This window comes from Eumetopias jubatus, unplaced genomic scaffold (genome assembly GCF_037043125.1).
Source record: "Eumetopias jubatus isolate StellerSeaLion01/CBP00866 unplaced genomic scaffold, mEumJub1_p1.0 scaffold_4, whole genome shotgun sequence".
Lineage (NCBI taxonomy): Eukaryota > Metazoa > Chordata > Mammalia > Carnivora > Otariidae > Eumetopias > Eumetopias jubatus.
In genome coordinates, this window is record NW_028274810.1 from 87,843,809 (window position 1) to 87,907,626 (window position 63,818).

The following is a 63,818-nucleotide window of genomic DNA, read 5'->3' on the forward strand; positions in this document are numbered from 1 at the left end:
TGTGCCAGCCCCTGGTGGCCCTCCCTGTTCACTTCAAGTTTGTGACTTCTGATCAGCCACCTTATTTACAACTGTCTAAAGTAAAACTAGGTAGTCGGAGAGGGCTTTAGAGACTCTCCTAGAGTTAAAATGCACTGTCTTTAGCACTGGGACTTTATAATCCTTCCTTTGACTGCTCAGAAGGGATCTCACAAGACCTTTGGTCCTGTGTCCTGGTTTTTTGTTCACTTCCAGGGGATCGAAAGACACCAGCTAAATGGGCTTTTAGAGAAGTAAGGTAATTGTGCATATTATTTGGCATTTGCTGGTAAATTACCTTCTAGTGAATCCTTTCCAAAAGCAAAGAAGAGGTCTTGGGTTTCTTTTGCATCTTGTTCCCCATCCCATTCTAGGACTACCCACGGAAGCCTCCTGGTGGTACGTGTTAAACCTTCTGTGCATGGGATGGTGCAGGAGGAGGGAAGATTAATAAACACAGACTGGAATGAGATTCCTCATCCCTCCCCCTTCCTGGACTTGTCAGGCTGAGGCCGATCGGATTCTCGCTGTGCCCCCGACACTGTCCCCAGGCGCCTTTCTCTTGTACGTCCTGACATAGCTGCTTCCTTGCCCATCCTCAGGAGGACTACAAAGCTCTTAAAATGTCAGTGGATGGACTCCCAACTCCATGTCTGGGCCTTGTGGGGACCTACATCTGCTCCCCTTTTCTTCTGGGGCACCACTTACCCCTGGGCCTGCAGAGTGACAGAGGGACAGGAGAGGTCACACTCTGTACTCAGGACCCATCCTCATTAGGAAGCTTACTTTCTGTGCCACTGTCACAACCACACGCAGATGCCAAGTGTCCCCATCCATTGCCGCATGGCAAAGGAACGGAGATGATGATGCTCATAGCCTGTTTTTATTGGGCCCTTTCTGGGAGTCAAGGACTACGCTCAGGGCTTCACACACATCTCGCTTGCTTCTCACAGGAACTGCCTGAGCTCGGGTGCTTTTGGCCTCATTTTTACGTATAAGGAAACAGGGCCTTAGAGAAGTGACTTGATCAAGAGGTCACAGCAAGAATTTGGCAAAGCTGGCATTTTGGCATCAAAATCCAAGCTAATCACTGAGCCATACTGTGGGATACACATGCTTGGTTTTGCACCTTCCTCTGTCTCTTTAAACTCTCAAGATATGAAGAATGTAATTTCATGAGAAATTGAATCAAAAATACCAAACTCCATGGGGTGCCTGGCTGGTTCAGTCAGGGGAGTAGGTGACTCTTGATCCCGGGGTTGTAAGTTCAAGCCCCACATTGGGTATAGAGCTCACTTAAGAATAAAATCCTTAAAAAAAAAAAAATAGCCAAACTCCAAAAAAGTCTAATTGCAGCAGTTTCTATATGACTTGTATTTAGACTCAGTGACACCCTCAGCATTATTGAGAGATGGGTTGGGGAGGGAAGTGCCCCTCACCAAGGACTGTGGGTGCTCGGTTGGTTTGATACATGAGACAAGTAGCTCAGGTTGAGAAGATGGTGTTCAAAATCAGACACCTCTCCCACTATTAGCCCTGTGACTTCATGCTGTTCATGAACTTTGGTTTCCTCATTTGCAAAATAAGAATTCTAATAGTATTTACCTCTTCGAGTTGTAATAATTAGATGAAGTAATGCGTATAAAGTGCTTTGCACAATCTGTACTAAGGACTTAACACTAGCTGTGACCTGCACTGTATTCTTTGGTCCTCCTTACACGCCTGTACGGTCAGGTATCACTTTCCCTTCCCTGAGTGGACCCCGGTGGTCCTGGCCTAAACTCCTATTGCAGCTTGTCTGGTTTCCCGGGTATTTCCCTCACAAGAAGCCTGCTCCCTGCCACCCAACTGCTCTCATTGTGCAAGGGTGGAGCTAGATGAAAAGACAGTTTTTCTCTCTCTCGGCTCTGATTTCCCTGCTCCTCACAGCAAAACTCAAAACCCACCCTGCAGTTCTAGCCTGGCAGGTTCTCTTCACCACCAGGAAGGGTCTACACTCTTAGGTTCCAGTTTGGGTTTTAATTTCACTCTTGATCATCCAAGCACACACGTCTATGCACCAGATGTAACCCGGAGGTCCTAAAATGTTGAGTGGGAAACTCAGAGGTCTGTGTAGACGTTGGTCAGAGGGAGGAGGACCTGGGGGTGGGGAGTGTGTAGTAGAGGCTAGTTGTGATTGCTGCCTCTGAGGTGGGCATAAAGGGGTTCAAGTGCCCCATGACCTCCTCAGGAGAACACTCCCCAGGCCTGATGAGGGCCTGCGAATGACCTCAGCTCTCCCCCTCACTGCCAGCTCTGATTTCCCACCAGCTCCTCTGTGTCCCCCCCACTGCTGGTTTCAGGTCTTTTGAGGCCAGTCTCACCAGCAGCTCACCCCTGGACTAATCTCTTTCCCCCTGCATCCTGCTGCCAAATCTTCCTAAAACACTACTTTTCTATCAAAATGCCAGTCTGGCAAGGTGGTCTGGTGGGAAGAGGACCAAACTGCTGGTCTGGAGCCTGGGTTTTTTTTTTTTTTTTTTTAAGACTTTATTTATTTGACAGAGAGAGATAGTGGGAGAGAGAGCACAAGCAAGGGGAGCAGCAGGCAGAGGGAGAGGGAGAAACAGGCTCCCCACCGAGCAGGGAGCCCAACGCGGGGCTCGATCCCACCTGAGCCGAAGGCAGATGCTTAACCGACTGAGCCACCCAGGCGCCCCATGGAGCCCGGAGTTCTTGTCTCGTCTCTCAGTCACAGTCTCTCTTGCTTGGTGACCTCATGTAGGTGCATTTCCTCTTGTGACTTCGGTTTCCCTGTCTATAAATTGGGCTATGGGGTGGTGGTTGTTGAATTGGCTGATCCCTGAGGCCCCTTTGGTTCTGCCATTCTGGGGCTCTGGCCTGGAGTTGTCAGGAATCTGCAGAACTTCCTTTTCCCCGGAGGATGGCATCTCGCCCCCTCACTCCGTCTGGTCTTGCCCTACCCCTCCTGTCCTCTGCTTCTTGCCACACGCTCTTTTTCCCCAGTCCCCCTAGTATGCCCACCCTTTCCCCAAACCAACACGCATGCCCTTTCTCACGATGTTTTCTTGCTTGGGGAGCCTCCCAACCTCCTACCTCTACTTCCAAGTACTGCTAATCCTTTAGGCCCCTTTCGAGTTCCCCTCTTCTCTGAAAGCCTTCTTGATTAGACTCAACTAACATTTGATCTCTTGGCCTCCTGCTCCCCAGGAGAAACACAGTCGTGCCATAATGGGTTACATTATTCCTGGAGCAAGACCCATCTGTTGCATGGGAAAAGCATCCTCCTGTTGACTGACACGGGGGAGCAGGGATCACTGCCCCCTCCCCGCTTGTCCCCCTCATCAGCAGGCTTCTTGTTCCCCAGCCAGACTTGGGAACAGCTGGTGTTCGCCTAGCCCTCTGATGGCTCCAGCTGCCCCTGCTTCCCTTTCTTTTGGTTTTCTCAGACCCCAGCTGTGGGGCCCAGGGCAGAGCTAGTGACAGTGTGGCCCAGGGCAGCTGGAGTGAACAGAGGTAACATGGATGTGGAGTGCCTGAGAGAAGGAAAGCAAAACTGAGCACAAATCACACCGATATTGAAAATGAGGGAAAGTTTGCCAGCTTAGTTTCCCCATCTTGCTTTCATCTAAAAAAAGAAGCTGCTCAGAAATCCAGTCCTCCTCAGCCCGTGAAGCCAGATGGTCCCTACATGCTCAGCCTGCCAAGTGTGCGTGTATAATTACTCATTTTCATGGTATCACACCCAGGTCTGAAGCCAGACACACTTTTTTGCCATTTGATCTGGAGCCAGTGAACCCTTCTGAGCCTTTCTTTTTCTGTAAAATGGGGTCACTAATGTCTGCCGTGCCCACCTCAGGATTGGGGGTGGGGGAAGGGTTCAGTGTCAGATATAAGAGCACTTTGTAATTTACAAGGCACTAGACAAATATATATTGCTATTAATAACAAAAGTGTCATATTTTGTTTTTGCCAGAGTGCCGCTACATAATGAGCACTTGGTTTGTGCCAGGTTCTGTGCTGAGTGTTTCACATACATTGTATCATTTAATCCTAACAACATCCCTGCAAGGAGGTGCATGTCCTCCCCATACCATGGCCCAGGGAAATGAGGTTCAGAAAGCTGTGCTCGCTCAGCCACAGTCACCCAGCATATGATTAAATCCTGGAGCCAGGAGTTGAACTTAAACTTTTGGGTTCCAAAGCCAGTGCTCTTAATTTTGTTCATTCCTATCTCACAAAAAGAAAGCAGCTCTCTACCCTACGTAGGCGAAAATAACCCATGATTTGCTTTCCAGCAAATGCCCTCAACAGTTGGGTCATACAAAGAGTCACTTTTGTTGACGATCCCACGGAGTCCTGGTAGTGCACCTGTGAATGCTTTTCTAGAGATGGGCTGGTTCCAAGAGTCCATCTATCTTCTGTCCACCTCACAGAAAGCGAACAGTTCAGAGAACAAACCCATTAGCACTGTACACTATAAACCATGGAGCCAACCAACTGGCAGAAAAAAAATTTTTAATCTCTGACTTATATATTGTAGATTAGTGATTCTTAGCTCTAGACACACATCTGAATCGCTTTGGAACTATATACAAATACAGATGCCCTGGCCATGTCCCCAGAGACCCAGAGAAGCTGAGTCAGAAGGTATAGGGGTGGGCTCCAAGGGTGTGTGTGTGTGTGTGAGAGAGAAGCTCCAGGGGTATTCCTGATACACAGCCTCATTTGAGAACCCGTGTTATGGTTTAACACTATTAGCCTATTTTTCTCTTCTTTATGGAACAAGAGTACTAGCTGAAAATATGGAATCATTACATTTTAGAATTGGAAGAGCCTTTTGGTGCATGAGGAAACCAAAGCTCAGAGACGTTCGGCAAATAGTTGGCAGATTTGAATTAAAATCCAGATCTGAAGGCGCCTGGGTGGCTTAGTTGGTTAAAGCGTCTGACTGTTGATCTCAGCTCAGGTCTTGGTCTCAGGGTCGTGAGTTCAAACCTGTGTTGGGCTCCATCCTGGGCATGGAGCCTACTTTAAAATCAAATCAAATCAAATTCAGATCTGGATTCCAGTCTCATGCTTTAGATGCATCCGTAGATGCCAAGATTTTGTTGGATTATTAAGAAAATCCTCAGGACCCACTCGCCGTGACATCCATGGTTTCCAGCAATCATACCTTGGAGTTTTTGTGTAGGGAAGAAGACTGGGCTAAAAGGTCGGTCACAGTCAACTCAGATGGCCTTTCTCACATGTGTTCATTTACACTAATGGTTGGCCCTGTCCTCGTGGAACTGAATCTAGAGGGCAAGAAAGGCCAACAGTTAGACCCCGTGTCCTGAGTGCTATAATAGGGGTTGTCCAAGGATCCAAAGTGGTACAGGGTGATTAGTTCAACTTCAGCAGAGGAGAAAAGCTCTCAGAGAGTATCATATACTTGAGCTTGGTATTTGTATTAGTTTTCGAGGCATAATAACCCCAAATTTAGCAGCTTAGAACAACAAACATTATCTCACGCTTTATGGCTCAGGAATTCTGGAGTGGCTTAGCTGGGTGGTTCTGGCTTAAGATCTCTCTTGAGGTTGCAGTCAGGATGTCAGCTGGGATTACTGTCATCTGAAGGCTTGACTAAGACTGGAGGATCCACTTCCAAGCTGGCTCACTCACGTGGCTGTTGGCAGGAGGCCTTACCTTGTGGAGCTCTCCGTGGGGCTGTCACTTAAGACACAGCAGCTGGCTTCCCCCAAAGCAAGTGATCCAAGAGAAAGAGTAAGATGGAAGCTGCGATGTCTGTCATGACCCATCCTTGGAAGTCATATTCCATCGTGTCCACAATATCATATTGTTATTCAGGCCAGGCCTATTCAGTGGGGGAGGGGACTCTACAAGGGTGTCAACACCAGGATGTGGGGATTACTGAGGGTGATCGTGGAGGCTGGCTGCCACAGAATTGAAGATGGAGTTTTCCAGATGGCCAAGGGAGAAGGCCTTCCAAGCACAAGAAATAACATGTAAAGATGCAGAAATATAAATAGCAGGGCATAGCATATTTAGGACTTTGTAACTGGTTTGGAGAAAATAGGTGAAAATGGGGATATAGGGGAGCTTACTGAAGTAATCAAGGCCTTCTATGTCAAGTGAAGAAGTTAAGCCTTTATCATTTGGCAAGGGTTTTCATATGTTTCCACATACTGGAATCATGTGAGAAGATTTTAAAATTTCCAATGCCAAAGCTACACCCATATCAATTAAATAATCTCTGGGAGTGGACCCAGATATTAGTAGTTTTAAACAATTTCTCAGGTGAGGGGTGCCTGGCTGGCTCAGTGGGTGGAGCATGCGACGCTTGACCTTGAGGTCGTGAGTTCAAGCCCCACATTGGGCATGGAGCCTACTTTAAAAAAAAAAAAGTTTCTTAGGTGATTGTAATATGCAGCCAAGGTTGAAAACCAGTGCTATAGGCCACATGAAGTAACCAAAAAGCTTGAAGCAGGAGAGTTATATGAGCAGACTTCCCGTCTCTTTTCAGGGATGAAGAAGTGCAGCTGTACTTTCCCTCTCTGCTCACCTTGAAAGTTACTAGTAGAACCAGAAAGGCCCCTCCTCTGCACTCACCCCTCCCTCAGGTATGTTTCATCATCTTTACTACCAAAAATGGAGCAGAAGCATCTAAACTTTAGCAGCCCCTAGTAACTTTTCATCATTCCTAAATTACCTATTTATAAATTTCCAAACCTAGTGTGGATGCCAACTTTCTTACATTAACATAATCACTCGAGAGTTTTTTTTCCTCCCCTGCTTCACACTTTCATATATCCATTTTGTCTATTTCTGCACGGTCCTCCCATCCAGCAGGAGAGTGTAAATTAGGGCCGGGGCCATCTGAGTCAGATGGACCTCTGAATTGGAGTCCTTATGTCATCACTTATTAACGTGTTGGGTGACTGAACCTCTCAGGGCTTCAACTAACTCATCTGAAAAATGCAATCCTATCTAGCTCAGAAGATGCTTGAGGATATTAGATGAGGTCATGCATGTCAAGACCTCTCCTCAGTGCCTGACACATAGCGTGCAATAAATGTTTGTTACCATTCAGCATCCCAAATGACATTTTAATATTCCATCGCATCAACCACCACCCTTCTGTTTGGGTCTGCTTAGCAGTTCTCCCCATTGCCAGGGTTTTGAGCCACTTTTAGTTGTTTTTAGCTGTAATATTTTACATTTTTTCATATAAATTGGTGGGATTTCTCTTTAGAGTTCTTTCCCTAATATTTTAGACATGGAAATTGAAGATCAGAGAGATGAGGTAACTTGCCAAACGAAGGTCTTACTGCTTGTTAGTATCAGAGCCAGGACTAGGGCCAGGTCCCAGATACCCTGAGGCTTACCCTCGTGTTCTTTCTCCCCTGCCACCCAGACTAGAAACTTGAAGACTGACTCTTCTTGCCTTCTCTTCTCCAGGCTGAGCGATTCAGATCTCCCAGTGTGCCCTCTGACATGCCCTCTCCCACCCTTTCATCATCCTAGGGGCCCCTCATCAATCCACTATAATTGGAGCCGCAGCCCTGCTGGTCCCCTGGGGTGGGGGAGCAGACGATGACTAATGCTTTGGAAACCTGGACTCCTCCCTTGGCGCCTCTGGATCTCTTTTGGTTGATGTTGTGCAGTCAGATGTGGATGGGGATCCGTCTGACTCATACCCCTCTCTCCTACCTGGAACACTGTCTGACTTCATCAAATCCGCCTTCCCAGAACAGTGGATCTTTTTTTTTTTTTTTTATGGTTGGCATTTTAAAAAATTTTTTATTGTTATGTTAATCACCATATATTACATCATTTGTTTTGGTGTAGTGTTCCATGATTCATTGTTTGTTCATAACATCCAATGCTCCATGCAGAATGTGCCCTCTTTAATACCCATCACCAGGCTAACCCATCCCCCTACCCTCCTCCCCTCTAGAACCCTCAGTTTGTTTTTCAGAGTCCATCATCTCTCCTGGTTCATCTCCCCCTCTGACTTACTCCCCTTCATTCTTCCTCTCCTGCTATCTTCTTTTTCTTTTTTCTTAAAATATGTTGCGTTATTTGTTTCAGAAGTACAGATCTGTGATTCAACAGTCTTGCACAATTCACCACGCTCACCGTAGCACATACCCTCCCCAATGTCTATCACCCAGCCACCCCATCCCTCCCACCCCTAACCACTCCAGTAACACTCAGTTTGTTCCTGAGATTAAGAATTCCTCATATCAGTGAGGTCATATGATACATGTCTTTCTCTGATTGACTTATTTCACTCAGCATAACACCCTCCAGTTCCATCCACGTCATTGCAAATGGCAAGATCTCATTCCTTTTGATGGCTGCATAATATTCCATTGTGTATATATACCACATCTTCTTTATCCATTCATCTGTCGATGGACATCTTGGCTCTTTCCACAGTTTGGCTATTGTGGACATTGCTGCTATAAACATCGGGGTGCACGTACCCCTTCGGGTCCCCACATTTGTATCTTTGGGGTAAATACCCAGTAGTGCAATTGCTGGATCAAATGGTAGCTCTAATTTCAACTGTTTGAGGAACCTCCATACTGTTTTCCAGAGTGGTTGCACCAGCTTGCATTCCCACCAACAGTGTAGGAGGGTTCCCCTTTCTCCACATCCCCGCCAACATCTGTCTTTCCCTGACTTATTAATTTTAGCCATTCTGACTGGTGTGAAGTGGTATCTCATTGAGGTTTTGATTTGGATTTCCCTGATGCCGAGCGATGTTGAGCACTTTTTCATGTGCCTGTTGGCCATTTGGATGTCTTCTTTGGAAAAATGTCTGTTCAAGAACAGTGGATCTTAAAGGGACCAGAGAGATCATTCTCTAACTAACCCCGTTATTTACAAAAGGAGGAAACAGACTCAGTGATGCAGATAGTCAGTAGCAGATCTGGGACTAGGATCCAGGCCCGGAGATTCCCAGTGTGGTGGTGGCGAGAGAGCCCTGGAGCCAGGCAGGCCTGGGTATGAGTGAATCCCAACTGTGTGAACTTGGGCAAGCGAGTTAAGCGATGCCCAATTTCCTCTTCTGTAAAATGGTGATACCCAGCTCAGGGATGTGATAAGGAGTAAATGAGATAACTAATGTAGAGTATGGAGCACTGTGCTCCATAAATGGTAGGTAGTTGGTAGAGCACAGGAGTTAAGAGTCTGGGCTTTGAAATCAGAGAACTCTTCAAATCCTAGACACCCACTCACGAGTTGAGCTATGTGATCTTGGACGACTTATTTAGCAAGAGCTAATACTTAGTGAATTGCTCTAGGCGTTATGCCAGGCACCTTAGATTATTTCATGTAATGTTCACCACACTTTTATGAGATAGGTGCCATCGGTATCCTGCTTTTACGATTGGGGATACTGAGGCATGCAGCGATTTAATAATTTTACCTCACCGTCAGTATTTCTGATTATTCTCTACTTTAAATTCTTTTCTGCCAAGCACACCCATCTTCTTCCTTCAATGGTGTAGAATTTCCTCCTGCTTTTGAGCTTTGGAACAGGCTGTAGTCTCTTCTATCCCGCCTCCCCTCTTCTCTTCATCAGATTCTGTTCCTCCCTTCTGTTCCAGCGTTGCCATGGACTCTCTTCCTCTGAAAAACCCACCCTCCAAGCCTCACACAAGCTGCTCCAGCATCTTCTCGGCCCTGTCTGCTGCCAGTGCTTGGGATGTACTCCTCAGGGCTGTTAGTTTCTCCTCCGCAGGTCCTCATGCACACTGGTTCCCCCATCACACAAAGGACTCCGTGAAGGACAAATGTCCCTGGCCAGTTCAGTTCAACCAACATCATACCTGCTTGTGTTGCTGCTGGACCAGATGTTGGGCACTGTCCCGACTGTTCAGCCAGGCTGACAGATCACATCCTGCTCACCCCTACTCTATAAAAATGAAACTCAGATTTCACACCCCAAATGTGGAAGTCTGAAAACACAAATGCCAGCAAAAACGTGGAATTGGGGGGAATACTCATTGGGAATATTCATGCCCTTCTGGTTGCACACCAGTCAGTTGGTACAACCACTTTGGAAATATCTTCCAGAGTGGAAGATGCATATACCCTATGAGCAGCAAGTCTCCTCCTAGGCAAACCCAAAGAAACCCTTGCTCACGTGTACAAAAAAACACATACAGAATTGTTTCTTGCAGCACACAAATGTTTCTTCATCACAAAAGTTATTGTTTCCCCAAAAGCTCCAACTAGGGTTTTAAAAAGTCATGAAAATGCTAATTTTTCAAAATCACACTTCTTTTAAAAAAGTTTATTGTGGCAAAATATACATAACATGAAATTTACCCTTTTCATCCCTCTTAAGTGTACGGTTCTGTGGTATTAAGTGCATTCACATTGCATAATCTAAAAATCCCATGTTTCTTGAGGAGCACAGTTTTAATACCTAGATGGTAGAACATAGTAAATTAGGAACCACCTATGTTGTTAACAAAGCATTAAATAACCTATGTTTTAATTTATCCTGACATTTATTTAACTGCCCTTTCTCTTGTCAATGCAAAGGATATGTGCTGTTATTTTGTTGTTGTTGTTGTTGTTCCTGATCCTTGTGCTTCTATTTTTTTTCCAACTTTGTATTATGAAAAATTTCAAACATAGAGAAAAGTCAAAATCATAGTACAAAGGACCCCTGTAAACCCACCACCTGGATGCAGTAATTGAGACTCGTACTCATGTGGTTTATAAGACGTTGCTTTCATAAGTCTCTTGGGTTAGTCCTCTGTTTCCCATATCCCATTCAGGTCCATTTCTTTCTGGGCTTTCTTGTTCCTTTTGCTTGAGTATGCATACTGCTTTGAAAGGTTGTGTGACAGGGAAACTTGGGGTCCTTGTAGGACCTCAGATGTGTATGTTGATTTGTCTGGGGAGAGAATTCTAGGTACAAATTCATTTTTATCCCATGGACCTTTGAAGACCTCACTGCTTTGTCTTCCAGCGTGCAGTACTGTTGGTAAGAGCTCTGCAGCTAATCTAAGTCTTGATCCTTTATCTCTGGGAACTCTGGAGGCCAATTTTTATCCTCAAAGGTCAGATACCTCACCAGTATGTGCCTAGGTATGTATCTCTTTTTGATTGAAAGACATTTATGAATAAAGGACTTGGTTGATTAGTATAGATAGATAGCTGGTGTAGGTTCCTCTGAAGCATGAGAGTTTTTTTCCACAGGAGATCTCTTTCCTGCGTGGAAGGTCTGACTATGGGCTCTGAGAAGTGGGTAGGGCCTGTCAATAAGCAAGCCTCCCTTTAGGCAATCTCGGGATCCCCGAAGTTCTGAAATAAGGAGTGAACAATTTGTTACTGGCCTGTTAGTTGCAATGGACAGAAAACAGGCATGATCCCGCTTAAGCAAAAACAATTTATTGGCTTAGAAAGTTTGAAATAGGGTTGCTAACTATCTGCATGGTGGCAAGATGGCTGCCAGCAGCCCCAGACGCCCATCATCTTTATAGTCCACAATCCCAGAGGAAGATCCTAGAGTGTTCTCTCCTAGGCACCATATTATTAGACCCTGTGGAAGGAGGCTGACTCTGCTTGGGTTCTGTACCTTCCTCTTAGACCAGTCGCTGTGGACAGGAGATAGGTACTAAAATTGGCCAGGCTTGAGCCATGGCCCACTGCTTTCGCCTGGGGCAGGCATGACACTGTGACTGTTTACCAGAACCATGTGAGATGGCAGAGGGGTAGGCAGCCCCGCAAAGGGCAGAATTCCAGGCAGGCGGACCACCCATATCCTCATAAGGATTCTAGTGTTTTTTGTTCCTGGATGGAGCGGTCTCTTTTTCCCTTCTGGGACCTCTGGCTTTTTCACCTGAGAACCCTCCCTGAGATCTCTCGCTTTGTTTAGAAATCACTTCCAATGTCTTTAGCAGTTTTGAAAGCAGCCATTCAACCCTGGAATGCATTGGCACAGCACTATTCCTATGGGGACATCTACCCTAAAACCCAAATCATTAAATTTATAACTTTTTTTCTTACTGTCAAGTGCTGCATGTAAAGCAGACATCCTTGCTTCCCCTCTGAGCCCCGCCCAATACCAGCTCTCACTTCTGAAAGTCAGAAATTATCTGCAGTGGAGAGGGGGTCAGAGACATGGTAGAAATCAGGAATGGAGTCAAGGTTGGGGGTGGAATGAGGGTCAGGGGAAGGGGGAGGGTCTGAGAGAAAGTAAGGGTCGGATAGGTCTTTCAGAAGTTACTTGGTGATTTTTTAATGGTAATTTTCTATTTTGATTCAGTTCTATCAAAATGTCCCCCATATCGAATTGGCTTTGCCAAACTGCCCTGCTTTGAGGCCCAGTTGGAATGAGACTCAGATAGCTGACTCCCAGGCCAAAACTCTTATCAGATGGTGCACAGTCTCCTTGCAGAGAGGGCCCAGACCCAAACAGGGCAGATTCCAGCCCGGCTCTGCCCTCATTTGTCTCCCGTGGGTTACTGCCTGAGCAGATGCTCCACCCATCCTGTATCCCGCTCCCCACACCCCCTTCCTCTTCCTCCTGGGTTCAGATCAGGAAGGGTTACACTCAGTGGAACAGGCAAGGCTGAGCTAACTGGCTGCTTCCACCTCCTGCCCTTGCCCTTCAAGTCTCTCCAGCCTCCTTGTCTTTCATAAATAAAGGCTGAGGCCCAGAGGGTGCCCTCACCTCCTTGTTACACCCTGTTCACAACCAGAGCTGCAGAGCCTGTAGACTCCTGCACTCCCGTGGTGCCTGGGAAAGCCATAGGCTAGAGTCCCCGGAACCCTGGGGTCCTGGGGCAGATAGAGCAATTGTTTCCCAGGGAGCAGTCCCTCCTCATGGTAGGGTCTCAGCCTTGAGTCAAAATTTTTGGTTTTAATTTGGTTTCTCTTCCCTTTTTCCCCTCTTGTATTCCCACACCCCTCCCCCGACACCCACACACCCGCCACCCCTATTCTTTGAGTAAGAGATGCTGTCCTATTTAGCTTGGGCTGCCATAACAAAATACAGACTGGGGTGCTTAAACAACAAACATTTATTTTTCACGGTGTTGGAGGCTGGGAAGTCCCAAAACGAAGGTGCCAGCTGATTTGGTTCCTAGGTCCCTCTTCCTGGCCTGCAGACAGTTGCCTTCTCCCCGTGTCCTCACAGGAGAGAGAGAGAGCAGTCTTTCTCTTTGTCTTCTGTTCCTATAGAGCCACTAATTCCATCATGAGGGCCCCACACTCCTAATCCCATCTAAACCCTATTACCTCCCAAGGACACCACTTCTCAATGCCATCACATTCCCAGGTAGAGCTTCAATGTATGAATTTTAGGGGGACACAAACATTCAGTCCATAATAGATGCTTATTGTAGAAGTTTTTGGCAAATACAAAAAAGTAAAATGGAAGAAAGGTACAACCTATCCAACTAAAGGGAAATAGTGTTTAGAAACTTCTAACGTATTTTCCTCCAGTATTTCTCAATACTTTATTTTTTTTAACACTTTAAAAAATATCATATATGCAACTGTATCTCATAAGCGTTTTCCCATATTAAACAGTCTCTACAAACATTTTATAATATATATGTATTCACCATTTTAAACTAAAAATTTTATCCTATAACTGTGCCATAATTTATATGAGCAATCTCCTAATGTTGGATGCTGAGGTTTATTATTTTTACTTTTTTACTGTGATGAAACCTTTCTGTGTCTTAACTATGGTGGTGGTCCCACAAATCTACATGTAATAAAATTACATAGAACTAAATACACACACAAATGAGTACACATAAAACAGTGAAATCTGAATAGGTCGTGTGGATTGATGATTATACGAGATATTCTTGCCATCAAGCGAATGTGTGCCCTCAAACTTCCTATGTTGAAACTTAATCCCCAGTGTGATGATGTTAGGAGGTGGGGGCCTTTGGGGTGATTAGGTCAGGAGGGTGGAGTTTCTTCACCCATTCTGCCATGTTGAGGACACAGCAAGATGCCCACCTCTGAACCAGGAAAGGCGCTCTTACCAGATAGGTAATCTGCTGGTGCCTTCAGCTTGGACTTCTCAGCCTCTAGAACTGTGAGAAATAAATGTATGTTTTTTAAACCACCCACTTTTTGGTGTTTTTGTTATAGCAGCCTGAACAGACTGAGATGGTTACCACTGGGGAAAAGTAGGTGAAGGGTATAAGGAGTCTCTCAATATTACTTTTTATAACTGCATGTTAATCTAAAAATTAACTCAAGGGGTGCCTGGGTGGCACATCAGTAGAGCATCGGACTCTTGGTTTCGGCTCAGATCATGATCTTGGGGTGGTGAGATTGAGCTCCATGTTGGGCTCGGCGCTGAGCGCGGAGTCTGCATGAGATTCTCTCTCCCCTCTCCTGCCCCTCCCCCTGCTCATGTGCATGCTCTCTCTCTCAAATAAATAAATCTTTAAAAAATAAATAAAAATGGGGCTCCTGGGTGGCTCAGATGGTTAAGCATCTGCCTTCAGCTCAGGTCATGATCCCAGGGTCCTGGGATCGAGTCCCGCATCGGGCTCCTTGCTCCTTGGGAGGCTGCTTCTCCCTCTGCCTCTCTCTCTCTCTCGTCTCTCATGAATAAATAAATAAAATCTTTAAAAAAAAATAAAAAATAAATAAAAATGAACTAAAAAAGTTTTTAGAAATCCATCGTAGTGGACATCTTCTGTATGTGCCTATATACGTCTCAACTTCTAATTATTTCCTTTAGGTCGATTGCTCTAAGAGAAATTGCTCATTAGAATCTACTCATTTCTACTCACTAGTAGAAAATAAGAGCTCTCGGGCGCCTGGGTGGCTCAGTTGGTTAAGCGACTGCCTTCAGCTCAGGTCATGATCCTGGAGTCCCGGGATCGAGTCCCACATCAGGCTCCCTGCTCGGCAGGGAGTCTGCTTCTCCCTCTGACCTCTTGCCTCTCATGCTCTCTATCTCTCATTCTCTCTCTCTCAAATAAATAAATAAAATCTTTACAAAAAAAAAAAGTAAGCTCTCGATCTCAGCACACTGGGGCTTCCTGGCTATCAGCCAAGAAGCCTTGTGGGCGCAGAAAACTGATCTGTATGTCAACAGAGGAGGAGGGGTTAGTCATACTCACAGACTGTTCTATTAAACCCAGCATGCTAGTTCACTGTTTACAATGAGAAACGTTAGTGGAGGGGACCAGACTCCCTGTCCCTTGGCCAGAGCTTTTGGTCACTGTAGACCTTCACTGGCAGAGTCAGGGGAATTAGGTGACATGATTCAGTTGTTAAAGATACCAAGCGAAGACCTGCTACACACATCTCCATAGTAGCACTAAACCATTGCCACCAGGGATAGATGAGTAGGTTCTTGGACCAGGGCACCCCTCCCTTAGCAGTGCTTGAATGAATGGGGACAGCCTATATTTGCCATTTCTGTGCTCCAAGGTTGATTGTTCTGGTTAGCACTTTGTTTCTTTAGGTATATGATTATATTCTAGTGAATTACAGCCAGATCTTGTTGACCCTGGAGCCCTTCTATCTCATTAAGGCACTTTTTCTTAACCCCTTATTCAGTAGACCTGGAAGGTTCTGGAAGGCTCCTAGCCCCTGTGAAATTGTATGCAGAATTTTGAGTGTATAGTCAAATGCGCATTTTTCTGGAGAGGGGGTGTGTCCATGTATTAGATTTTCAGAAATGGGTATTGTACTCAGGGTTTCACATACATTATCTCATGTTATCCCCACTGAGTCAAGAACCTTGCCCCAAGTTACCAGTTTGGGCAAGTTAAAGAACCACTGCTTGCTTGCTTGCTTGCTTTTTTTTTTTTAAAGATGTATTTATTTATTTGAGAGAGAGAAAGAGACAGAGAACGTGGTGGGGAGGGGCAGAGAGAGAATCTTAAGCAGACTCCCAGTGCGGGGCTTGATCTCCAGACCCTGAGATCAGGGCCTGAGCTGAAAACCAAGTCAGACGATTGACCGACTGCGCCACCCAGGCGCCCCAGAGAACCACTGCTCTGTGAATCTTCTCTGGAACAGTTGATGCCTGTCCTGTAGGGAGGTCCTGCCCCCACCCCCACCTTTTTTATCTTCCTGAATGAAGAGCACGTTACTGACAGCAGTACACCCACAACCCACGCCAAGTGAAGCTATGGAATGGCTTTGTTGATTCTTCCTACAGACTGAGCTCCACTGTCTGTCTCAGCATCTCTAGTTACCTGTTTTATTCTCTTATTCACAGGTCCCTGTGTGCGCTCAAATTAGCTTGTGAACTAGCGCCTTGTGTCTGCGTCTTGCCCACTGTGGCGGCTTGGATGCCATCTTCCACTCTCCTGTCTTCCAAAAGGTAGGCCCACTGTCTCTTTACTCTCCCTTTTACTCCATCTGAGTCTAGAAACTTTAGGGTTTTTTTTTTTTTTTTTTTTTTTTTTTTAAGAGGACCCCACGTCCTCTGGGCATCCTCCCCAAGGCATCCTTGCTTCCCATCTTGGCTTCTGTGGCCTGGATCATGCTGCTATCACAGCTTTTTTCTTTTCTTTTCTTCTCTCTTTTTTTTTAAAGATTTTATTTATGATAAATAAATAAATATGAGTGCGTCAAGCAGGGGGAGTGGGAGAGGGAGAAGGAGGCTTCCCGCGGAGTAGTAGGTACACAGAACGCGATCCCAGGACCCTGGAATCATGACCTGAGCCGAAGGCAGCTGCTTAACTGACTGAGCCACCCAGGTGTCCCTAACTTTAGGTTTTATGAAGGACCATTGGGTTGCTTTTTATCAAAAGTGGTATGCATTTCAATGTTAGCTTTCCAGTAGAAAGTCAGGCAAGAGGCTTTTCACATGTGTTTATTTGCTGAATATTCGTTGATTTTCCACGTACTGTTCTAGGCACTACAGGTAGGGCTGAAAATCTTTGCCTTCGTGGAGCCTAGGTTTTAGGGGAAGAAAACAGATGGTAAACAAATAAGTAAAAATATAGTAGGTCAGAGGCTTTTAGGTGCTGAGCAGAGGAAGAAAATAGGGGCAGGGCATAGAGTGCCAGGGATGGAGCGCTGCATGTTTACTTTGGGTGGTCAGGGAAGGCCTCGCTGAAGAGTAACAAGTGAGCAAAGGCCTCTTGTGGTGTAGTGGAGAACATGTGGGGTTTGCAGCCAGACAGGCCCAAGTTCAAATCCTAACTCTCCACTTTTAACTGTGTGGCCTTGGGCTAGACCTTAGCTAGACCCAGCTTTTTTTTTTTTTTTTTTAATTTTATTTATTTATTCATGAGAGACAGAGAGAGAGAGAGAGAGAGAGAGAGAGAGAGAGAGAGAGAGAGAGAGAGAGAATGGCAGAGGGAGAAGCAGGCTCCCAAGGAGCAAGGAGCCCGATGCGGGACTCGATCCCAGGACCCTGGGATCATGACCTGAGCCGAAGGCAGACGCTTAACCATCTGAGCCACCCAGGCGCCCTAGACCCAGCTTTAGTTTCTTCCCTTAACAGCATGAAGATACAAGTACCTGCTTCATGAGAATGCTGTAGGATTGGAACAAAATAATACATAAACTGTCTGGCACCAAATACATGAATGCGAGCCACTGTCCTAGCTTTTGCTACATGATCCTGAGGGTCCATCCAGCCCAGGGTTCCCTTCGTTTTGGAGGAGGGTCTTACTTGGATCCAGAGTCCCCAGGGGAAGGGCTGGAGTCTCCTCCCTTCCAGAGTCCAGCACCAAGAGGAGGTCTGAACCTTCTCTAGTGATGATTTAGATGCACGCTGCTCTGCAGCAATAATGTGAACACTCCTCTCTGAAAAGAGAGGCTTTTTGTTCTTAAGGAATATTCTTTATATTTCTCTCTTTTCCCTTCCTGACAAGGGTGTGGTCTGCCATCCGTTCACTGATTGCAAAAACCTCCACTGATTCCACACCCTTGATCTATTTCCATCTCTCTACCACTTGTTTAAAATAAGGAGCTCATTGCTATGCTGCCCACGGCTGCGTCTAAATCATAACTGGGCTGGGAGTTGAATACATTTTTCTCTCTTCTGCTAAATACCACTTTTATCTTTGCGAGCCCACAAACCCTCGGACCACAGTCTGCTTTAACAGTCCAGGCGAGGGCCCGAGGACCCCTCCCTAGCTCAGAGTGAGCCTCCCTCCCCATGACCTGTGTGTCTCCCCCTGAAAATCCTCCCGCACCTGGAGCTAGCCAAAACCACCTTCCAAGCTGTCCCCAACTGTTTTCACTGTCCTTCACTCCTTGGTGGGGGTGGGCGCTCTGTAAGCCTTTGAGTCTCCAGTCTGTCCTGTGAAGACTTGAGTCTCAGCACCCTCTGGACTTATGTCTCCCCTTTTTTGACTCCTGTTAGAGGAGGTAGAAGACTGGCAAATGAGGGATTCAAGGAACTACAAAAAGCAATTTCATAAACATGACTTAAAAGCGACTTTTGATTCTAAAAAGAAATGATGTCATGCACTAAATTCAGCGAGAAACTCATGCTTTTTCATCTCTAATCTTTTCCCGTCTAAGCATTAACTCCTCCCACGTACCTCCTTTTCCTTCCCATGAGAAGGGTCAGCATTATTATCATCATTTTATAGACCATCAAATCAGCCCTACCGGGGAGGAAGGCAGTGGCTTGGCCCAGATTAGGATGTGAGGCTCCCCTGAGGACAGAGGAGCCTGGAGTGTCCCTTGACTGCCTCATTATTTTAATCATTATGAATTTTTCCTTTTCAGTTAGCACTTGTGATAAGAAATCCTTGCCCCCACCATCGAAGTCATCGGGCCTAAGGAAAAAGATTAAGTGCCCCATTCTGTTGTTGGGACAACTGAGGGTCACTGGGAAAACAAAGGGTGAAGGCCTCAGAGAGAGTCGGGAGTACAGGATGGAGGATCAGAGCCAGCCTTTGCCTCAGCTGCAGAAATGGCCCTCTGAAGGAAAGGCTTCCCCAGCAGGGGAGGTGGGTGGCCGGAAACAGGCTCTGAAGCTAGTCAGCTTCATGAGAATGCTGTAGAATTGGAACAAAATAATACATAAACTGTCTGGCACCAAATACATGAATGCTCTTCCCTGGCTGTGTTCGCCCTGGACAAGCTATTTCACCTTTCTGAGCCTCAGCTTCCCCATCTGTAAAATGGGAATCATAACATTTCTACCTTGAGATGTTGTTGTGAGGATTACACGAGATGATACGTAAAAAAGTGCCTAGTGCAGTGTGCGACAAAGAGTAGCTGTAATTATTAAATGCGTCCAGTACACTGGGCACTGTGCTGGTCACTTGGAGATACTTACATGAATAAGGCAGATTCCTCGCCTTTGAGGAGTTGACTGTCTTGTGGTTGGAACAGGCAAGCATTTACCACGCAGCACATTGGGAGTGGCACTGTTTATAGCAGTGGAATAGATCTTCCTGTCTCTAGGTGAAATTATATGTGTGAGAACAGAGGCTGAACCCATGACCTTAATAATGGAAATGTAAAAAAAATCATAATAATAGCAAGTAGCAACTGGCCATTTCTGGGGAGAGGGTGTAAAATGTCACAGCAACCAGTGATTTCATTTTCTCCGCAGCAAATCTGGTGATGAAAAACGGAAGCGCTGAGTGTGGCTTTTCTCGGGCCTTAATAAAAGTAATTGTCCCTAAGGCCCTGTGCATACCACCTCCTCCTTCAGTAAAGGCCAACAGGGTCAGAACTGGTATGGTATGGGCTCCCCACCCACCTCTTGGAGGGGAAAATAAGTAGCAAAATGGCCAAAGGGAGATTTGGGAAAAGGCTGCTGGCCAGAACCTGGTGAATCTAGTAAGCAGATCACCAAGGCGCCCGGCTGGCTCAGTCGGTAGAGCATGTGACTCTTGATCTGGGCGTTGTGAGTCTGAGCCCCATGTTGCACATAGCGATTACTTAAAAATAGATAAAGTGATCGCAAAGTAAGCAGCTCATTTTTATGAGGTCGAATTTAGGAAAATGCCTTTTTGCAGGCTTAGGTTAAAGTAGAACCCTCTCCACTGTGCTTCCTTCAGTTGCCTATGGGACATGGCAGGAGAGATGGGACTGGTACAACAGAGGGCAGTTAGCCCTGTTGCCCTGCCAGTGACTTCTGCCCACACATAGAGCTGCATCTGACGGCCTGTCCTCATGCGGGTTCAGACTTGAGGCCTTGTCCACCGTGCTTTGTTTGCCCTGTCATTTTTGTTTTTCCCCTCACATGCATATGATACTTTAACAGGGTATGAATTCTTTTCAGCTCTGGAAACCCACAGATTCTGTAACACCTCTGTGAAGCAAATACCTGTCACTTCTTAGGAAACTGAGGCTCAGAGAAAGTAAACAATTTATCTAAGATGAAATCACTAGAATGTGGAAATCCCAAACCTGGAACCCAGCTCTGCTAGCTATGAGCCCAGTGCTTCCACACTTCTAGATGCTTCCTTCCCTAGGGCCATGGATTTGGGCTTTTGCCAAGAAGGAGAGCGTCCCCCAAAGGGCCGAAGGTTTGTGTGGCCTCAAAGCTCCCTTCCTTGTCTCAATGCCCCCTTTCGTGTGGGAGGTCACAAGGACATCAGGAAGCCAGTGGTGGGGGGTGGAAGGAACGCCAGCTTCAGAGGCAGGAGATCTGAGCCATCTCTCCTGTGACCTTGAGCAGGTCACTGTCCTTCTCAGAGTCTTAGGGTCCTTCTCTACCGTGGGGAGTCTCTGCCCTCTCCCTGCCTACCTCTTGGGTATGATGAAAATCAAAATGACAAGTAACGTCAGAAATGCTTTGTGAGTATGAAAAGCGTGGTAACAAGTGCCAGGCACGATTCTGAACATCTTCATACAAACACGAGGGCTGGCGGCCCTCAGATTGTTTCTCTCTTGCACTCACTCAGTGCTGGAAAAAATGCTTACAGAATCCTTCCCCTGTGCCAGACACTGTGTTCAGTACTGAGGAACCAAGGAAATCTCCAGGCTTTGAGGAATTCAAAGGGAGAAGAGACAGGTCTAGACAAAGAATGACAGGACCTAGACGTGAGGACTTTAAAATGATGTCCACAGTTGAGACCTCTCATTGAGGTGTCCCAAGGTGCTGTGGGATTTAGAAAGGGGTGTGGTGAGCAACGGGTGGGACCAGAGAAGGCCCCACAGAAGGAAGATGAGTAGGAAGGTTTGCAGATGGGAGTGGAGAGGAAAGAACACGCATGAGTCTGTGGGTAGTGCAGCGTGCTTGCAGCGGGGGCTGCTCGAGGAAGCGTGGTAGCTGTTTCTTGTTGTCGGAATGGAGCCTCGTGGTCACCCTGGAGTTCTCTTTGCGGGGTGTTTGGGCAGGTATGTCTGTGTGTATCGGGTTGCCTTTCTGGATTACAAGAAGCCTGTGTAAATGAAATTCGGTGACGGGACTTTGTTATGAGTTTCCCCTGGAGGGGGAGAGATTTTCTGTTGCTGTTTTAAACTGTCCCAGCTGCTACCCGGACAAGTTCAGGATCCCTCGCTTCCAAGTCAGTGCAGTGCTGTTCAGGTTACAGCCTGAGCTATAGGGTCCCGCCGGCTCCGCGAGCTCCTAGTGGTGGTGGTTCCTCAGAGAGAGTCCGGTTGCATTGGTTCGCTGCTGACTGGCATAACTGGCCCCAGGATGTGGGGTTTTCAGCCAAGCCCCCAGGGCAGGAGTTGGTTTCCCTTGGGTCCAGCATCCACCAGCCAACCCATCCCAGGTCCAGACATGACTGGTTTTGATCACAATCCACTACAACTTTATACAGAGAGAACTCAGGATGCCTCCCTCAGAAGGGGCTGTGAATAGGGCAGGTAACTTCACTTTCCAGAATTCATCTCGGGAATGGCATTTAATCTGCATAGACTGTGTTATTTATCCTGTGAGTCCTTTTCAGTTGGGACATTAGGGACCAAAGTTACCATTTCATGATTTCTTTTTTCTTTGCTCAATTCTGATCTTGACCCAGTTTCCCCTACGGAGAGCTGTGTGGATTTCTGTCTTGGACAGAGAGAGTTGGAGCGGGGGAGCAATCTTTAGAGATCACAGTCCTCCCTGACAGATGGGGAGAGTGGGGCCCAGAAGAGGCAACAGACTTGCTCAAAGTTGCACTGGAAGTTAGCTGCAGGGCTAGTCCCAGAACCAGGTCCTCTGACTCGAGTCAGATTTTTTTGGTTGGTATATAAAGGTCCTTCTGTGCTTTGGAAGTGTTCATGAACCCATCTGCTGTGTACGAGGCAATATGTCATATCCTGGGAAGAGACAGCCGTCTAATCCCTGTCCTCTAGGAAGTTACAGCCAGGGTAACAGAGTACAAATAGAAAAAAGATAGGTGTTTGATTTAAAACGGCCTTGGGGGAAGCCCATATAGTTAGGCAAATTTGACTATGTCTCCGGGAGAGATCTGTAAATATCTGAGTGCCCGCGTAACCCTTCATGAGCTTCTGAGAGAGGTGATCATCAAGATTTTTTGTTTAGAAAAGGAAAAAAAAAAAAAAGATTTCAGCCTTGTTAGAACCAGACAGCCACAGTGGGACTTCTGGCCAGTCATAGGCCAGCAGAGAGCAGTGAGGAGCCTGAGGGAATGCAAACGAGTAAGATGGGGGACCTTCTTACAAGTGAACCTGTTCCCTAAGCCATCTGTTCTTGCAGATCCCTCCTAGCAGCCCAGAGCAACTAGGGAGCGAGACGGGGGTCTCTGAAACACAAATCACCAGTGGCGATAAGGCCATTGGGCAGGAGGCTGTTTGTCTTTCCCCTCTCTCTCAGTGGGTGGCGTTTATAAAGGACACACGGAACATTTTTTCTGGCTGGCCCAGTCAGTGTCCTTCCCATGCGATGGCTAGGGGATGCTATCAGAGGCTCCTGGGAGTGGCAATGGATTGGCTTCCAGAAAGACAAGTTAAAACCCTGCTCCAAGGTAAGCTCCGTAGCCTGGACCCTGGCAAATTAGTCTTTTGGCCTGGTTGCCATGGAGACAGACAGGCAGCAGCTGCACTGGGAAGGGGACCAGCAGCTTCACCAACATCTAGGATTCTGAGACAGCCATGGAAGGGGAGGGGGCTTGACACCGCCCTTTCTCCCCCAGATACAGAGGCTCCTGTCTGTCCCCCACCCCCCCACCCCAGTGCCCAGACTCAGAGGATCTGGTGAGTTGCCAGGGTCACAAAAGGGGCCACGGCAGTGCTGGCTCCTGAAACCCTGCTTTCCTTCTTCCAGGCCAGTGCCCTCCTGCGGCACCATAATTGTCTTTTGCTCAGCTTTTGGAGCAAACAGATCTTCCAGTGCTGAGCTCCTGGGCCCTGGGAGGATTCCCCAGCTCCCTCCTTGGAGGTGAGTCCCAGAGTGTTGGCCACTGGAGGCCACTTGGGCCCCAGGCTCTGTTGCAGTCTCTCTGGAAAACCTGGCAGAGGCTCTGTGGGGATGTGACCAGCCATTGTCTGGGAAAGGAGCTTAAAGCTGAGCCTAGAGGGAACTTGGCAAATGATGGGGTTTATTGTTCCCTCATTTGATGCTAACTGATACCATTAATGGGTGGCTTGAAGCCCTGTCCTCCCTCGCCTGGTGGAAACCAGTCCCTGGCTCTCCCTTCCTATGGGTTATCTCTGGAAATTGAAGGTGGGAGAGCAGGGGCCTGGGATCCAGGTCACCTGCATCCACTTTCCCAGGAGAGCTGCCAGAAGGTTGTGTCTCAGCGTCTCGGTTTCCTCTTTGGTAAGAGGAGAAATGAGCCTGGTATTGTCTGGGGCTTTGCACGCCTGGGTGGTGCCTTGTGACCAGGCTTGTTACCTAAGAGAGCAGAGCCCTAAAACAGGGACAGTGGAGAGCTGGAGAAATCCAGAGGCTGCTACCCATCAGCCAGGACTTTTGATGTTGCTGTTTTAATTATAAAGGTAGTTCATGTGTGGGCGTGAAGAAAAAGTCAGTGCCAAAGTATATAAAGTAAATTGGGAAAATGACCCATCTCTTCAAGCCCCAATCCCTCATTCCTGCTGAAAACTATGCATAATTTTGTTATGTATCTTTTTAGATCTTTCTCTATGTGTATACGTTCCCCCATATTATGTTTTAATTACACAAATGATATGAGAATACATTATCATTATAAGAGAAACAAACACTGCAGATAAATGTAGAGTCCAGAGCAGAAGCCTTCTTTTCAGCATATTCCCTTCCCCAAAGACAACTATTGGTAAAGTTTAACATCCTCCATACATTTATGTACAAACACAAACACAGAGTTTCAGCTTTCCTTTCTTTAGCATAAATGCAGTCATAACATCCATATTCTTCTGCAAGTTGCTTTTCCTGTCACAATCATATGTTACCCTGGGGCGCCTGGGTGGCTCAGTTGGTTAGGCACCGACTCTTGATTTTGGCTCAGGTCATGATCTCGGGGTTATGTGATCGAACCTTACCTCAGGCTCCTTGCTCAGTGCAGTCTGCTGGAGATTCTCTCTCTCCCTCCTCCTCTGCCCTCTCTCTCTCTCTCAAATAAATAAATAAATCTTTAAAAAAAATGTTACCCTGTAGATTTTTCCACGTTGGTATACCTACCCCATTCTCCATAACTGCTGCTTAATATTCTCCATTATGGATATTTTGTACTAATTAAGTGGTCTCCTCTGATAGACACTTGAGTTGTTTATAATGTTTTGTTATTCATATTATGCTCTGAGCATCTGTGCACCTATCTATTTAGGGTTTATTTCTAGAAGTAGAATTGCTAGGTTAACATGTTTTTGTATCTTTAGTTTTTCTAAATATTGTGGGGATTTATTTTTAAGTGTGTGTGTGTGTGTGTGTGTTTAATTATCCAAGACATGGATGCTTATTGCAAAAAAGTGGAAAAGTATAGAAAGCTGTGTAGGGAGAAAAAATCACTCACAGTCCCTCCACCCACTTGCCACAATTGTTTACTTTTTGGGATGTTTGCTTCCAATTATTTCCTATGTCCTACTGTTGTTACAGTGATCAGATCATACTGCAGAGATAATTTCTGTCCAGCTTTTTTTATTTAACATAATACACATTTTCCTATGTCACTAAAATGTTTTTGTAAGCATCCTTTCTATGATTTCATGATAGGCATTGCAGGTACATACCATAATTCCTTAGCTATTCCTCTGTTGTTGGACTTTTGAATTGCCTATATCTTTTTCACTGTTACACCTCAGTGAATATCTTTTTGTATAAGTCTTTGAAATCCAATAATTTCCTTAAGCTAGATTCCCAAAAGGAGAATTACTGGGTCTAGAGGTAGGATTTTGGTGCATCTGTTTTTTTAAGTGGAATTTTGAATTGCTAATGGGCATGCATGGTACATAATTCCAAAGGTACTATTTCATTACACAATGAAAAAAAAAGTCTATATCATATTTTTTCCCTCAGCTGTGGTGTTCCTCCACAAAGGCAACACTATTACCTGGTTTCTTGTGTATCTTTCATAGAAAAAAAAATATATACATATATATTCCTGTTTTCATACAGAAATAGCATACCCGATGCATACTTTTGTACTTTCTCTCTTCACTTAATATTTTTTGATGATTGGTCCATATATAAAAAGAACTGCATCATTTTCTAGAAATATTGCATAGAATTTCTTTAAATGGATGTGTCATAATGAATTGTATTGAAATGTTTTTAGGTTGGTTCCCATCTTTTGCTGTTGGAGCTGCGCACTAAGGAATGTCCTTACATATATACCATTTTGACCATGTGCTAGTGCATCCATCTATAGAATAGATTCCTTTGAGTGGAATCGCTGGCTCCATGGAAATGTGCATTTTCCATAATGCTAGCTGGTGCAGTCTCCTTAGAAGATGCCAATTTCCTCATTAAAGGGCAAGGAAAGTTTTTAAAGCTCTCGATTCAAATGGCCAAACTGCTTTCCAGAAAAGTATTACCTATTTACACTCTTGCCAGCAAAACACCAGCGCTCGGTTCCCTCCTCCCACTGAGTAAAAATAGCATGCCGGTGTTTGTGGGGTTTGTGCTCAGTCGTCCTTTTTTGAAAAGGACCTGTGAAAGACTAGTGGAAGTGAGCAAATAGTTAATTTTTTAAACCTAAAACAGTTTTTTTTTTTTAAACACACATTTAAAAAATGTCCTAATCCCACTTTTGCCACTCTGTATGTGTGCTCTTGGGAAACTGCATGTCCTCTCTGAGACTAAGGTCTTAGAGTTGTCCAGAGGAGGAGATGAGATCATGCATGTAGTACCGTGCCTGGCATATAACAAGGGCTCAAAACGTGGTCCCTAAGAAGAAAAGTTTGCTAAGGCAAAAAATGCCAGCCCTCCAAGTAATCCCAAGTGTGAGGGGAAGGGAGCCTTCCAGGCTCTGAAAAGAAGGCTGGGCGGTGCCAGCTTTGTTCTTTCCCTCAAATTCTCCTTCTAGTCTTTCCTGCCTTGAAGAAAAAAAAAAAGGGAAATCTGGCCAGCAGCCCCTGGGAAGAAGCACCTCAGACCAAGACTAGCTCTTAAGAGGGGCTGGGATCTGGGACCTCACCCAGATCCCCCTCGTGCGCCTCGGAGGAGGAGCGCAGGCAGGGTTAGTCTTCATCCTCCATGGGGGTCCCTGTTGCGGAGCCTCCGCAGCCCCGATCAGAGCCTGGGAAGTGAGCAGTGCTGGCCTAGCCTTGTGTCTCTTACTCGGAGCTAACGGCCGGGCTCCAGCATCTCAGAGCTGCCCCGGTGGGCACAGCCGTGTAGTCCTTGTGACTTGTCGTTAGTGCCATTCTCTGCAGCGTTCGCTCCCTTCCAGCCACTCAAGCGCTGGTTGCGGGGGACCGGGCAGAGCCAGCCCACCCTCGAGGTGCTGCAAGTGGCAGGGAGGGGTCGCCGGGGCTCGCGCTGGGTGCTGGGTGCTGCGCTCGGCTGGGCGAGCCTGGGATGCAGGGTGGCCTTCGTGGGCTCCACACCTGCACGAGTCCCGAGAGGCTTGCCCTCCCCCACCTCCCAGAGCAGGGCTGATGCACTGAAAAATCAGCTGCTTAGAGACGCCATTTCTGTCCCCACCCTTGTCTGGGCTGGAAGAGCCAATCACATTCCTGTGTGGAGCTGTGAAAGCTGCAGGTAGAAAGCGCCGCGAGTGGGAGAGCAGATCCGTGGAGCACAGTGAAGCCATTTTCTGGGAGGATTTGGAGGCATTTCCACTCAAAGTAAAATCAGCATGCTGGAGAATTTCAGCCATTCCCTCCCCACCCACCCCCTTCTACCACAGCCTTTCCCTTGATTTTCCAGGGAGAACGGACAGTGACCATATGGTGTGGTACAAACATAGAGCCTCGTGGAGCCAGAGGGTGTGGGGCCTACTCTTGGCCCTGAACCCCCAGCCTGCTCTGTGACTGAGAAAGCAGCCCCAGGGCTGTCTTCTCATTTCTAAAGATGCAATGAGGAATAGAGTTAGACCATGTCAGATATTGGTGAGGTTGTGGGGAAATGGGTTTATACCCTGTGCCCTGACAATTCTATTTCTTGGTTTCTACCCGGGAGAAATATTTAGATGGTATATTCAAGGAGGCTGGCCACTGCAGGATCATATCTAATAACAAAGCACTGAAAACAGTTCAATGACCATCCATAGGGAAATTATAAATAAGAGTCTGTTTTCATAATGGGTCACTATATTGCAGTTAGAAGGAATAAATTGGATCTATATATGCAGGGACATGGACAGAGCTCAAAATATATTAAGACAAAGTTGCAGAATAATGCATTCAGCATAATACAACTTTTGCAACATATCAAATAGAACTGTGGTATATTCAAACATATGTAATGCCTTTTTTAAAAAATGAAAAGATACATTCCCATCTCATAAGAGCGGCTTTCTCTGGGGAGAGGAGCAGGGAGTTGGGACAGCCAGTGGAGGTGAAAGTGAATTTGAGCTTTCTTTGTAACATTCTGATTTTTTATTTAAAAAAAAAATGACAGTGCATTCATATATTGCCCAAGGAATTTAAAACTATAGAGTCATAAAGAGAACACTGGGAAACAAAATATGTCAAAATGTAAACAATGGTTGATTCCAGGTGGTGGAGAATGTGAATAATTGTCTTCTTTGTACTTTTTGGGGTTGGTTTTGGTTTTTAAAATGCAGGGAAGGAGTTCAAGAGTGACTGTAAGACCCGTCAAGTCCCTCAGCTCAAAGAGCCTGTGATCTTGTGATTCTAGGTCAGCATCCCTAAAGTCCTTGCCTCCCACTGAAGGGTTTTCAAGGGCCCTGTGCTCCTGCCCCAGGAGCATGCCGGGCTTGAATCCAGTCTTACCAGTCAAAACCGGAGACCACTTGCGGTTCACTACTGTGCTTGGCTGACTCTCTTCTGGGCATTTAGTTGCCCTGTTTCCTCTTCCTGGCACTTTCTTCCCCTTCTGGAGACTACCAGAAGCTAGAAGCATAGCAGATTCTCCCTTATAGCCCTCAGAAAGAACCAACCCTGCCATCACCTTTGATTTCGGACTTCTAACTCCCAGAGCTGTGCACCAATACATTTCTGTCAGGGGCACCTGGGTGGCTCAGTCTGTTGAGCGTCCAACTCTTGTTTTCAGCTCAGGTCATGCATGATCTCAGGGTCCTGGGATCAAGCCCCACAGTGGGTTCTGCATTCAGCAGGGAGTCTGCCTGAGGATTCTCTTCTCCCTCGCCCCCTCCCACCACTCTCTCTCCCCCTCTCTAAAATAAATAAGTAAATCTTAGGGCGCCTGGGTGGCTCAGTTGGTTAAGCGACTGCCTTCGGCTCAGGTCATGATCCTGGAGTCTTGGGATCGAGTCCCACATCCGGGCTTCCTGCTCAGCAGGGAGTCTGCTTCTCCCTTTGACCCTCTTCCCTCTCGTGCTCTCTCTCTCTCATTCTGTCTCTCAAATAAATAAATAAAATCTTAAAAAAAAATAAAATAAATAAGTAAATCTTAAAAAAAAAACAACCCATTAAATTCTTGTCATTAAAGCCACCACCCAGCTCCAGCTTGTGACACTTAGTTAAGGCAGCCCCAGGAAAGTAATACACCCCACATCCTCCTGCTTAGATGGGGGCTGTACTCTCCAAAGATCTGAGTTGGCTGGTGCCCATGCTGGCAATGGATTTGAAGGAGGGGGCAGGCAGAAGACCACTGAGGAGCCTGCTGGGGTAATCCAGGAGCGTGGTGGGGTCTGCCAGGGCCCGGCAGTGCTGATGCTTACTAGTCGATACAAGGGCTTAGCAATAAGCCAGTGAAGGTCTGTAAATCAACCCTAGTTCCGGTGACACATGAGCTTTTCTTCCCCTTGTGTATTCGCTCTTTTTCAGCATCCCACCCTTCTCCTGACACCCCAGCCGCCCGCACCTTCTGGCTTGAATTCTCCTCAGTCTATACTTCACCCACATTCCAATGGGTGTGATTTCAGCAGGCTTGGTTTCAGCTTCCTGTGACAGCTGTAACCTCTGTTCTCACTGAATTGCTAAGATCGCTGATAAATGCCAACTGCTTGGAAGTTTTCTAAGTAACTGGGAACATGTCCTCATGCCAGGCCGTGGAGAAGTGGGCTATGGAATGGCCCAGAAATTTAATGAATTAAAAGTAACCTGTAAACCCCATCTGTATTTAGGCCTACAGGTGCCCATTCAAGACAAAGACTAGATCTTATGAAATGAAATCCATCGCCCTAGCCCCATTTGGGAGGAACAGTCCACTTACTTGTCCAAAGCCCCAGAGGCCCAGGAGAGGGCGAGTGCTGCAGCCTCGCCATCCCTACACCATCTTTCTTGCTCACATTTTGATTATTTGGAAAAAGGTTGGTTGGAAGAAACAATAGAAAGCAGTCACCCCAGGCTCCACATTAAAAGATATGTCACTGGGTAAGGAGACTCGATGTTACATACAACGTGGTATCCTAAGTTGGATCCTGGATCCGAAGGGAAAATGGAGAATCCAATTAAAGCTAGCCATTTCGTTGTACCAGTGTTAATGTTTTAGTTTGGATAAATGTTCTATGATTATGTAAGATGTTAACATTAGGGCAAGCTGGCTGAAGGGTATATGAGAATTCTGTGTACTATCTTTGCAACTCTCTGGAAATCTGAAATGAGTTCAGATTAAAAGCTTAAAAACAAGTAAGAAATATATATCTATTTTAAAGATTTTATTTATTTATTTGACAGAGAGAGAGCAGCAGAGGGAGGAGCAGACTCCCCGCTGAGCAGGGAGCCTGATGCGGGGCTCGATCCCAGGACCCCGGGATCATGACCTGAGCCGAAGGCAGACGCTTAACCAACTGAGCCACCCAGGCGCCCCCCCAAAATATATATTTTTAAATGTCCCTGGGATGGTACTTTTTGAGTTGCAGGAGACTAGACTCCAGGATAAACCCTCAGTTATACTGTCTGACCCATGGCCCTAAGTGTTGTTTAGTGGTTAAAAAGACATTGACCAAAAGATTCAATATATGCTGAGTGTCTATTCATGGCACTGTAGGAATACGAGGAGGAAATCATCTGTAATCCTGCTCTCAAGAAACTCATTCTCTAGTGAGGAGGACAGAGATGTGTATGGACCGACTCAATACCAGGCATAATATGGAGGAGTCAGAGAGATTAATCAAGACCTTGAGGGTGGAGAGGATTTCAATAGACACAGAAGCCAAGGGACTCCAGGCTGAGAATTAGTATCAGCAAAACACTGAAACATATTAGGTGCATGACTTTTCATGGAGCTGGGAATAGTGCAATAAAACTGAGACTTGGAGGGGGTTGTGGGAGGCTAGGGGTTCCAGAGACATAGGAGTACCTAAGATCAGTCAGGAGGACAAAATTCTTTTCTGTTTTTACAATACAATTTTTTCATATTAATAAAAATAATATATGTTCACTTTAAGAAGTTTGGAAATTTCAGAATAGTACAAAGAAGAAAACTAAACTCAATTGTTTTTACCCTCCAAACAAATATTTTGGTGTCTTTTATTTTGCTCTTATCTTACTTGAGTTCATATTGTACACGCAGTTGGGTAGCCTTTGTTTGTTTCTTTCATTAGCATAATACCACAAGCCTTTCCCCATCTCATTAAAGAAGATTCTTAAAGCATGAAGGGAGGGTGCCTGGGTGGCTCAGATGGTTAAGCATCTGCCTTTGGCTCAGGTCATGATCCCAGGGTCCTGGGATCAAGTCCCGCATCGGGCTCCTTGCTCAGCAGGGAGTCTGCTTCTCCCTCTCCCTCTGCCTCTCCCCCTGCTTGTTCTCTCTCTGTCTCTCTCACAAATGAATAAATAAAATCTTAAAAAAAAAAAAAAAAAGCATGAAGGGAGTCCACCTTCCTCCTAATGCAAGAATCCTTCTTGCATTCCCAGCAGCTGAGTGACAAATCTTTGTCTGGATACCTCCCACAGCAAGAATCTCATTCATTCTTATGAGGTCCCTTCTGTTGTTAGCTAACTCCTTCCATGCATCTTAACTGTGCTACCCTATAGCCATCCTTTTTTGAGATGACAGATCTTCAAATACATCAAGAACCCAAGAGTCTCAGGGTTTAATTGATCTTGAAGTAGACTGCAGTTAGCTCATGGAGGGTCTCAAATGCCATGCCAAGGATGACCCTTGGGACTATAAATCCGAGGGAGTCATCAAAAAAAAAAGAAAAAAAAATTTTTTTTTTAGATTTCAGGAATTTGTATGTTTCTCAGATTATGTGCCCCAAAATTTAATCCATCAAATATTTTCAAGCAGAAAAGTGGCATGATCAGAGCTGTGCTTGATGACTAACACTATAGCTCTCACCTATCGAGGGTTTATTACGCATCAGACACAATGCTAGATACTTTACATTTAGTATTTCAGGTTGTTGTTCCTGACGACAACCCTATGAAGTTAGGGCATTATCCTGATTTCACAGATGATGAAATGCAGGCCTAAAAAGGGAGAAGTCGTCTGCCCATGCTCACATGAGTAGTAACTGAACAGTCCCTGGAGCATCATTTAAAGCACAGGATTCAAATTCCTGCTGTGACATGAATTAGCCGTGGGACCTTGGACAAATGTCTAGAGTTCTCCGGCCCTTTCTCCCCAGTCTGGAAAATAAATAGAGTTAGCCAGCTAAAAGCATAGACTTGGAGCCAGGCTACAAAAGCTCTGCACTTCTGTGTAACCTAGTTGGACTAGTGATTCAATCTCTGCAGGCCTACTGCTAACATTTGCCAGACTCGAGAAAGGAGGATAAAAGGGAAGCCCACATACCTTAAGTCTAAGTATGTAAGAGTTATAAATCAAGCTCACAAACTTTTTAAAAAATATATGTTTTATCCTTCTACCTTGAGAAATATACCTCCGTAATAAGCTAGAATGTCAGGTTTTGAGTTGAGAATTCTTGGATTCCTTGGAGTTTCAGGTTAGAGAGTGGCAGAGCCAGCCCCCTGCACTTCCTTTTCCTGGCCCTCATGCCCAGGTTCCGTCCCTACCCCTTAAGAGTAGCCAGCCCTACACTCAGGCAGGGAAGTTTGCCCTTGGGAGGATGAACCAGGAAGGTGCTGGCAGAGATGCTGAAAGTGGACTCAGGTCATTTGGACAGGGAATTCTAGAGTCCTGGATACCTACAGTGTGGTTTCAAAGGGATGCCCAGGTTCCAAGTGGGCTCATATCCTTGGCCCCAGGGGAAAGCTTACCTGGGAGAAGGGGCACAGCTGGAGGGTTAGAGTGCAGCCCTTGAAAGTGCAGGGCCTAGGGCAAGGACCCTGTTTGGTACGTCTAAGGAAGATACTGTCTCTCTGTGTCTCAGTTTCCTTTAGAATGACCAGCCTCATCCAAGGTTTGGCTTGGACTTTCCTACTTTTAGCACTGAAAGTCCTGTACTGTTTTTTTCTGGGGAAAAACCCTCAGTCCTGGGCAAGACAGGGTAGTTAGTCACCCTCCTCTCCTCAGCTTTACAGTTAGGCTGATAATATTTCATAAGATTGTTATGAGGATTAAATGAGTTATTTCATGGAGAGTGTTTAGACCAGTGCCTGCCTCGTGGTAAACATTCTGTATGTTAGTTATTATCATTTTTTTCCAATTATTTTTATTGTATTAAAATACACATAACAAAAAATACACATATAAAATTTGCCATCGTAATTATTTTTTTAAGGTTTTTTATTTATTTATTTGAGAGAGAGAGAATGAGAGATAGAGAGCACGAGAGGGAAGAGGGTCAGAGGGAGAAGCAGACTCCCTGCTGAGCAGGGAGCCCGATGTAGGACTCAATCCCGGGACTCCAGGATCATGACCTGAGCCGAAGGCAGTTGTTTAACCAGCTGAGCCACCCAGGCACCCGTTAATTATTTTTTTAAGATTTTATTTATTTATTTATTTTAGAGAGAGAGTATGTTCAAACGGGGGGAGGGGCAGAGGAAGAAGAGAGAGAGAAAGAGAGAACCTCAAGCAGACTCCCTGCTGCATATGGAGCCCCACGGGGGGCTTGAACCTACAACCCCAAGATCATGACCTGAGCCAAAATCAAGAGTCGGATGCTTAATTGACTGAGCCACCCAAGCGCCCCCTTAACTATTTTTAAGTATTCAGTTCAAGGATATTAAATACATTCATAATGTTGTGCAGTCACCATCAGTCACCACCCATCTCCATAACTCTTTTCACCTTGTAAAACTGAAATTCTGTCCCCACTAAATAATAACCCCCTAGTCCCTCTTCCCCCCAGCCCTGGCAACCATCATTCTACTTTCTAAATCTCTATAATTTTTGATGACTCTAAGCACCGCATATAAGTGGAATCATACAGCATTTTTATCTTTTTGTGACTGGTTTATCTCACTGAGCATAATATCCTCAAGGTCCATCCATGTTGTAGCCTGTGTCAGAATTTCCTTCTTTTTAAGGCTGAATGATATTCTATTGTATGGATGTACCATGTTTCACTTATGTGTATATCTGGAAATGGACATTTGATTTGCTTCCACATTTTAGCTATTGGGACTAATGCTGCCGTGAACATGGGTGTACAAATATCCCTTCAAAACCCTGCTTTCAATTATTTTGGGTGTATACCCAGAAGTGGAATTGCTGGATCATATGGCAATTCTATTTTTAATATTTTGAGGAACTTCCGTACTGTTTTCCACAGTGGCTATACCATCTGACATTCCCAACAGTGCACAAGGGCTCCAGTTTCTCCACATCCTCTCCAGCACTTGTTACCTTCCATTTTTTGTTTTGTTTTGTTTTATAGTAGCCATCCTAATGGGTGCGGGGTGGCATCTCATTGTGGTTTTGATTTACATTTCCCTAATGATTAGTGATGCTGAGCATCTTTTCATGTGTTTATTGGCCATTTGTATATTTTCTTTGGAGAAATGTCTATTGAAGGCCTTTTTTGTTCATATTTGAAGCAGGTTGGTTGTTGAGTTTTAGAAGTTCTCTCTGTATACTGGATGTGAATTCCTCATCAGATATATAATTTGCAATTATTTCCTCCCCTTCTGTGGGTTGCTTTTTGATTCTGTTGATATTCTTTTGATGCACAAAATTTTAAATTTTCATAAAATCCATTTGTCTATTTTTTTCTTTTGTTGTCTGTGCCTTTGACGTTACATCTAAGAAATCATTGCCAAATTGAATGTCATGAAGCTTTTGCTCTATGTTTCCTTCTAAGAGTTTTATAGTTTTATAAACATTTAGACCTTTGATCCATTTTGAGTTGATTTTTGTATATGGTGTGAGGTAAGGGCCCAGCTTCATTCTTTTGCATGTGAATGAATATCCAGTTTTCCCGGCACCATTTGTTGAAAAGTCTGTCCTTTCCCTATTGAATGAATCTTGGCCTCCTTGTCGAAAGTCATTTGACCCCATATGCAAGGGTTTATTTCTGGGCTCTCTATTCTTTTCCATTGGGCTGTATATCTGTCTTTATGCCAGTACTACACTGTTTTGATTCCTGTAGTTTTGTAGTAAGTTATGAAATCAGGAAGCATGAGCAGCTTTGTTCTTTTTGTAGCTATTATCATTTTAAAGGTTCTGTTCTACTAGAAAATGCTAAGTTTCCATAATTGGAGGCTTGGGCGAGAAAGAGGGAAGAGTTGAGTCTGACTGAAGTTTAAACCTGGAGGGTGAGTGTCTAGCAAAGCCACCAGCTAAATGGGAAACTGAGGGTTAGGACTAAGAGCGAGAGGACTGGCAGGAACAGCGACATCTTGGCCGTCATTCCACTCACACATTTAATATGGGCGCCCTTTCCAACATTTCGCTGACTCAAAAATGCCATTGATTTTTAAGATACCATTATTTTATGTCCCACTAAGAAAATAAGCTGTCACTAATTATGACATGCTATTTATTGACCATGAGGTCCAGCCAATTTCAGAGACACAAAAATGTGGGGAAAACATACATCTTAGAATTAATTAAATAAGATGCATGCCAGGCACTGTGTCAGGCATCATGGGTGGGGAGTGGGATACAGCCAAGAAAAAGAGCCTGCCTTCAAAAGGCTTCCAATCTCACAGCGACACCTGCAGATACTTCTACCACAGGACAGAGTAGGAGGAGCACTACTGTGTGGGCCCCAGAGCTGTTCTGAGATCAGTTGCTGCTTGTCAAGTATTTATAGGAATTATTAATATAGACAGAATTGACAGCCACGTCTTTCTTGGGATTTCTAGTCCTCCCCCTCCTTTTCCCTGATGCCTGAAATTTCTAGGGACAAAGCCTTTCAAACCATTTTTGAATGAATTGAGATAATGAATTAAAACACCACAAGGTGAATGTGGAACTAGTACAACTCCCGTGGAAGGCAATTTGGCACTGTCCAAATGACAGATGTGTTTGTCCTTTGACCTCACAATACCACTCTCGGAAAATGTCTTGCAGATCTACTCACCCATGTGGAAAATACCATATATATATATATATATATACACACACATATATATGTGGTTATTCATAACAGCAGTGTTTGAAATAGCAAATAATTGGAAATAACCTAAAAGCCATGGAGAAGGCACAGGTTAACTAGATTATGGAATATTCATACAGTGAATCCCAGATCAAGGAAACGCTTGATGTATGAACAGGGAAAAGATCCCTGACATGTATCGTGAAGTGAAAAAATTCTGAGTGCAGAACCGTTACAGTTGACTACCATTTGTATGATGAAGGGGGACTAAGAATACACATCTAGAAACTTGTTGAAGAAACTCTAGGATACCCAGGAAACTGATGACAGTGGTTATGGTTGGGGAGGGTTGATGGATTTGGCAGATCGGGACTGAAAAGGGAAGAGGACTTTTTATTCTTTCTTTCTTTTTTTTTAATTTTAAGATTTTATTTATTTTTTAGAGAGAGAAAGCATGAGAGGGAGAGAGAGAGAAATCATGAGCAGTGGGGAGGGGCAGAGGGAGAAGTAGACTCCCCGCTGAGCAGGGAGCCCAAGGTGGACTCGATCCCAGTCCACGACCGGAGCTGAAGGCAGACGCTTAACCGACTGAGCCATCCAGGCACCCTTTTTATACTTTATTTCTAAACTACATGAATGGGTTATCCAAAATGTTAAATTAATTGGATTTTTTAAAAACATTGAATAGGAAGAGTTAACCCAGTGACTCTGATTCCTAACAAAGTGTGGGAATTCATTCATCCATCCATCCATCCATTCATGCATGCATTCATTCAATAATCCATTCCTTCATTCCATAACCTATAGTAATCAAGAACCTTCTCTAGCGACAAGAGTTAACACATGCCAGGCATCGCGCTAAGCGCCCTCATGTACATCATCTCCTTTAGTCCTCACCACCCCTCTATGGAGCAGGTGTCTAGCAGCACAGAGGAGGAGGCAGAAGATGACAGAGGTGGTTCTTGCCTCAAGTCAGCTGCACACATGCAAGTCCCACCGTCCTGGGCCAGGCCCCGTTCTGGGCCCCGGGGATGATGAGACCCTGGCACAGGCCCCACCCTCTGGGACTTAATCGTCCCCAGAGGGAGACGGCGTGTGAGATAGATTCACAGACAGGGCTTGAACAGGGACGGGAGTGTTAGAGCACAGTGCCTAAGGTTTAGGGGACAAAGGGAACAGAGAGGCTGGGGACAAGGAGAAGACCTCTCCCACAATATCCTTTTGCCAAGGACAGGCCCCGTAAGCCCTGGAACCCGGCGGCACCCAGGCGAGCGACAACCCCAGCAGCCTCAGACCCAGCAATGAACAAAGGCTGCGGTGCTGTGTAAGAACGGAGGAGATCTGACAACAGCCCGGCTCGTTTGATCAGTGTAGACATCCCTTTTAGACTTTGAAGCCTGAAGTGCTCTCCTTTAGCTGTCTACACAGATCAAATGAGCTGGAGGGCTGCCATATCTTGACTTCACTTTGTGCTAATCCATAGTCACAGCCAGCTCCACGGCAATCCGACCACACCATCTGAGCAGAGGCAAAAATAATTCTCATGGGCAAAGATAGGCAGTTCCAAGATGGGAACGTTAACTCCTTGCTGCCACTTCAGGAGGGAGTGGCTTTTGAAGGGAGTTTTAGCCAGCTTCCCGGAAAGGAGCTTCTGTCCCTCTCCATGAAGTGGCAAAGCTGTTTTCTCGCCTTTGAGTTGAAAGCCCTTCCTCTTCCAGGGCTCATGTAGGAACCCCTACAGACAGAGGTGACAATCAATAGCTGTGGTCTGGCTCTCAGAAAAGCAGACCCACCTAGGAAACCCACCTAGGGATCACCTCACCACACATGCACCTTTTTATGCAAAGGATTGTTAAAGGGGCAGACTTACCCCCGCCTCCTCAGGCCTCAAGCAGCAGTGAGGAGCTCAGGAAATCCTTGTGGCAGGACTAGGCATCTAACAACAAACCCACCAGCTAAGTAGCATTGTTACAAAAGATTAAAAATCTCCATGAGCTCTAACATCTTCCTTCCTAGCTGTGGTTTCCATGGAAATAGACATCTGCTCTAGGGAAAAAGGAAAGGCGGGGGGAAGTGGTGTAAGTGCTTTAAAATAATCAGTGTTTTGAAAGATTTTTTTTTTTCCTGTCACAACATTAATAGTCAGAAACGTTAAGATTTTTGCACGGCAATTTCTTGTATTTAAAAGAAATATGCATCAAATGGGTGGGACCTTCCTCTGCAAACCTCCAGTTCAAGTACAAAGACTTCAAGATAAAGGCTGGTTCGGGGATAATAGACCTCTTGGCCTTGGGTTCCGTGCTCGTTTGTGTTGCCTGCCAGTTTGTCACTTTCCGGTGAGCTCTATCCCCACCCCTCTCCAGGCTTTCTAACGATTTCTGAGATTTTGCTCAAAAAAACTGACAGATGGAAACACCTGGCCGTTTTGTAGCTAGGTTCGGTCTGAGAGGGAGAAGGCTTTCAGGGCTCAGAATCTGAATTATTCCTGGTCTTGCTCACATGCTAAAGGAAAACCGCTTCGATTGGGGGCGGGCGAGAGGCTGACCCCACACAAGGGCGATTGTTGGAGAAAATGCTACAACAAGCATATTTCAGGCAACAGCAAATGGCTGTTTGCTTTGTGTGGTGTGTCTGCTGCCTCTATGATCCAGTTTTCCTTGTCTCAGGCACCCAGTAATTGTATTTATCTCCAGCACATCCCCAGTGACTGGCTGGAGCCTTTTACAATTAGGACTGCTGTTTTTCTGCAGAGTTAGTCATATTTGTTTCTTGGTATGGGGCGTCTGGACCCACTGATTAATAAAATGAAGGTGTCCTTCTACCCAGTCAGGATCTCAGAGCAGGTGCATTGGTGTAGAGACCACCACCTGAAGACCAAAGACACAGCCTTGGTCTGGGGAATGGGAAGAGGGATCTGGAAACCATGTTCATTTTATTTTTCTTCTGGCCTTTCTGTGGGAAGAAGGCGGCCAGTCATTCTAAGATCTCTCAGGTCAGACCAGTTTCCTTTGTGCCTCTGCTGTGCTTCTCATCAAACCAGGCCAGGAGGAACCGTGACCTTGTGGTTCCCCCTTTTGTTTTGATTCTTTAAAAGGGCCCAGCACTGCACTGGGAGCACGTGCTCCAAGAACAAAAGCAACACTTAACTGCAGTCTGTGTTGTCTAGAACTACTATTGCTCTTCCTTCCCTATCATCAGGCTGAAGGCTAGGCAGAACAGATGGAGTCTGCATTTAAGCGGAGTAACTGTTAGACCAAAGGAGATCAAATTCCAGAGCCTCACTCTTCCCCCCGCCACGGTTCTCTGGTCACCAGCTCCGGGACCCAATAATGGTAGCGAAAACTCGCACGGTGAGGAAGGGCCACGCCCGTGACCTGTTAGCGCTGAGTGGGTTAAGGGATAACGATGATGTCACAATGCAGGTTACACGCGGGTGTCGAGGTAGGGCGCCGGGTTGCAGGGGGGCCTTACAGGGGCAAAGAGTCGCGTTGTCCTGTAAGAAGGGCTTGGGCGTCTTAGGTGGCAGCAAGGGGTGGGGCACTGTAGGGGCACTGCGCTGTCCGAGTGTTGCCCTTGGGGCGATGCGGGGCACGTGGCTCAACGGAGGAGGAGTCCAGGGGGCCACCCTCTGAGAGGTAGGGAGGGACCCCGCCCCGCCCGGCCCCGCCCTTTTCTTAAGGATGGGAGAGCTGGTTCAGACCCAGGCTAGGGACCACAGTATAGCCCTCTTCAACCGCCCGGGCCCCCTGCTCACATCCGGGGAGACCCCCAAATGCCCCCCACCCCTCGCATTGTCCCCCTACCCCGCCAGCCTGGACTACACTTCCCGAGGTGCTCGGGGGTCCCGAGGGGCGGGGCCACCTGGGCTGTGGGGGAGGGGGCGGCACGTGCCGCTGGTTTCAGCCAATGGAGAGCCCGGTGGGGAGGTCACGTGCCGCTGTTTGGCGCTTTTGTGCGCGCCCGGGTCTGTTGGTGCTCAGAGTGTGGCCAGGCGGCTCGGACCGAGCAGGTGGGTGCGGGGCTCTGGAAGGAGGTGGCTGGAGGTTGGGGGCTGAGAGGGATGCGGCCGGCGGGAGGGGCCGGGCCATGGCAGCGACCCCCCGCCGGAGGGCGGCGGGCGTGGCCGCGGGCCCCAAGTGGGACTGGCGGGCGGGGGTCGCTCCGCTTTGTGTATGGCTCGGGCGGAGCCTCGGCTTTGTCCCCGCTCCCTGGGGGCGCGGCTATTGTGGGGAGGGGGCGCGGCCAGCTGGGCAAGCCCGGGGCGTTAGCCCTGGGTGCAGTCTTGGAGACAATAGGGGGCGTGGGCCCTCCGTTGCCTCCCTCCTTTCACTTGCAGGCTCAGCCCCGCTGGGGTCCCCATTGTCTGAAGGGGCGGGGCGGCGCCTCTAGAGGGCAGCGGCCATAGCATCGGACTGCGGGCGGCTAGGGCCGCTCCCCCTCCCCGCTGTCGCCTTCGCCCAGTGACTAGGGCCGAGCCCGAGAGGCTGACACCCCACGAGAGCAATCCTGTCCTTGCGGCTGGGGGCGCGGACAGCTAGGATGGAGGCAGGGTGGGTGGGAGTGAAAGGAGGAGGTGGCGGGCCGATGCCTGAGCTACCCCACTGCCGGTTCCCCGGGCCTGCCCCACCCGCCGAGCTGCTGCGGGGGTGGGGGTGGCCTAGAGATGTTTTTGGCGGGAGTTGGGGGGGCGTCAGCGCGCGGCGAGCTCGGGAAGGGCGGAGTTACCCAGATAGGACCGTTAACCCCGCCCATCCCTCCCCTTCCCACGCGCGCGGGCTCCGGGGTGTTGTGAGTTCGGGGAGATTCGAAAAGGCGCGGGGAGGAAGGGGGTGGGGCCAGGGGCCGGAGCGCAGGGCGTGCTCTGATTGGCCGGGGGCGGCCACCCGCTTTTCCTCACTTGGACCGGGGCCACGCCCATTCTGGGTCCGGTGCTGCGTCTCTTGCTCTGCCGGGGTTAGACCGTTTTGCTGCTTAGGGTTTTAATTTCCAGCTGTTGGAACCTGCAATGTTAGGTTTTCTTACTTAGCCTGGGGTGTACAAGGATAATGACCTTAAAAAAAAAATGAAGGAGGGATGTAGAATTTTTCGTGATATAAGGAAGCAAATATTATAACCTAAAGCCTAAAGGTTCATAAAACTGATTAATTTTGCTCGCTTTTGGCTAAGGAGCTTAAGCTCCTGGAACAATAGGAGTTCAACATACTGGTTAATATTAGCTTGGGCGTTTTGTTTTCCACCATGGCAGACGCAGACAAAGCAGGGGTGGGCATTTCATTTGCACAATGAGTTGTAGGCAGTATTAAGATGGCTCCGGTCTCACTGTTGAGTTGAATCCGGAATATATTTTCGCCGTTGTGGGGGGAAATTTTTAGAGTTTTTAGGGGAAAAAATATATTGTGACTTAACGTCGTCTAATTTTTAAAATCCAAGATATTTTTTGAACAGGCAAGCTCAGTTGACTTGATTTTCTGCAACCAATGTTCTATTCAGTTCAAATTTACCAATGTTTCAGTATTTTGTGGATTTTTATAATTTTCTAGTTAATAATGTCTTATTTAATTCCATGGTAGTGATTTTTCTGACACTGATTTATGTGGATGTGATTTGAGGTCCCTTTGGATCAATGACCTAGAAATGCAAAGAAATTGATCGCATGCTTTTGAAAATCGTTTTCAGGGTTTTCCTTGCCAGTGGATTGTGTAGAGTACACTGCCAGTCTCTTGTCTTCTGTTCACCATGGCTTCTTCTGGTAGGTAATCTATTTGGAAAAGCTGAATTGTGATGGGTTTAGGATTTTATAGTAGGAGATGGATTCAGGTCTTAAGCCATTAATTGGGCAGTTGTATTTTGGTCTTATCAAAAACCCATTTTATAAATCCTGGAGAATAAAGAAGAAAAAATTATCACTTGAATGTACTGAGAGCTCCTAATTGTTTCATTATATGATGATTTGGCTTGGTTGAGAGCAAAAATGTGGAGTTTTGCACAAGTCTTCCTTTTGTTTATTAAAGTGATTGTCAAACACTGATATCTCAGAGTGGCATTTTTTTTAATCCAAAAATATTGAGCTTTGGGTTTGTGGGAGGTGGTGTTTAGATAATTTCTTGCCTGCAAACACAGCTTCTTTATCAGCCCGAATCCTATTCATTAAGTTGATTTGGTTTCTAGAAAATTACAGGATAGTTTACTAGAATAGGAAAACCCCATTTTTCTGAATACATTATGAATATGATCAAATCCAGATATCCAGGTGAAAGAACTGGAGAAACGTGCCTCAGGCCAGGCTTTTGAGCTGATTCTCAGCCCTCGATCAAAAGAATCCGTCCCAGAATTTCCCCTTTCCCCTCCAAAGAAGAAGGATCTTTCCCTGGAGGAAATTCAGAAGAAATTAGAAGCTGCAGAAGAAAGACGCAAGGTAAACATCACAATTCACAGAAAACAGGATATTTATTTATATAATGTGGCAGATCAGTTTTATTTCCGTAACAGGAGGAAAACAGACTTGGAGCTAGATGTGATTATAACTCTGAAAATTACATATGCCAGCAGCTAGAAGAAAATGCCTGGCATCATTTACTGAGCTCATATTATGTACCAAGTCCTTTACTTCTGTTTTTCTCCTTTAACCCTTTGACCCTAAAAGGGTAGATGTCTGAGATACTGAGATGAAAAAATGGTCTCGGAAATGTCATTTTCCCAAGTCCTATAGCTAGTGAGTGTTGGAGCCAGAATTCAAGCTTAGGTCTATCTGAAACCAAAGTTCCTGCTTCTCCTGCTTTCTCTTTGAAAAATAGATTTGTTGGTGGATGATTCTCCCCCCCCCCCCCTTTTTTCCCGGTTTGGTTTGGTTTGTATGTGTGCCTGTGTGGTTTGTTTTTTTTCCCGAGAGCTGTACAATAAAAACATTTTAAATTGCTGGTAATGTGATTGTGTTGCTCAACTGGCCTAATGATATTGGAGCAGCTTTTCTCTTACCTAAGCAATTCTATAAAATACCCATTTTTAAAAACAAATCAAAAGGGGCGCCTGGGTGGCTCAGTTAAGCGTCTGACTCTGGATCTCAGCTCAGGTCTTGATCTCAGGTCTTGAGTTCAAACTCCATGTTGGGCTCCATGCTAGGTGTGGAGCCTACTTAAAAAAAAAAGAACCCAAATCAGAAAGATCAACAAATATTAATATGCTTGTTATAGAAAAATTGGGAATCAGAAATTTATACATAGGAAATTAAAAGTATTCATTACCCTACTTCCCAGAAATAACCATTGTTAACATTTTGGTGCATTTCCTTCCATTCAGTATTCTTTTCATGAAGAACTTTATATAAATTCTTATTCCCTTCCAACAACCCTGATTAAGGTGAGTGGGTTTAATTTTAAAATTAGGGAGGGGTGCCTGGCCGGCTCAGTCAATAGCACATGTGGCTCTTGGATCTTGGGGTCGTGAGTTCAAGTCCCACGTTTGGTATAGAATTTACTTAATAAAAAAAATTTTTTTAAACAAAATAAAATGAAGGAAAGTAGGCACAAGAGGTGAGGTAGTAACGTGCCCCTGCCCGACACAGTTAGTACAGTGTGAAGTCTGACACATCTGACCACACATACAGGCCCCTGTTGAAGCTGCTGTACCACGTGCCCTGTATGTTTCAGTGCCACGTGTGAATGTGCGCTGACCCTCTGTCGGCACTGCCGTTCATTTCCCCGGGTCGGGTGGCAGTGTTTGCTAGGGAGCTCCGTCTCCTACCTGCTCGTCTGCGCAGTGTGAACTCCTATGGAGGTTGAGGGAGTTTTGTGGAGTTTTGAGTTTGTGAGGAAATGCAGCCAACGGCTGGACAGAGAAATCTGTAAGGAGCCAACCCTGGCCCTGTAGTCAATAGCCTGTGCTTTATATAGTGAAACTTGGGACTGGGATATTGCAGAAGAGAGTGAACAGAACCAGCGGCAGGTGCCCTGTAGTTTTCCTGCCTCGGTGATGCTTCCAGGCACATTGGAATCTGTTTGGTAACATGCTGTTGAGTGTTGAGTCTGTTGAAGGAGGCGCACCGAGGTAACAGCCCCAGTGGCATGGAAGTGAATGCCACTTCCAGAGAGAAAAGCGATGAAGCTTTTCCACGAAACAGAAATCCCCTTGGCTCAAATAGTAATCTGGCGGCTTAGTCTTAAATTCCCTATCATTCATGTTTTTTCTTTTTATTGATATGGTTACTTTTGTTTTGATAAGCTAATTTTCTTCAGTGGACGTTCAAGTTCAATAACCAGTTCTTGACAGTACAGCTCCATTCCCCTGTGCATGTTACAAGTCCTCTTGTTACCATTAAACAGTAAATCTTAGAGGGATTCCTTTAGAGAACACTTGGGCAAGACTGAACAAACCTGGGCAGTTTTCCAAAGTAAATACAAACACTAGAAAAAGAGGGTGATTTTCACACTATTTTGATACAGATGATTCAGGCCCTGGCTTAGGTTATATTTAAAGAGATCTCAATTTCTGCCTCTTTTCAGTCTTCCCGGTTAATAACTTTTTTTGGTCAAAAATTTAATGCTAAATGAACTTCAGAGGGTCTAGCCTGTTAAACATTTTTCAGTCCCATGAGGCCGAGGTCTTGAAGCAGCTGGCAGAGAAGCGGGAGCACGAGAAAGAGGTGCTTCAGAAAGCCATAGAGGAGAACAACAACTTCAGTAAGATGGCGGAAGAAAAGCTGACCCACAAAATGGAGGCCAACAAAGAGAACCGAGAGGCCCAGATGGCGGCCAAACTGGAGCGCTTGCGGGAGAAGGTCGGTGGGCCAGCTTTGCTTTGAGAGGGTCGAGAGCTTGAAGTCTGCACCCGTGAGGTGGCTCGAACTAATTGCCTTGATCAAGGTGTTGGGTGTCCCTGTCCTCAGTTTTGGGGCTCAACATATTAAATGGGAGGGTATCTTCTTTTAAAATAAGAGGGAGCCGGGGGCACCTGGCCGGCTCAGTCAGAAGAGCATATGACTCTTGATCTTGGGGTTGTGAGTTCGAGCTCCACATTGGGTGTAGAGATTACTTAAAAAAGAAAACCTTTAAAAAAGGGTAAGATGGGGTATTCAGTGATTTCCAGAAAAATTGTACATTCTTTGAAAGAGCAGTAGGAGGCTCAGTCATCAGGTTCCATGAGTGACCCAAGGAAGTTTGAAGATAATTTTTAGAACTCTGTGTGCTTCCCACTAACATATAACATAACGCACGCCCAGATGCTGCCGTCGGGCCTCTGTCAGGGTGCGCGGCTTGGCAGGCTCTGTGATTTGACTGACTGACGGATGCTGTTTTCTTTCCAGGACAAGCACATTGAGGAAGTGCGGAAGAACAAAGAATCCAAAGATCCTGCTGATGAAACTGAAGCTGACTAATTTGTTCTGAGCACTGACTTTCTCCCCTTCCCCTGCCCAAATATCCAAAGACTGTACTGGCCAGTGTCATTTTATTTTTGCCCTCCTGACAAATCTTCTAGAAGCTGATGTAGGACTGTATAGGTAGATCCAGATTGTATGATGTTGTTTTCGGGGCTAAAGGGGAGAAACGGAAAGTGTTGTACTCTTTTTCTAAAGTGTTGAAGTCTTTCTAATGTAGCTACTTTTTCTTGTTGCATCTTTTCTACTTCAGTGCACCTGGCGTACTGGGTTAACGGCTAGTACTGTATTGGCTCTGTGAAAACATGTTTGTGAAAAGAGTATGTAGTGGCTTCTTTCAAACTGTTAGATGCTGAATATCTGTTCACTTTTAAATCCCAATTCTGTCCCGATCTTACCAGATGCTACTGTACTTGAATGGTTAATAAAGCTGCACAGTGCTGTTGGTGGCAGTGACTCCTTTCTGTACAGGTAATAAACTGTGAAGTGACAGAGACCCTCCGAGTTTCTGTTCGTTCTAGATGGGGCCTTTGGCCTCCAGAAACACCCAGTGCACATGTCGCCACAAGTTCTCTGCCCTGGAGTTTCTCGCTCCAGAGTCCTTTGCATTGTCTTCTTCCACAATCATCACTTTGTTTTGATGCCTTGGCCCAGATCAGCTGCTACGATAGTCTTTCAGATGTTTATTTGCAAACAAGCTTATTTTTGTTCCCGTGTCCCTGTTAAAAAGGCAGATTGAAGGCACACAGGGGGTTTCTAGAGAAGGGTTTAGGGGAAATCTCGAGATCCTGGTTAGCGGTATCTGACCACTTACTGGCTTTCTGTTACAGGTGGGGGTGGGATGTGTTCTCTCATACTTTCCTGCCATAGAAGCCATGACTCCAAAATTGGAATATTTAATATCATTCTGTGGGCCCACGTAGCAACCTTTGGTGCAGAGGTTAAAAGGAGCCTTCTTTTCCAGAGTAACGTGTGATTTGGGTGGTTCAGGTTGGCATCTCTTTCATCTTGTATCCGGAGGTTACAATATTCACCATTGTCAGTGTTGCCTTTCAATTCAGGGACAGCCTTTGGCAGCTTTCATATGCTATTTGGGAAATAACCTTAATTGCATATGATTATTTGCTTCTCAGACATCTGTATAAAAGCTCTTGGAAGCCCAGCACCTCACAGTGAGAAAGCGAGCCGGGTGACGACGCTGGGGGAGGGTCTGCTCGGTGCTGAGCATGGACTTCCTCAGCTCCGGCTTTGTCTTTGATTACGGTTTTACCAAACTTGATAATAGTGGCCTATCTCAATCTTCCTCCTATGTTGTTAGGATTAAATTGTGGGTGTGTGTGTGTGTGTGTGTATAGAAGGCACAGTTAGAGCCCTGCTTTAGTATCTTTTTTTTTTTTAAGATTTTATTTATTTATTTATGAGAGAGAGAGAGAGAGAAGCAGGCTCCCAAGGAGCAGGGAGCCCGATGCGGGGCTCGATCCCAGGACCCTGGGATCATGACCTGAGCCGAAGGCAGACGCTTACCCAGTGAGCCACCCAGGCGCCCCCTGCTTTAGTATCTAGCACGCATATAAATGACAACTATCTTCAACCAGTGGCTAGTGAGTGAGCTAAGTTTATACTCTTAAAATGGAAAAGATGATGCAGTTTTTTGTGTGCCTTGAGTTGACTTCCAAATTTACCTAGACCAAGGTGATCAATTGTAGTTCTGGGAAAAAGCTGAACGTAAAGAGTTCGGCCATGCAGGGCAAACAACAAGATCAAGTGTAGTTTAGTAGAATGCTAGTTCAGACAATAAATAGGACAAAGTAAGGCTTGTGTGCAGGAACTCAGCATCGTTCATCCTCAGTCTCTGACACGTCGCAGGTGTTGGAGGTTTGCGTGGGTGACCTGGCGCCCACAGGGATCTTTTTGATGGCAGTTGTGAGTAGCTGGGATGTGAAGACAGTGTGAAGATAGAAACTTGGGGTAGTGTTACTTACTGGGCGTCCGAGAGATGGCAGGAAGCTTGTGTTCCTGTAGGACCTGCAGGGAAGGGAACAGAACTTAGGGAAAAGCAAGAAAAGAGTCAAGATGGGCTGAGGGAGGATACCCCAGTTAGTTCCCACCAACCCCATGGTGGCTCTGACTTCACATCCCAAGGGTCCCGAGTTCCCACCTCATGACGGTGATGCGTCACAGGGAACTAAAGGGCGGGTGCAGCTTACCCATGACCTCAGAAACCCTGGCTTGCTACTTTACCTCTGACCTTTGGAGAGGCACTTAGTCCTGGGCCTCCGTTTTCTCCTGGACAAAAATGAGAAGGTTGAACTGTTAGTTAAAGTGTTTTTACTCTTGGCATAGAACTTGGAGGGAAGGAAGAGTGGGTACCCATGACGTCTGGGGAGTGTGCGTTTACTACCCCAGCCTGGGCGTTCTGTCCTGGCCTCCAGTGCGCATCTCTCCCGGTGGGGCCAGCCTTCCCTGACAGCCCCTCAGGTGTAGGTAGTCTTGCAAGGCCAGGAGGTATACCCTCAGCCCGGGGGCTTTCGTCAAGGAGCCCACTCCATTCCTTTTGGCTTGAGTGGAAAATGAGGTTTGTCCCTTCCTCCTGAGACTTTTGTACTTAGATGTGATTGTCTGGCCTTGGTGGAAAAGAGATTTGAGGGATGGGAAGCCCCTTAGATCTGCTGTGTCCAAGCACCTGGAGTGTGTTACACACCGGGCTGTCTGCTAGTGATGAGAATGGGGTCCCAGTGCGCCACGTGCTGATGGTGAAGGGGAGGAGAGTTGTACAACACTTAGTTGAGAATACAATTCCCGGCCAGAAGCTCGTACTAGCCAAGTGTGCTTTAGTGGTTTGGTGGCCTGGGAGGCCTAATAGAGGAGGAAAGACTCCAGCCAGTCCTCTGAGGGGTCAGATATGGACCCCAGCACTTAATAACGGATGAAGCCCTTGACAAGCACTCAAGTGGGGACCCTGCCAGTGTTACTGGCTCATGGCAGGAGCCCAGCGAAGAGCCCCTCTTCGTTTCTCTGGTCCTAAGCAATGGAGAGAGAGCCTTTGGAGGCTTTAGAACATGGGGATGGCAGTATTCGGTGAGCAAAGGCATTCTGAGGGAGAGAAAAGGGAGGCGGGGCCGGAAGGAGTGGAGGGAATGCGACCCAGCGGTGCAGGGGTCCCGAGATGAGGGTCTGAACGGGAGGGGAGCGCAGCGCCCTGGAGCAGTAGACAGACCACCTCCTCCCGGAAACCTGTGGAAACCTGCCGCTGGGCCTGGGAAACAGGAGGAGGAAAGACAGACCATTGCACAGCTGACGGCGGGGCGGGGGCGGGATGGGGCCCGTAATGAGCTCCTGTTGACTGAGGGTTACTTTCAGGGGTTTTTATGTAAGTTGGCTCCTTGGGTCCAACCCTGTGAGGTGGTACAGATCACCCCTGGGTGCAGGGGGTAAGCAGGGTTAGGAGGTTATTGACTTGCCTGAGATTCGGAGCTGGCGAGGGTCTAAGCACAGTCTGACTCCAGGCCCCGTGTGTGGAGGGGGCTGCTCCGACCACTCACATCTCTTGTTCCAAACAACGCCCGCCTGGTGCCCCAGACTCAGCCAGGGCCACCCTTCTCAGAAAGGCAGCCGCCGACCATCTCCGGTGATGCTGGGGAAGAGAGGTGTCACCTGCCACCCACAGTCCTTTATGAAGGTGGCCCTTTCTACTGTGTGGATTATTCGCCCAGTGGAAAGTTCTGATTTCCAGTGATGTTTTAGCGCTCCTAGTAAGTCTGTCCTCTCAGATAATGGTTTGGCCACCTTACTGTTTTTTGTTTTTTTTAGTAGAATCTTTTTTATTCAGAAAAAACAAAAAACAACCCCCCCCCAAAAAAAAGTTTTCCAACCACACACAGGAGGGGTTTGGGTAGGGGGAGGTGTCTGTCCATCCAGCTCCAAACCCCAGCCCATGTGGTTTTGGCAGCAATAAGGGGTGTGGGGTAATGGCCCCAAAAATAAAAATGGTGTATGTGTGTGTCTGGGAAGGAGAGGGGTGCAAAAGCCGTGGGGAGTGGTGGGGAGGGACGGTCGAGGTCAGTCCTGGGAACGCCGCCGGTGGGAGGCCGTTTCATAGCATTTCTTGTTGATCATACCACCGTGGACACTTTCTTTGCCCATCAGCAGGACTAGCGTCTTGGCAGTCATGGTGACAGTGATGTTGAAAGTGGGGGCTCCCCCGGTGCTCTTGGTACGAAGATCCATGGTAAATTCCCCATCCCGCGGCAGTGAGTCCCGGATAACAGAACATTTCTGGCCCCCAAGTGTCAGCCCGATCACGAAAAAACTTGACCGGTCTTTGCCAACCAGGACGCCAACCTCAGCTGGCGTGATGTTGACGAAGGCTTTCCCGCGGACGGCGGCCCAGACGGAGGGCGAGTCCTCCGAGCCCACGATGGCCGCGTCCTGACAGGTCCCGTCCGCCATGAGGTTGTCGATGTAGGCGTTCCACCCGGCCATGGCGCTGCTGCTGGGGCCGCGGGCTGGGCTCGGGGGGCCTCGGGCTGGCGGGCGGGGGGAGGCGGAGAGCTCGGGGCACGCGCTGCCGTCCGGACCGCGGCTCCGCTAGCTGTCTGGCCACCTTACTGTTCATTCAGTTTGTGTGAGTCACGATTAAATGTGATTCATTGAGGAAGAAGAAAAAGAGGAAAGCTGGGCTCCTTAAAAGGAGCTTTCCCCTTTGGGCGGGAGGTAGGATTAGGTGCCCCGGAATCTCCCTTTCAGATCCAAGACTGCGGTTCTGGGTCTTCTCTACCTGGTGAGATTGCAGACCCCTGAGGTCGGGAACCATGTCTTGACCACTGAGGATTCCCCACACTGAGCTGAACTTCAAGGCCCCAGAAACATTGCTGGCGCTTCAGTCTCTTGCCATCTGCCTCCTGCCTCTTGGTCCAGGTCAAACAAGGTCCTAAAGGTCCTGTGGCTGAGACCTCTGCCAGCAGAAGCTGGTATTCTGCACTGAAGGGGCCCAGGGCAGATTTTCTTCTGGCTTGTTTTATACACGCATTCAGATTCTTAAAGCTTAGTTATAAGGCTCGAAGAGCTCAAAATGCAGCAGCGTCAGTGGAGGGGCTCCGGCCCAGAGCTGGAAAGGCCCAGCCTTCTCCCAGCATGGTCGTGAGCAACACCATCCCTGTCCTTGGGCACCAAATCCTACCGGGGGCAAGTGGGCTGTGAAGTGGACGGAGAGGGTAAGAAACAGAAGCAGATTAGCCAGATGCCCACGGCCACCATCTCAACAGAATGGAGGGGACTGAGCCTCTGTAGGTACAGGAGGCCTCTGGCTGGGCCTTCAAACTGTGGCCTCCCACTCCCCTTGCTGGCAAGAAGCCCCAGTATCCCTAGGATGGGGAGGGGCGCGGGGCGGGGGACTCCCTGCCAAACCTAGGCTCCCCTCTTATGTGGGAGCTTATTATTTGCATGATCTCAGTGAATCCCCAGAACAACCCTATGATGTTATACCCATTTTACAGGCAAGAAATGAGGCAAGTGAAACTCAGATTTGCCCAAAGTGACATACCTAAGAGTGTGGAGTTGGGATTCAAAACTTTATATTTTTTTAGATCTTTATTTGACAGAGCACAAGCAGAAGGAATGGCAGGCAGAGGGAGAAGCTGGCTCCCTGCTGAGCAAGGAGCCTGATGCAGGACTTGATTTGATCCCAGGACTATGGGATCATGACTTGAGCCGAAAGCAGATGCTTAACCAACTGAGCCACCCAGGTGCCCTCAGGACTCAAACCTTAACTTTTAACCAACCCCCAGCTATACTGCTGCTCCTTATGTATCACATAACAATGATTATGCAGTTACTTCTTTCAAGTATGTCTCTCCAGCTAGAAGGAAGGCTCTCAGAGAGCAGGGACTGTGCCTGTTACATTCACCACTGGATCTCTGACTCTGAGACCGGCATGTGGTGGGAGGTTAATAAATATGTTCTGGGGCACCTGGGTGGTGCAGTCAGTTGAGCGTCTGACTCTTGGTTTCTGCTCAGGTCGTGATCTCATGGTCTTGAGATCAAGCCCCACGGCTGGGCTCTGTGCTCAGTGTGGGGTTTGCTTAGGATTCTCTCTCCCTCTCCCGCTGCCCCTCCCACTCATGCTCTCTCTCTCAAAAAAAAAAAAAATCTTTTTTTTTTTAAGATTTTATTTATTTATTAAAGAGCGAGTGAGAGAGAAACAGCACGAGAGGGGAGAAGGTCAGAGGGAGAAGCAGACTCCCTGCTGAGCAGGGAGCCCGATGTGGGACTCGATCCCGGGACCCCGGGATCATGACCTGAGCCGAAGGCAGTCACTTAACCAACTGAGCCACCCAGGCGCCCCCCCCAAAAATCTTTAAATTAATAAATATGTGCTGAATTAAATCATTATGAGTTGGTGGGTGATTCTTGTGGTCCACCTAAGGGCACCTGCTTTGTCCTCTTTTTGTGTGGACCCCATGGGAAGTCAGTCGGATTTTCTAGAAGCAGAGGATGGCCCTGCCCTTGTTTGCAGATTGGCCTCAGAGGTGACCTACCCTTAATGACATCCTTTCAGATCCAGAGGCAACGGCTGGTGGCCTGCAGCCAGAGCCTGTCTGCAGGCAGCTTGAGTTCAACCCAGGCTGTTTAAATCTGTGAGTGAGTTGATAATGAATTCCACTCGGAAATCTGATTTCCGGCTTATCTTTAAAAAAACCTGGAAGATCTGACAACCCTGGGCTCCCGACGAGGCCCGGACAGTCAGCAGGCTCTGGGCAGCTGCTGCCCCCTTGAGGTGGGACGTGTGCTCTACAGCTCTCTGTTCTCCGGCCCGCCCACTTCTGTCCTTGACGAAAGTCAAGGGCCCGGGCTGCAGGCCTGAGTTTGCAGAACCAGACACAGATGACAGCAACTCCATCAGTCAAACTCTTCTTTTAGGTCAAAGGTCCAAACGGTACAAAAGGAAATATAGTAAAAGTGACTCTCCTTCCTCTGCCGTCCCCGAGCCCCCCTCCCAGAGGCCACAGTCCCTGTCTGTCCCAAAGACAGGCTGTACTTCCAGGAGCACTGTCTCCAAACGCTTGCAGACACCTCTTATGGGCCAGACACCAGCTGGGTTTTTCAAAATAGACTCAGGGACCCTCATCAGAGCTTTGGAGGTAGAATTTCTAAAATTGGAGTCTAGGTGTCTGGTTTATTTTAGAGCCCACAGTGTTTTCTGTTGCTCAGCAAGGCAGACAACCACTGTACTCAGGATGCAACATCCCTAAAAGACTTCTCCCTCTCCAGTCCCCCAAAGTCTGGCGGAGATGGGCCCAGAGTCCGGCCATTGGGGTCACTGCTTAGGTGTATGGACTGTGCCCTGCCCAGGGGCACTCGGTAAAAGCCTGAACCCTGGCTGTACCTTCACACCGAGCCACGTTCCACCGCCCTCCCAAGCCACAGAGGAGCAGCACCATGGCTGAATTTACCATGTCAACCATTCAATACAAATACGGGGAGGCCGGTGTTGGGATGTGGGGGGCACAGGTGGGGGCTTCTCCGTGCAGCTGCAGGCCCAGGATGACTTCCCGCAGGAGGTGAGGCTTGGGCCAAGTTTGGTCTAGGAGCTAGAAGAAAAGAAGTCACACCCTACCCTGTCCTTCCCTCTCCCAGCTCACCCCAGCCCCCGTCCCCCCCCCCCCCGCCTCATAGCTGCCTTTGTGTATCACTGGCCACTGACAGGGACACCTTAATAACCGTGTACATCGAGAAGGCGCTGGGAGACCAACAGGGATAGAAGGAGGGGTCCAGCCATAAGTCGGACCAGCATGCCCGGCCCAGGGGGCTGCTTGGAGTTAGGTGGCTTGACATCTAGAAGTACCTTTGCAGGGGGGAGGGGCAGGGATGCAGGAGCCTTGTTCCTTCTGGTCAGTCTCCCGAGAAGCTTTCCAAAGCCAGAGCCCGCCTCTCCGCAGCCTCAGTGAACGCTATCCGAGTGGCCCTCAGACCCCTGCCAGGCCACAGGCTTCTGCTGACTGCCATGAGAGAACACAGAATTGCAAGTAAGCATCTAGAAACTTTCCTAACCATTGCACAAGGTGATTTGAATACTATTAAAGTCGAGACTAGTACTTTGCATCTTTTTTATTCATTTTATCTATACAAATTTTCATTGTAAAATCTATATAACATAAAATGTGCCACTTTAACCACTTTTAAGTGCACGATTCGGTGGTATTCGGTACACTCACACTGTTTGTAACCACTACCACTGTCTAGTGGATTTCCTTAATTTTCCAAAAGCAGAAGTTCTCTGCAGATAAACATGTGTTTTGAATTTTTTTTTAAAGATTTTGTTTATTTGACACAGAGAGAAAGAGAGAACACAAGCAGGGAGAGGGAGGCAGAGGGAGAAGCAGACCCCCTGCTGAGCAGGGAGCTTGCCGCAGGACTCGATCCCAGGACCCTGGGGCCATGACCTGAGCTGAAGGCAGACACTTAACCGACTGAGCCACCCAGGCGCCCCTATGTTTTTTAAATTTAGTTTGAGAAGCACTAACCTACACCCTGACCTGTGGGCTTCCCAAAGCCTTGAAGGTGTTGGGGGGCGGGGAAGAGGCCCCTGACTGCAGGGCTTGATACATTGTTTGGCTTCATTTCCCCAATTGTTGGGTTGAGCTTTGCCCCCAGAGAAGGGTGAGGGATGAGGTCCAGCGGGGAGAGGAGGCTTCCGTGCTGCCTGGGGCACAGGACCGAAGCGGGGCTCTCCCCGGGCAGGGCTACCCTGAACGCTGGGGGCAAGAAAGTCGGATGCGAGGCCGCCAGGCTTTCTGGCAGGCTTTCATCCTGACTCAGCCGGGGGAGGTGCGTTGGTTTAGAATTCCAGTAAAGTCAGCTCCAGCTGGGAAAGCCCTCGGTGACCCCTGTAGTCTACCCTCCTTGTTCAGGGGAGGAGCTTGAGGCCAGAAAGAAAAGACTTGCCCCAGTTCACAAGCAGCTAGTGGTGGTCCCCCTTTCAATTCCCAGAGAGAAGCAAGGCAGATGTTCCTGGAGTCACACAGAATACGACTGAAGTTCCAGCTCCATTAGGTCTCCCCAGCCTTGCATCCCCATCCTTGCCCATAAAATAGGGATAACCCCTCCCAGGCTGGACAAGTATTGAGCCTGGGCCAAATTTAATGCCAGACATAGCACAGAGCTTGGTGTTTGGGTGATGGGAAGGTCAGCCCCCTGCCCCTCTCTGTCCCTCCAAGCCCAGTGTTACTCCTGTGGACTCCAGGGTCTTCTCTGTCTGCCATTTCCCCCTCACTAAATAGCTGCAGGGACAGAGGAAGGCAGACCCTCTCCAGACTGAGAACAGGGAGCTCATAATCTCCTGCACTGGCCCATCTGAGCGTCTCCCTCCCCAGCTGGCCGCCTCTCTGTGCTCAACTCTTCTGCCATCTCTTTGGGCATCTTAGAGAAATTTTTGTCCTTTCTGGGACTCAGAACAGTTGTAAAATGAGGGAATTGAACCGGGAGAACTCAAAAGTCCATTCTGGGGAGGAGGTGCTATAAAGTGTGGGATGATTTACGTTTCTGTACCTTTTCTGGGACAAACTCCCAGCATGTCAGACCAGGTGGCTGCCAGTTTACTGGCAACCTGCTTTTGTGTCACATCTCTCTGTGCTCTGTCACTCCTTCCTGTCCCTCTTTTCTTTCTCTTTTCTGCTAAGGGTTCCTGAGCACCTGCCATTTGCTTTGCACCGTAGCAAATAAGCATTTCACCTACCCCATCTTACTGAATCCTTAAAGCATCCTGGTCAAGTCAATCCAATTCTAGCCTCTTTTCCAGACAAGAAACTGAGGTTCAGAAAAGTTGCGTCACTGACCCGTGGCCGGTCAGGGGCAGAGCCTGCAGCTGGCGCGCTCAACACCATTCCCCAGATGGTTGGGTCCCATCCCAGCCTGAAGTCAGTGGTTCAATATGGCACGTGCCTGTGCCCATCTCCTCCCTCCTGTTTTCCCCAGGTGGCCTCTGACTCCCAGTCCCAGACACGCTCCTGCTGGCAGGACCCCTCGGGCAGTCAGGGAGGAGGGTTTGGCTGTTGGTGGGAAGATGATCAATGGTTGGTTCCAGTTTCTGACTCGTATCTCGGATACCAGGCCCTCTGCCCCAATCTCCTTCCTCTCCTTTCTCCCTAAGAGAGTACCCAAAGCAAGCCTTTCCATTCATTCATTCACTGAACAAATACAAACAGTCCTCCTACACGCCGGTCACAGTCATAGGCCCTGGGGGGTTAGCAATGTGCAAGGCAGGCAGGTTCTTGTCCTCAAGAGCTTATATTCTGGGGCTCCTGGGTGGCTCAGACCTGCCTTCGGCTCAGGTCATGATCTCAGGGTCCAGGGATCAAGCCCCGCATCAGGCTCCCTGCTCGGCGGGAAGCCTGCTTCTTCCTCTCCCACTCCCCCTGCTTGTGTTCCCTCTCTTACTGTGTGTCTCTCTGTCAAATAAAGAAACCAAATCTTTAGGAAAAAAAAAAAGAGCTTACATTCTGGTGGAGGAGACAGACATTACCAAAAGATGCTGAGTGCCATGGAAGGAATGAAAAGGGCTGGTAGAGGCAGTGACTGCGGCCGGGGTGAGGGTCTCTGCAGGTGAGGTGGGCTGGGCGCGGCGTGTTCCTGGCAGATGGAACAGCATGCGAGGCAGGAACGAGCAGGTGGGAGGAAGGAGCATAAACAAGGCCCTCGGGCTGGATTAGGGGAGGCAGGGTGTCCGGCGCCAGGGTGGTGGGCAGGGTCCAGCCGTGCTGGCCTGTGGGCCAGAACGAGGGGTCGCATGACATTTCATGAATGATGTGGAGCTTCTGGGGGCTTTAAGCAGGGAGCAACGTGACTGGGTCATGTGTGTAAAGGATCCTTCGGACACTGTGAGAAGAGTGGATTGTGGGGAGCAGGCGTGTGGGAGAGAGGAAGGTGGCTTGGATGGAGGTGCGGTCAATGGGGTGGAGAGACAAGGTCAGATTCAGGATCTCTGTGGGCCGAGGGGTACAGCTTCCCGCCCACCGCTGAGAGGGAGTTGGCGTGGGCCGGGAGCAGAGCAGCGCCTCGTCTCTGGGCACCTGGAGCAGGGGATGCCCTGCTGCGTCCTCCTCTGCCCCCCCCCCCCCCCGCCAGAGAAGGGCTGTGAGCTTTCAATGGTCAGCAGTCACCCTTGGCAATAGGAGGTCCACATGTCCGGAGCATCTCCTCCAGCCCTCCTTCCTGGGCTTGCAGTTGTTAAGACATTTTTTTCACCGAGCACATTTGAAAATCTAATTGGTTTTATTAAGCAATTCATGAATGGGTCAGCAGCCCCTCTAGCGGGTAGAGGGGAGCTCCAAGGAGCTGTACAAAATGGTTTTTAAAAGCAGAGAGGAGGGGCACCTGGGTGGCTCAGTTGGTGAAGCAGCTGCCTTCGGCTCAGGTCATGATCCTGGAGTCCCGGGATCGAGTCCCGCATCAGGCTCCCTGCTCGGCAGAGAGTCTGCTTCTCCCTCTGACCTTCCCCCCTCTCATGCTCTCTCTCTCTCATGCTCTCTCTCAAACAAATAAATAAAATCTTAAAAAAAAAGATTTAACAGCAGAGAGGGGCAGGAGCGCCTGGGTGGCACAGTCGGTTGGGTGTCTGACTCCTGGTTTTGGCTCGGGTCATGATCTCAGAGCTGTGAGATTGGGCCCCACGTCCGGCTCTGTGCTCGGTGTGGAGTCTGCTTGAGATTCTCTCTCCCACTTCCCCTCCTGCTCATGTTCTCTCTCTAAAATAAATAAATCTTAAAAAAAAAAAAAAGCAGAGAGGGGTAGAAAAAGGAATTTATAAGCAAAGAATGCATTGTTTTAGGCAAGGTCACCCTCTCAAGGGGTATTGTAGAGGTCTATTAGGGGAATACCTCCTCCTGTTGGCCAGGAAATTCCAGCTGGGCTGGTTAAGGGTTACATTTCACGGAGATCGAAACCATTGTTAGGTTAGTCATTAAATCTTGGTTTACTCAAGTGGGGCCCTAACATAAGTGACACTATTTTGAGCCATTTTTTAAAATAGTTCCTCCCTTTTGATCAGACTCTCAGCTTAACTGGAAAATGCAACCACAATTTAAGACATTAGCGCAACTCTCAGCTAGTGCTCTGTAGTTCTCCAATCTTGTTCCTTTGGCACAGTATCCACAGATCGTGACTTTTTTTTTCTTTTCTTCAGATCACGACATTTTTGTTTATTTTATTTATTTATTTATTTTTAAAGATTTTATTTATTTATTTGAGAGAGAGAGAATGAGAGATAGAGAGCACGAGAGGGAAGAGGGTCAGAGGGAGAAGCAGACTCCCCGCTGAGCAGGGAGCCCGATGTGGGACTCGATCCCGGGACTCCAGGATCATGACCTGAGCTGAAGGCAGTCGCTCAACCAACTGAGCCACCCAGGCGCCCTTATTTATTTATTTTAAAGATTTTATTTATTTATTTGCCAGAGAGAGAGAGGGAGGGAGAGCGCTCCCAAGCTGGGGGAGTGGCAGGCAGAGGGAGAAGCAGGCTCCCCTCTGAGCAGGGAGCCTGACAGGGGCTCAATCCCAGGACCCTGGGATCATGACCTGAGCCGAAGGCAGATGCCCAACTGACATGATATTTTTGTTTAATTTCTGTGCTATTCACAACCTCCAGTTCACAAAGGAATGTTTGGTGACAAATCCACAGTCTGAAAGGCAAAGTTGACCCCTTTGTCGTTGTCTTTCCAAGCCAGGGTCAGAGTAAAGGAAAGAAGAAAGGGTTTTGTCTTTAAAGTATGACGTCTTGATCTAATATCTTGGGAGGAAGCAGTTCACCTTGATGTCAGCTGCTTCTCTTCCTCATCACTATGATTTGGAGGGGTCTCCATGGCTTATATAGGACCAGAGGGCGAGTGGAACCTTTTCCAGCTGTGAGATGCATATCCAAGGTGTAAGTCCCCAAAGTTTGGCTGCCATTTGGGTGGTGAAAAGGGCCCGGTAGAGTCCCTTCCAAAGGAGATTCAGGGGCAATCTTCGTTCTTACCAGTTCCAAATCAGAAGGGCAGGAGAAAATTGGAAACATTAGTTGGGAGTCATTGCCAGATTTTTGAAGAAACTGGAGGAATTCGGGATTCAGTCCAATTTATAGGTATATAACAGAACTTCAAAGACAGTTAACAGGATTAGAATCTGATACAGACAAAGATGCAAATGTAGTTTCTTCTCTCTACAATTACCTTTATATTTTTAATAGTAAAACTAATTTGTTTGCATTAAACGTTGCCTGATTATTTATATGTGTGTTGCAAGAATAATGCTTGACCATATAAACTCTTTTTTTTTTTTTAGGAATCTCTACATCCAACATGGAGCTCAAATTCATGACCCAGAGATTAAGAGTCTTATGCTCAGACTGAGCCAGCCAGGTGCCCCATATATAAGCTCTTTTTAAAACTGCCTTGTGTGTAGGGGTGCCTGGGTGGCTCAGTCAGTTAAGCACCTGACTCTTGACCTCAGCTCAGGTCTTGATTTCATGGTTTAAGTTCAAGCACCATGTTAGGCTCCATGCTGGGTGCAGAGCCTACTTAAAAAAACCAAAACCAAAAAACTACCTTGCTGGAGAATTGTAAGCAAGGTACCAGGTTAAACCTTTTTAAGGGGCTTTATTGGCTCTGTAAAGTCAACCTTAGTTCCTTAAAACTGTCTGGTCATACCTGAGTCTAGGCACATCTCTCTCAAATATAATATTCCAGTCAAAGCCTTGGTAATATAACCACTGTTTCTAATTGTCTCCTGTTGCGAGGAGAAAAGATTCTCATTGAACTTACGTAAATAATTATTTTGCCATCAGAATACTCAACTGATGAATGACAGACCTGTACCCATGAAACAAATAATACATTATATGTTAATTTAAAAAAACATTAAAAAAAAGAATGTTGATCCTTCAAGCTGGATTAATAAGGAAAGATACAACAATCTTTCATATATATAAAAAGAATACTCAAGAGTTTTTTAATTCTGGCGGGATCAGGTAGGAAGGAAAAAGAAACATCTCATCTTTTTTCATAAACATCTCATCTTCGTTCACATCTCTGTTCACTCTATCAAATTGTTGATAGCATAAGAGACAAAAGATTTTCCCAAATCCGGAAAAGCAGAACATTAGAAAACCAGTGATATTTTATTTTATTTTAAGATTTTATTTATTTATTTGACAGAGAGAGACACAGCGAGAGCAGGAACACAAGCAGGGGGAGTGGGAGAGGGAGAAGCAGACCTCCTGCGGAGCAGGGAGCCCGATGTGGGACTCGATCCCAGGACCCCGGGATCATGACCTGAGCCGAGGCAGACGCTTAACGACTGAGCCACCCAGGTGCCCAGTTTTTTTTGTTGTTGTTTTTTTGTTTTTTCCAGGTGCCCAGTTTCTTAGCTTTTTAATTATTGTTTCTTCTTAGTGGTCTCTGTAAGAGTGTAGAAGAATTTGTTCTTTGATAATGTTGAATTTGTAAGTTTCAGATGACCTGTGAAACTTTTTAAAAGATTTTTCTCTAAGTTTTGAAAAGCTATTAGCCAGGATCATGATATAATAAGACATGTTTTTCCTTTTTAAAGATTTAAGTGCTGGGGCACGTGGCTGGCTCAGTCCATAGAGCTTGTGTCACTTGATCTCGGGGGTTGTAAGTTTGAGCCCCATGTTGGGGATAGAGATTACTTAAAAATAAAATGTAAAAAAAATAATGGGGTGCCTAGGTGGTACATTGAATTAAGCATCTGTCTCTTGGTTTCGACTCAGGTTGTGATCTCAGGGTACTGGGATTAAGCCCTATGTTGGGCTCTGCACTCAGCTTGGAGTCTGCTTGAGATTCTCTCTCCCTCTCCTTCTGCCCTCCCACTCACGCTCTCTCTCTCTAAAATAAATAAATAAACCTTTAAAAAAATAAAGAAAATCTTTAAATCTTTTAAATCTTTAAAAAAATGTAAAAAAATTTAAGTGCATGTGTAAAGAAGTTGTACATTTATGATTTATTTATTTATTTATTTTTTAAAGTTTTATTTATTTGAGAGAGCGAGAATGAGAGAGAGAGAGAGAGAGAGAGTACATGAGAGGGGGGAGGGTTAGAGGGAGAAGCAGGCTCCTCGCTGAGCAGGGAGCCTGATGCGGCACTCGATCCAGGGACTCCAGGATCATGACCTGAGCCGAAGGCAGTTGCTTAGCCAACTGAGGCACCCAGGCGCCCCCATTTATGATTTAAGAAAATAATTCTAAAGGAAAAATACTAAAAAATATAAAAAGGTTTTAGAATGTGTATCAATTATATTCAAATAAAAAAAGTAAAAAAAAAGGTTTTAGAACACTTGGTCAAACAAGATCATAGGTCACTGTGAAATAATGCTCAGTTATCCGCTTGACCAGAATGACAATTTGTAGGCAAATACAGAAAGTTAAATATTTGTAAAAAGCCTCGCTCTTTTACAGTTGAAAAGACGCAGGGCCCCTGCCTGGCTGGCTCAGTTGGAAGAACATGCGACCCTTGATCTCAGTGTTGGAAGTTCGAACCCCATGTTGGGTGTAGAGATTACTAAAAAAAATAAATAAGCTTTAAAAAAAAATATTGAGAAGACTCAGTTTTTTAAAAATTCTATGTAATTACAGACTTGAGAAAGGCAGCAAAAAGTGATAAGCCTATGCTCAGTAATTAATGTTTCAGTATTTTATCTTATTTAAAAATTATCTGGATATTCATTGAATTTAACTTAACTCATCACTTAACTTAGCAAAACATTAAGGTCTGAAGCTACCAAAATGATTTGGGGAAAATACCTAAAAACTTTTTACCATACTGACATCTATTCAATTTACTTATTCTTTTTTTTTTTTTAAAGAATTTATTTATTTATTTAGAGAACTCAAGCAAGGGGAGGGCAGAGGAAAAGGGAGAGAGAGGATCTCAAGTGGACTCCATGCTGACTGGGGAGCTGGATGAGGGTTCAATCCCATGACCCTGAGATCACAACCCCAGCCAAAACCAAGAGTCTGACGCTTAACCGACTGAGCCACCCAGGCACCTGAAATTTACTTATTCTTGGCAATTATGTTTAGATATCTTTGTGAGACATTAGATAATAAAACTTATAACAAAAACTTATTCTAAGTTATTTATATTTTGCTAGCAAATTTTGCAACATAACATGAACTTATTTGATTAGTAAAACCAGGTAAAATCAAAAGTTGTATGTTTGCATTATATTCAATGTTGATAACTCTTAAGACATGTTCATTTTAATCAAACCAGCAATTTTTAAACTAGTTTTGATACAGAATATTTTCCCAGATTACCTGAATCTGAAATTCATTTGAATTAAACTTTTTATTTTCGAGAATTTTTATGACTACTAAATTTATATAAGTGCCTAATTTTCTTTAAGCTGATTAAGTAGAGCTCTTAACTACCAATTAATTTTCCAAAAAAAAAATAGAGCTCTTAAGCTACCAATTAATATTAGCAATAACATTCAGAGGTATAAAATGCTGGTTCTCAAAACAAGGTTTCTATATTAAGATAGTCATAAAAACCTTTGCAAAATTGGATTAAACCCCACTCATCTGAATATGAATTTTAAGGAAACTTTTTTAACACTAGTAGTGAGATACATGCTCTAAGTTGGGTAGGCATGTCCTTCAGTTCAAGGTCATCATATAATTTAACAAAATGTACGACAACAAGGCTCTTTACAATTAATATGAAAAATCAAATTTTCAAACCAGAACTATTCACTTGAAAACACCCTAGTAGAATGTTTACTTAAGATATAAAATAACAAAGGGGAGCTATATCACCAATGTTAAGAGTTATAGTTAATTGTACGTTCTGCCATTTTTAACAATTCTTTGAGATGTTAAGTGTTTCAATTCATGTTTAATGATACATAAATCGTGGGACTTTTAACGCTTGTTCCAAAATAGCAGAAATGGTAAAAATTGTGAATTATTGGCGAAAATACCATTACTTGTATATCTGACATTTAACCTTTTAAATTAGGGAGTGTACATAGTTTTGTAGTATAACATTAATAAAATGGGACGCTTAGCTGGCTCAGTCAGTAGAATGTGTGACTCTGGATCTCAGAGTTGTAAGTTCCAGCCCCATGTTGGGTGTAAAGATTATGTAAAAATAATAAAATCTTTAATATTAATATGAATACAATGATTAGTCTCTTGTAAAAGAGAAGGAACACTAGTAAAAACAAGTTTTAGTTGATGTTATCTGCTTGCGAGGATCAATTACTTAGTATTTAAAACTGTAAGGCAATGCATACTTTTCTTTAGAACACACAAGGCTCTTCCTACACATTATGCCTGTGGTGAGCAATAGAAGACTGAAGAGTTTATTGATATGATCAAATTTATTGACTTTAAAAATTAGTGCCAAGAGCTGGAGAATCTACTTTTTGGAGGGAAATGCTATTTAGAATATGTAGAAATAAGTGGTAAGAGTTAATTTAGAAAGATTGGATAACAAATGCTTTTACTGCTCATAGTAAAGATGTTCTGTTATCCCTAAGGCACTGCCTGGTACCCACGGCTTTCTGATTTTGTGATTGCTGTATATATTATATTTGGGCAATAAATAATTGGTGACAGTGTCTTCTAACTATACGCTGTTCTACAGCGCACCTCGCCCTACAGTATGTGAAGTTACATCGATAACACTATAGGTTAATACATACTGATTTCCCCCTCAACTTCTCCACATCACCTTTTTAAAATAATTCTTTATTCTTTAGTTTCCGGGAAGTCTACCTTAATATTAGAACACATGAAAATATAGGTCAATTTTATAATGGAATTCTTAGTGTAATGAACTTTTTTTTGTTGTTTTAATTTTAAGTAGGCTCCACACCCAATGTGGGGCTTCAACTCATGACCCTGAGATTAAGAGTCGCATGCTCTACCAGCTGAGACAGCCAGGTGCCCCCTTAATGTAATACTTTTTAAAATACTTCCTTAAGTGGGATATCATATGGCAACAGTAATTTCTCCCCTTCATGCAGATCTCAATGCAAATGAAAGGGACCCAATTAGAAAAGAGTAAGCAAAATTTCTTTAGACATGATTCATAATCAGGTCACGTAATGCTTGCTGAATATGCTTACTGATAGAACAAAAGACGTGTTCTAAAAAAAGAAAGAAATTGGTTTTGTGCTGGTTTTTAAAAAAATACTGGTTAAGGATGATGAGGAAGAGACAAACCAAGAAACAGACTCTTAACTCTAGAGAACAAACTGGTGGTTGCCAGAAGGAAGGCGGGTGTGGGGGATGGGGGAAATAGGTGAAGGGGATCGAGAACACTTACCGTGACGAGCACTGAGTAATGTATAGAATTGTTGAATCACTATATCGTATACCTGAAACTAATATAGCACTGTGTTAACAGTACTGAAATTAAAATTTTAAAAATAAAAATTAGAAAAGAATATGTAATAATAAAAGGGGCGCCTGGGTGGCTGAGTCGTTAAGCGTCTGCCTTCCGCTCAGGTCGTGATCCCGGGGTCCTGGGATGGTGCCCCGCGTGGGGTCTCTGCTCCGCGGGAAGCCTGCTTCTCCCTCTCCCTCTGCCATTCCCTCTGCTGTGTTCCCTCTCTCACTGTGTCTCTCTCTGTCA

At 46.3% G+C, this 63,818-nt stretch overlaps 1 protein-coding gene and 1 pseudogene across 2 annotated transcripts; one reads left to right on the forward strand and one right to left on the reverse strand.

The window, feature by feature from the left end:
- The first annotated feature begins 16,267 nt into the window (after window positions 1-16,267).
- STMN1 (stathmin 1) lies at window positions 16,268-45,634 on the forward strand. Of its 2 annotated transcripts, none has more exons than XM_028113951.2 (5): window positions 16,268-16,360; window positions 41,496-41,568; window positions 42,062-42,234; window positions 44,401-44,592; window positions 45,118-45,634. In XM_028113951.2, the coding sequence occupies exons 2-5, from the start codon at window positions 41,556-41,558 to the stop codon at window positions 45,187-45,189; spliced, it is 450 nt and encodes a 149-aa protein (XP_027969752.1). In that variant the 5' UTR covers window positions 16,268-16,360; window positions 41,496-41,555; the 3' UTR covers window positions 45,190-45,634. The 2 variants fall into 2 exon arrangements, with proteins under 2 accessions (XP_027969752.1, XP_027969750.1); XM_028113949.2 differs by lacking the exon at window positions 16,268-16,360 and adding an exon at window positions 39,736-39,828.
- A 3,614-nt stretch (window positions 45,635-49,248) lies between these two features.
- On the reverse strand, window positions 49,249-49,775 carry LOC114217153 (profilin-1 pseudogene; annotated as a pseudogene).
- Between the last annotated feature and the right edge of the window lie 14,043 nt (window positions 49,776-63,818).

Coding starts and splice junctions, on each gene's coding strand:
- STMN1 (XM_028113951.2), top strand. Junction 42,235..44,400: donor CTGCAGAAGAAAGACGCAAG/GTAAACATCACA, acceptor AACATTTTTCAG/TCCCATGAGGCCGAGGTCTT. Junction 44,593..45,117: donor TGGAGCGCTTGCGGGAGAAG/GTCGGTGGGCCA, acceptor TTTTCTTTCCAG/GACAAGCACATTGAGGAAGT.